Source organism: Triticum dicoccoides, chromosome 3B, assembly GCF_002162155.2.
Source record: "Triticum dicoccoides isolate Atlit2015 ecotype Zavitan chromosome 3B, WEW_v2.0, whole genome shotgun sequence".
Taxonomy (NCBI): domain Eukaryota; kingdom Viridiplantae; phylum Streptophyta; class Magnoliopsida; order Poales; family Poaceae; genus Triticum; species Triticum dicoccoides.
This window is the reverse complement of record NC_041385.1, coordinates 741834704-741906792: the sequence shown is the minus strand read 5'-3', so window position 1 is coordinate 741906792 and position 72089 is coordinate 741834704. Positions and strand designations below refer to the sequence as shown.

At 46.0% G+C, this 72089-nt stretch overlaps 1 protein-coding gene across 1 annotated transcript; it reads left to right on the top strand.

Annotated features, from left to right (window-relative positions):
* Positions 1–71180: 71180 nt before the first annotated feature.
* LOC119278198 lies at positions 71181–71922 on the top strand. Its single transcript, XM_037559551.1, has one exon. The coding sequence runs from the start codon at positions 71317–71319 to the stop codon at positions 71752–71754; it is 438 nt and encodes a 145-aa protein (XP_037415448.1). The 5' UTR covers positions 71181–71316; the 3' UTR covers positions 71755–71922.
* The last annotated feature ends 167 nt before the right edge of the window (positions 71923–72089 follow it).

Sequence of the window (72089 nt, the reverse complement as noted above, 5' to 3'; positions counted from 1 at the left end):
CGGCTGGACCAAGAAGACCAGAGGTTGAAGAAGCACTACGACCGTTGGATGGACATCGTACGGTCACTGAAGCTAGAATCGTTTATTATTGAGTAAGTTGACAAAGCCCTTGGTACGCTCCAACTTAGTAGGCCCATAGGTCAGCCTCCGGAACGGTGCGCCCCAGATGTCAGGGGGAGGAATCATTTTTTGGGCAGCCGAAGCTAAGAATATCCGAGATTGAAGAAGAAGCACGACATCCGTTGGATAGACATCCAACGGCCACTGCTGCTAGAATCGTGTGTTGACTATAATAAGTTAACAAAGCCTTGCATATGCGTCAACTTATTTTTTTAGGGGACGTGTCACTTAGTAGGCCCACAAGTGTGTGGCAGAGAACTTATAGCCCATTTGCATTTTGTAAGAATGTACATCCTATTTTTGAATTCTGATGGAACTTACAACAGCCCATTTACAGTTTGTTAAAAGTACAACCCATTTTCTAGCTAGGACAACGATTAATAATTTCAACCAACCGTTGAAGACAGAATTCAATAAAATTTCCCACATTTTGATGGGATCCGAAATATTTTTATCCTGAAATTTCTAGTCGGATTAAATATAAATTTGTATTACGTAAAAATCCAACGAAACATTGCACGCGCAACAATGAAAATTTAAGATTTTCAAAATCCATAAATAATATTTTATAAACTAATTTCGTGTTTGGTGCATTTTTTTATAGTTACTGCCCAGTTTTTATAATTACATCCCATTTATTATTTTTAAAGCCCATTTTCCTGTTAAGCCTAATGCATCCCTCCTAGGAAAGATTTGCAGCCCAGCGGGGCGGAGAATAACAAGTTGACCTTGCCTGGGTATTTCTCAAAAAGACGTATAGCTGGGCTAGCCATTTTCATCTGGAAAAAATAGTATCTGGGATGGATATCTGGCCTGGGCTAGACGGGCCACAGCCCGCCCAGTTAATACCCTGCTCTCCTCTGAACAACAACGAAATCATCGCCAAGAAAAACTCTACAGTGCTCATGCCTCAAAAACACAAATACTGCTTGAGCTGCTTGGTCCTAGCTGTCGGCCGCACCTTGTGCAATTCTCTCGTTTATATTGACTACATATGTTGACAATGGTGTGGGACCGTGATGTCAGGAAACCAGGAGAAAGCAAAAAAAATATAGTTGTACATAATAAGGAGGCACTTGTGTACGTACGGCTATGGCCCTAGTGGGTCCCTAGTGTCATATCCAGTCAAAATAAAGTCATCCCCTGAATCCTCATGTTCATTGATGATGTTAACAATGCTCGGCGCCACGGCGAGCGCAACAACTCGAAGGACAACAGAGAGGGCCTCGCGGGCCCTATGGATGGTCTGATACAGTGCCCGCTGCTCATTCAGGAAGCCAGGATCATCGGACACCTATGAGCACCTTTGAGAAACTGAGACGACATGAAACGGTAAGGCCGCGCTTGGGAGCTCTGGTTTATTTCAAACCTGTATTAACATACACAAGTGTAATTTACTCATCATCAGAAACAACGCGTAAAATACAGGCGTAATGAAACCGAGGGCCCGAGGTCTGTAAGTAAAACCGGCGGGTTACGCGTGTAATTTGAGAGACCAGTGTATATTTTATGAGCACTGCTATATGGACAACATTACCAGACGATACATGCACGACGTGCGTATCATGCCATCCATAGGCAAGGCCGAAACAATAGCTAACGGCTGGATTAGCAACCGTCCGAGTGTCGTTCATCGTTTTTATCATGTGTGAAGTACTTCCGATATTTTACTAGTCGAAGTCGACCAACCAAGCGCGTTAGCCCGAGACCATCTGCTTTAATTTACAAGCGTCAGTTTTACAAGCGGTTTTGGTTGGAAAACGACGATCCAATCATGGCCTAATATAACGAGTTGGCCGGAAGATCATATGGTTTCACGTCTAACCTACCCGACTTGTCGTATAGGCTATGAATGAAACATCAGACGATGAAATTCTTAAGCACGGAAACAACAGAAGAGGATGATATTCTTAACAAGCAAATCACTAGCATTAGATCGACATGCAAAACAATACGAAGCATTATTCTCAGGAGGCACGGTGAACAACTCGTGGTGCCGCATGCCACAACATTCCAAGCTCAACTTTGCAATCAAACACAAGGCCTGGCATTACATAGACAATATTCAGAACAAACTCTTGTCACAGGAATATCTCAGCAGAGTAACTATTTACTTCTAAACTGACCACAGGAATAGGAAAAACACTCGACGCTGCTCACAGCAAGGGCGTCCCACTCAAAATATCAAATGCATGTCTTCTGGCTAACATCAATGAGCAAATTTTGACAAGGTTTTCCAATTCCAATATATTAAACTAACGTCTTCTTGCTAACATCAATGATTCAAATTTGACAAGCTTTTCCCATTCAAAATATGTAATGCCTATGATCGTGGAGTCCTGTCATAGCTTCTTAAATTGCCAATGGTCTCTGCAGACTAGTCATGTCACCGGTGTCTAATAATACTCTGTAAAGCTTCTCGGTCATTCCTTCTATAATGTAGCGCAAACAGTGACTGCTTCTTTCTGCAAAGTGGAACGACCAACTGGACCCAGTAATGCAGCAGTTTGCCTTGGACACATTGGCTCCTTTTGTGCAGTTCAACTAAAATCGAAGTCAGACTAAAACTAAGCTTTAATTTTGATATCCCTGTAAGCAACAATAGGTATAAGGGAAACAATTACTGAGAAATAACGGTTGATGACTTGTACTCCCAGAAGAAAATCATCTAGTGATCTACTTTATCTTAATGGGAAACAAAGCAGGAGAGTAGCAATTCTCTATCAGTGTGATTCATTCATATTGACTGAGACATTATCTTAACAATGCCTTGTTTCAACATGTATAAAGAACGACAAAGCAGAAAAGTACCATTCCTAAAACAATGCAACTGATTCATTTTAATAGAGACATTATCTTAACAATACCTTGGTTAAACATGTAGAAAGAACTATAAAGCAGGATAGTACCATTCCTAACAAGTGTTGCAGTTTTGAACTAAGATTCAGTAGTTAATTAATTCTGAGAGTGGCATTGCTTAATTTTACCAGCGACATTAGATTAACGAAAAGCATAAACAGTTCCAGGGGAGAGTGGGAGCAACAACAGTATGTGCTTCCATCTACTTATAAAGGGGGTGATGCAGAGTTTGTTGTAACAAAGCAACAAGCATCATGTCTGAGTTGGTCCCATTTTTGTTCACTACTTAATGGGAAAAGACAGCAATACAATAGCTTCAATTCAACATTTATTTAAAACAGTACCAATACAAGTAACACAACATCTCAAAGCACACTGCACAATCATGTGGATGAAGGCCTGTACTGACCTTTCATGAGACGAACAAGATAAAATACAAATTTGCCAACACGAATAGGAAATCCAATCTCGTTTTGTGCAGTTGCACTGAAATCAAGCAAAGTGTTTCGCATAGCGAAGCAAAATGTCGCAATAGGAACAAGTTGATTAGATATCCCTGTTTAAACAGAGATAAAAAAGGAATCAATTACTGGCTAATAAAGGAGGATGAAACATGCAGCCAAAAAAATGGTAATCCCGCCAATCCCTAACAAGTGTTGCAGTTTTGAAATAAGATTCAGTAGTTAATCCTGAGAGTGGCATCAATTACTGGCTTATAAAGGGGTGATGCTGAATTTGTTGTAACAAAGCAACAAACATCATGTCTGGGTTGGTCCCATTTTTGTTCACTACTTAATGGGAAAAGACAACAATACAATAGCTTCAATTCAACATTTATTTAAAACAGTACCAAAACAAGTAGCACAACATCTCAAAGCACACTGCACATCATGTGGATGAGACCAAGATTTGAAACAACTCTCCATGAAGACTGGAAACAAATCTCGATCTCCTTTTCTGCAGTTCCATCGAAATTAAGCAAAGTCACCGGTGTGACATTCAAGTTGAACTGCACAAAACACTCTTAAAACATAAGTGTTTCGAGTAGCGAAGCAAAATGTCGCAATAGCAACAAGTTGAATCGATACCCCTGTTTTAACAGAGGCAAAACAGGAAACAATTACTTGCCGATAAAGGAGGATGAAACAAACGGTGACAGAAAGAAGCATCTAACTTATCTTGGATGGAAAACAAAGTAGGACAGTAGCATTTCTAAAACGGTTGCATTGATTCATATTAACAGAGACATTCTCCTGAAACAACATTCGTTAAAAAATGTAATTTACTTTTAACAGTGGCATTACTTCAATTTTCCGGCGGCATTCTTAGATTAACAACAACAAAATAGCTGTATGGGACATGCCAGCACCATGTGCGTCCACACGTATAAATGGGTGATGCAGAGTATGTAGCCAAGAAGCATATATGCATTGGTCCCATATTTGTTCTCTTTGAACCTTTTTCCTATGTGAGGGCAGCAAATCTAGTCCTGCACAAACTACCCGACCCCCCAGTTTCTTTCCCTTTTCAACAAAGAGATTGGTTCCTGACAGATGTGTGTACTGGGTTACCCCCTTTTTCCCTTTTTGACCTACAAAGCGGCTGGATAGCCAGTCTATACTACACTCCGCTCCTCCTTTCCTCATTGAACCACGTCCTAGATTCTTGCTCCAGCCCACCACACCCTTCTTTCCTCTTTGAACCAAGACCTAGATTTGACTACAGATCGAAAAAGATCCACATGCAGCTAGAGCAACGACGGTTTCAAAGAAACTTATACCTTAGGGTCGTCGGGATGTGGCAAGGCGTGTGGCGGGAGGCCGGATCTACCCACACTACGTACGACAGCGAGGAAGAAGGGTTCGGTGGCCCTCCTGCACAGGCGCTGGGTGAAAGAGAACAGCGCAACCGGCAGTGGATTGCCTCCCTCGCCGAAGGCGATAGAGTGAACGCTGCACCTCCTCCCCTTCCCGGTGCGACGGGATACAGACGCCTCCTTCACCAACTATGAGGGGGGAGAGAGAGACAAGAGGCCAACGCAGTCTTGTTTAGATCTGGTGAAGAGAGGGTGAGAGACTATGAATATAGCAAACCCTAGCAAATGAACACTGAGCCTCCAACGTGTAACATATATGTAGTGCGGCGAGTGTGTGGAGAGTGCAAACCCTAGCGAACAAGCACTAAGGCTCCCGCTTATATATATACTACTGTAGTATGGACTGAGCTCCGGTGCCTTCACTGCACCTGCTTTTGGCTGTATGACAGGTGAGCCAGCCACATTTTGGGCCCACCTGTCATAAACCCAAAGGCAGGTGCACTAAGTCAATGAAGTTGCATCCATATAGTACTCTCGTGTATACGACTAATATATAGTGGAGTAGTTTTCTTATTCTCTCCATAACAATCGTTTTAAATTGTATAAGTACGAAAAGAAACTCTTTATTTAATGTGCAGTGAAGAAAACTAGTACTACTACTTCCGATGAACTAACGATCCACGCCCACGCGTCCTGGTCACACTTCCCGTCCTTCACGTGTGGTACACTACCCTCCCTTAAGTGAACAACCACACATGCGCCAAATTATTGGAAACGTGTGAGAGTGTGTACAAATAAAGAATTTTAATTTCAATCATCGGAAAGGTTTGAGAGTATTAAAAAGTTTGACTTCAGTCAAATCTAATGTGCGGAGTAAATAAAAATGGAGGGCTACTATGTCCATCCGGGTTTTTAGTCCACACCATTTTTTTAAATCAAAGTTTATAGCTAGACAAATAAAATTACAGGGGAGCTGGAGACAAAGTTGTGAGAAGGCTTAGAAAACAATACAAAACTTATGCTCTTAGTACCAAGGTCGATCCTTCTTCGAGGAAACATTTGGTTCATAGCCAATTGTGTGATAAAATTGCACCAACGTGAAAGACGACTGCATCTCCAACGCAACCAAGGTGAACTGACAAAGGATATCATCTTTGTGCGTAACAAGCAAAGAGCACTGATGGAAGACAACTTGGTTTTCATTGAAAATCGATCAACTTCACCAGTCGACGCAACCATGAGGCGCAACCATGAGCATCGATAGGTCATCCTGGTGATGCATCATCCATTTGGCATCAAGTTTGGGTGAGGCACCTATGAAGTTCGACATATCCTCACTGTGGTCTGTTTATTCTCAGTAATCAAGCTCGAGGAAGGAAGAACCACGTGGCAGAGGACAGTGAGGCGGAACAACAATGGCCATCCAATTTTGCACAGTTCCACTAAAATTGAGGAAGACATGCCCGGGTATGGAGACATGCATCGCTGTTTCCAAAAATATAAAAAAGGGTTAGCAACGACATCTCAATTGTCAATAAGAATTAATGAAAAGTACACCAACAAACAGAAGCATCATAATTATCTTGATGGGAACTAAACCAGGATACCCGAGAAAAAAAGCATTTCTTCATTTAACCAGTGATAGTACTACCACCATATGGACAATGACCGCACAACCACCATGTACTGTTTTTTTCGAAACAACATGTATACCTCCACCGAGGCATAAATCATGTCAACTTTTCGAGTGGCATTTCCTCTACTATAATAGTACTAGTAGGTGACTTTGGACCAGCCAATGAACCCTAGCTACTATGCATGGGGAGCTGGGGAGTAGTCGCATAGAAGAAAACCTGCACGCAGCGACCTGGGGAGCTGGACCAGTTATACCTCAGGTGGGCGAGATGTCGTTTAGGCGGGCGGGCGGGATCTGCCCACACGTCGGCAGCGAACTAGGGCGCGGAGGATCTTCGTCCGCACCAGCGCCAACTCCGAGAGGACAGTGCGCATCGGCTTCCTCCGTCGCCGACGGCGACAACGTCAACGCTGCACCTCCTCACCTCCCACAGCGGACGGGATTCGGCCGGATCTGTGACCACCGGTGAGGAGAGAGATAGAGTGGACACTATCATCTTGTTTTGATATGGAGAGGGTGAGAGAGCGAGACGCGAGAAACTCTATCAAACAAGAGGCTATAATGGAGTAAAAAATCTCTCCATAGGAGTGGTTTTAAATAGAATATGCGCGTTCCCGGAAAAAAGAAACGAAAACTGGCGGACAATTTTTTAAGGGTCTGTCTAGGACACATCTAGATGTGACATAGTTATGTCACATCTAAGTTGATGTCCACTCTGTTTGTGGTCTATTTTTTTGTCCTAGTTTTTTTTTGTTTCTTGTTGCTACTCCCTCCGTCCAGGTGTGTAGGGCAGCGTGATTCCCTCAAAAAAAGGAAGGGCAACGTGATCTAGGCGCGAGTGGAGTGGGCAAAGGGAAAATTTAAACTAGGATAATAGCCAGTTACCGAGCAAGTTTAGCCCTTAATTCTCGCTGGTAAATCTCGCTAGACATGCCAATTTATTGCCTGACCTTTCCCTTCCTCAACGAGTTGCGCATGCATGCAAAAATACTCGCGCTAGTTAATTGCCTTCCGATTTTTTTGCTCGGGCTGACCAATAATCAACTAACTAATTGTGCATGCATTGGCCTAACACATACCGCGGGTCATTAGTTTTGATTAACACAACATTTAAAAATGGCTGCACGGGGAGCTAGAACAAGAGACTATAAAACGAGGCTGGTTTAACTACCTATATGCGACTAAAACTTTTGGAAAAAATGGACTCTCTTAGACGCCCTACACACCTGGACGGAGGGAGTACATTATATACTTGTGGGATCTTAGATGTGATATCCTTAAATAACATCTAGATGTGAATTAGACAAGCTGATTTTCTAACGTACCAAGAAAGAAAACTCGATCAAAAACACACACCCGCTTCCAGGTCGCGAGAGTCGTCGCGCACACACACATAGACATAGACATGCATATCCGTGTTTACATAAAATTCCATTTCCATCTCCATCTCCAATCATATTTGTCCAACTGGCACATTATTTACGTTGTTAATTATATAAGCAGTAATATTAACGTACATCATCTCTTGTTTGCGCACGTCCGGACCGCTGCCACGGCCGGTCCTGACCAACCCGAGCCCTCTTCATCACTCGCGCGTGCTTTCCGCCCGAAACGGTCAGTGCCGCATTCATGCCCGGCCAGAGCGGACGCGACCTCTCACTGGCGCCGGCATTGAAGCGGCGCGCCGGCCGAGAGAGCGTCGCCCGTGCCGCTTCTGGGTGCATGCGGCTGCTCCGCGTTCAAAGGTCGCAATAGCCGGCTACAACATGCATGTAAAAAGTTCTTCGGAGTCTGTGCTACAGCTAGCTGTCCTCCCCCAACTCGTCAATCTCTTCCAGTAGTGCTAGTACTCCATGGCGCGGTCCATCGACAAGCAGGCGGGAAAGTTATCGTATACTACTCGGTTTGCGGTGAGTGGCATGCCGAGCGACCATGTGGGGTCGAGCCATGGAGGAGGGTGAGACACGAACACGACAGACGTGATTTAAACGTTGGTTTTGCTCGATGGCGTGATCCAATGAAACGAAACGTTGGTTTCTCTCCGTTTCCATTTTTTCTCCGGAAAAACGAAAACTTTCCACTCCATTTTCATTCCTATTCCAAGGTTGCCCCATTACAACATTCCATCAAATACAAAGGAAAACTAACACGCATGCTGATGCATCTCAATGATTCACAGATCATAGCCAATATTTACTTCACAACTAAAGAAAAAAGTTGTGAGAGCGTGTACGAAAGAAAAACTACTGACGGGGTCACTACGACTTAAACCCTAAACCCTAAACATGATTTAATTTCCTGGCCAGGTAGAACCTGTCGAAGGAAAGACGGCTGGCACCCTCGGATCATACGATGCTTTTGTGCAGTTCCACTAAAATCGACCTGAGCATCCCTGATGGCAAAGATATTGAAGAAGTGTGATTAGAATAATAGTACTGGCACTAGTTCATGAGACATAAACTCATCACAAGTAGAAGCCGGTAGAAGTAGAGAAAGATCGACATGGAGATGGAGCTACAACAGTGGAGCAAGCCGGCTCCAAAAGGAAGATGGACTATACCTGGGATGTCGGGCTGTAGCTAGAAGGGCGGTTGGGACGCGACATCGGCCCATACCGTGGTGACCCCCGATTGGGATGCACCGACTGTGGGTTTTCTCCTTCGCCGATGTCGACCGCGTCTACGCAGAACATTGTTCCCTTCCCCCGGCTGCGGGATCAGGCCCGTCGTTCTATGCTTGTGAAGAGAGAAACCTAAGCAAGCAGGCTTGTAGCTTAGGCTCCTGCTAGTGTATATATAGTGGTTTACTTTTTCTCTCCATATCAACCATTTTATATTGCGTCAGTGTCATTCAAGAGTGAAATGATGGTTGCTTCTTCCGACTAACTTACTGTGTGATTTGACTGCTCGTTAGTGGCCCCTACACGTACTCCCCCTACGTGTATGCAATAGTCACACGTACACATGGACGCAAAAATGCGCGCGACGCCCTAATGCATGCATGTCCGAGCACACGACGGGACACACACAGTCACGCTCAAGTGCTCAACCTACACGTGCATGCACACACATACTCAGTCAGGGTGAGCTAGTGACCGTATAAACATCGGAAAATATATATATTGAGCACAATGAGCGTATTATGAAGTCCAACGACCAGTGTCTTGGCTGATCGTCCTAAGAATGCTTATATATGAATAAAGCTCTCTCATTTACCGGAAAGGAGGGAGTATAGACTAGCACTACTTTTTGGTGTGTCCCGTCAACTCGCAGAACGAGGAGAAGCTTGCAGGACAAGGTGAAGCTCGCTTACGCCTTTTGACTAATGCAACCTACCCTCGATGGACATGCATCAGTCCATTCGGTGTTAGATTGTCAGAGGCATACATTGTAGTACCCAACATGCGGAGTACCATCAATTGTTCGACTTCACGAAGAGGCGAAGAGCCAAGCGCAGTAGTACGAGTAGTACTACTACTAGAACCGCATGGTGGAGCGTCTGTACTCTTATTTTTTTATCTCTAATAAAGTACACGTTTATTCCGAAGAAGGGCGGAAAACGGCAGCCCAACATGTAATGAATGATATCGATCAACCAACCATGCTCGAATATATCTTGGCCTCCGTGCGAGCCCGTCTGTGTGTTCTCGCTCCTCGTCTCTCTCAAGGAACGGCGGGTTGGCTCTTTGCCGTCAATTGAGATCGGTTTGCTCACACTCCTGTCCCACATGTCAGTGATATGCCAAGAGGAGGTGCGTTGACCGACTAGCCATACGCGTACTTGGTTTTGCACCTTCATACTACTCCCTCCATCACAGTTTACCGGGCGCGCTTCATTATGATGCATTTCTCTCAATTCATTTCCACCACCAGAGAGACTTTAGATGCGTTTGGTTTAATGCTCAATTAATTAGGGCATGGTAACCGCGATCAAGTCCACAGTTTTCTCTCCATGTACTCTGTACTACTACGGAGTGGAGTAAGTGCATGCATGTGTGTACCCGGGGTGGAAGCACTGCATGCATGTGTGTACGCATTATTCCCTCTAGTAATAGACGCCGTGCTATAACTACCAATGCTATTTTTTAGGCTGATCGCTAGTCGCCTTGGTCCCACATATTTTTTTTCTTTTTTCTGAGTGACGGATGGAGTAGTATGAGCGGATTCAAAGAAGAGCATATTGATGGTTGCTTCTTCAGAGCAACTTACAATGAGAAAGGTGGGGCTTATGATTTGACTGCTCATTACTCACTATTAATGCGGCGCAACGACCGGGCTGAGTCTCCCATGCGGTTGTGCACTACCCCCTCGATTCTTAAATATACTCCGGAGTATTTGTCTTTCTAGAGATTTCAACGAGTGACTACTCAAATATTTATCTTTTTAGAGATTTCAAATAGACTGGCACATACGGATGTATATAGACATATTTTAGAGTGTAGATTCACTCATTTTGCTCCATATGTAGTCACTTGTTGAAATCTCTAGAAAGATGAATAGAATATTTAGGAACGGAGGGAGTACACATACGAAGCAAAATGAGTGAATCTACTCTAAAATATGCCTGTTTGAAATTTGTAAAAAGACAAATAATTAGGAATGAAGGAGTATAATTTTGTGCATGGCACATGGACCCGGATGATGAAGAGGCTTCTGGCAATGCTATCAAGCTTCCATCGTTTGTTTACATAATTGACGTACTATACAAATAATTTTCCAGCGACATGAAATTGTACAATGGTGTGAGCTTTCAGCTTTTGTTTCGCGTGTCTTGCCATCGATGCTCTTTCGGAAACAATAAAAACTAACTTCCTTGCTAATGCATGCCAATTATTAGCAGATCAGAGCTAATAATTACATCACAACTGAAAACAGAGTTGTGAGAAGGTGTTAAATTAAAATTGATCCATGCTTTCATTGGCAGCAACGTCCCCCCAGCTCTGTCTAAATCAACAAGGCATGTTGGGAAAAAAGTAGCTGTCTGGAGCATGCAACATTCCGATCATTTTGTGCAGTTCCACTAAAATAGAGCGGAGCGTCCCTGTTCCAAAGATATTAAGTGTGATTACGATAATAGAGAACTGCTAATGAAACAATAAACACACAAATAGAAGCCGGTCACCTTTGCAGTCTGTCTTAAGACTAACTAGTTGGAGAAGATTAGGCTCGGAGTTGGATGAGGAGGATAGAGCAAAACCAATCTCCCTTTGTGCAATCACACTGAAATGTAGAGACGTTACCCGTATGACATTTTAGTACAAATGCACAAAACACTCTTAAGAAAAAAGTGATTTGTGCAGTTCACCAAAAGGTCGCAATAGCAACGAGGTGAAATGGATAGCCCTGTTTGCAAAAAAGAGGTAGAAAGGAAACAATTACTGGCCAATAACAGTTGATGACACATGCGACGACAAAAAAGAAGCATATTCCTTGTCCTAAGGGAAGATAACAACACGGTTGTGTTTGTCTAAAACGGTGTGAGGACGAGAATGCAATATGGAAAGTACGCCGGACGAGCTACGTTTTGGGAAAAAAAACTATGGAAGATCCACATGCAACAACGTGGGAAGACGAGCAGTGGAGCAAGGCTGGAGGGGATACCTGGAGGTCTCGAGATGTAACTAGGTGAGCGGCGGCGGGCGGAATCTACGAGCAGGTGGCGTAGGCCCTGCCGCGCCGGAGCTTGCTTAGAGAGAACGGCGTGTACCACAGATCGGGACATGCTACCTCGGTGTCGTCGAACGGAGAAATGATGCACTTCCTCCCTTTCCCCCGGTGGACGGGATGCGGCCGAATCAGTGACCAACAGTGAGAGAGAGATAGGCCACTGCACTCCCTTTCCCCCGGCGGACGGGATGCGGCCGGATCAGTGACCAACGGTGAGTGAGAGAGAGGCCACCGCAGCCTTGTGTGAGATACTCTGAAGAGCGACAAACCAGGTAGGCGGGCTCCACTGTATATAGTGAGCGGACTACCTTTTTCTCCATAAAAATCGTTTTATATTCTGTGTACGTGCCATTGAGCGCTATAACTTTATTTAAAAATAACGTGGCAACACGTCAAGTCGAACTTTGTTTCGTGCACGCGTGGTACACAACCTCCCTAGGCAAACAACCGCTACAGGCTTTCAAATTAGCACGTGGGCTGCCATTTCGTAAAGAAATGAGCTCCACCGTGTACCCGCGCGGGTGTGGCTGGGCACGAAGCGTGAGTATGTGCACAGTGCACTAATTCTCTTCTTGTACACGTACAACACCTACGTGGGGTTGTGTGAGAGAGATACAAACCTAGAGAGATATAGTGTGTGGGTTCTTGAGAGTTTTTTTTGGGGGGGGGGGTCAATCAAAAAATGTAACATATGCAATGTGTGTGAAATAGAGTCCTGGATATAACATGTATATAGAGGGGGCGATCCACGAGAAGAGAGTGGAGGTATCATCGGCTTGAGGTGTCCATAGAATCGAAGAGAGGGATGATGTGTGTGTGTGTGTGCGCGCGATCAATAAAGAGATCCATCGAATTTGTGTGTGCCCACGTCAAAGATATAGAGTGGCTGGCCTATTGGAACGTGAGAGGGGACATGTGCAGTTTGTCTCTATGGCATGGATACCTACCTGCAGCGCTCGACTATCGATGTGTGGTGGGGGAAGAGGGAGGCCCAATAAACTATAGAGGTACAATGGCTGGTATATGTGTGGAGGAGGAGAGAGGCCTACCTCATGTATTAAGGAGATCGATCTGCCTCATGTATTAAGGGAGATCGATCGGCATCCATGCATATGTGCAGGAGAGGAATAAGGTTGGGAGAGAGACAGAGCTAGAGTGTTGGAGGGGGTGGTAGTGGAGTTGCTTCTAACAAATGGTGGGATAGGCTTGCTAGACAGACGGAGGGCATGCCCGCAATATCAATAAGAGAGAAGATGGCTGCTTGTTGTCTGTGCACGTGCGTGTGAGAGACGGGTCAGGAGGCATGCACGAATGATGAGGGAGTACGATGTCGTTGTGGTAAGCAAACGTAACTACATAGGAAGATCAATCACCCTTTGTTAGAGAAAGGAGAGACATAACTTGTGAGGTACGTCGATCGATGGGGGGGGGGTAGTTAAAGTCGATCTAGGTATATGTCGGGAGATCGATCGGTATACATGCATGTGTGTGTTAGAAGCAAATGAGGCACGAGGAGAAGGATAGAGAGAGAGTGATTCATGTAGGAGGTGGTACAAGAGGCATGCTATATCGAGGGGGGAGGAGTGTGCGAGTACGAGAACGATGAAAAGAGTGGTGGGAGTGAGGCATGGACGGTGACAAGAGAAGAGGGGAAGCTTGTGTTTGTGCTAGGCACACTTGGCTAGAGAGGCATATCGATCGATGTGTGCCGTAAAGAAGGAGCCGGGGGTCCTACACACACCGTGGGTGAACGACCTAAAGTGAAAAGACGAATTTGCGCGATGGAGCTAGAGAATGCTGAGGGAGGGTGAGAGGGATGAGGGCGTGTGCATGCACAAGAGAAAGTAATTAGCGCTAGCTACAAAGATAAGAGGGTTGTGTGGGTGTAAAAGATGAATAGAGATCATATATACTTCATTATAAAAAGCGAATTCGGATATTTGAAGAATTTATCATAGTGTTTTAAACCGACGCATGTGTGAATATATATAACGGTGATACACATGGTGTGGTTATGAACATGTTATACTACATTTAATATATTTTATCTCTACTCTTATAAAAAACGGAGTTGTTGATGATGGTGTGCCTGCCATCCTGCATTATAGGCCGTCCGATTTATATCTGGCGGATAGCAAGGAAACTATGATGGTTGAAGTTGGCAACAATCATGATTGTAGATTCTTATTGAAATAGAGAAATGAATTCAAATTTAGTTCGAATTGCAGCGGTAGTATATACATTCGGAATGCACTAAAATGTTGGTATGAGTAGGTTTCATGCATTATACAACAAGCGAAAAAATTTAATCGGACATAACATGGATTCATACTCCCTCCTTCCATCTATATAGGGCGTAATGAGATTTTTAAGACCGCCTTTGACTATTGACAAGATTAATAGTACATGACATGCACAATGTGAAAATTATATCATTGAAAGAACCTTTCACAGACGAATTTAGCAGTGTGCTTTGTGTAAGTTGCATGTCATATATCATTGCTCTAATATTTGGTCAAAGTTAGCATCGAAAAACGCATTAGGCCCTATATAGATGGAAGGAGGGAGTAGCTCCGAATAGCATTTGTATAGCAAAACGGGGCAAGACTCTCTCTTTGTGTGGTGTGAATAGTTTTAATTTTTTCGTTTTCTTTCTGGTTGAGGGAAGTGCGAATTGATTCGGTACGTACAAGTACAATATTACTACACCTTAGGCTTGTCCCTAAAATTCAACCCGCGTCTTGTTATATCCCAAAAATTTAGATATCGTGCTCTCAAAACTGGCGCCTTCACAACACGCGCCTTGCTATCCCGAAATTATAACGCGCGCGAAAACTCCCTCCAGCTGCCAAATCCCGACATGCAAATCCCCCTTCTAACCCTGAGCCGAAAGGGCCGCTAGTTCAAATCGGTGGAGGGTAATTTTGTAACACACCCTACATTTTGGACAAGCGCGTCCCTAAGTCATGCTTCACCCCCTCCCATCGCTCCCTTTTCGCCATTCGAAATCGCAGGCCGCCATAACCTCTCCGCTCCAGCCGCGAAACCCCACCCTCCTTCGTCCGCCACGTCACCGCTACCTAGCCGGAGCCTCTTCCCCGACGATGTCGTCCACCGCAACAGCTCGACGTCCTTCGTCCACCTCCCCAGATGAGGATTCGTTGTCCATCTCGCCGTCCCGCCGGTTCAGCCGCCCCGTCCTCCACCTCCAAGGAGATGCTCCGACGATCGCCTCGTCTATCGCGGCTGCTCCATCCCCACAGCGCCGCTTTAACCAGCTCCATCGGAACAGCAACATCCTCACCGATTCCTCGGGCGAAGCCGAGGCCTACTCGGCGCCACCAAAGAGGTTGTACACTCATCGCATCGCACCTTCTCCTTAACTCGACCTCCCGGCGCCGACGGTGCTCCATCCCGCACCCCCATGGAGCGACTACCTTGAAGCTGGCACCGCGGGCGACATCTCCACGACGGCTCTCCCCCAGTGCGAGGCCCCTTCGGCGGCGGCGTCCATACCAGCCGGATCTGCTGCTGCTGCTCCGGATCTCGCTCGCTCGCTTGCGCTGCTGCTGTTGCTGCTCCGGCTCTTGCTCCATCGCTCGCTCGCCCAGCTGCTGCTGCTGCTCTCCCCCTCGCTCGTGCTGCTGCTCTGCTCCGATTAAGCCACACTTCAGTCGACTAAATCGACTTTTGGGTCAGTCGATTTTCAGGAGTTGGGGGGCTCGCCGGAGTTAAGGAAGAACCACCCGCAGCGGGGACGGGGGCTCGCCGGAGAGGTACCCCACTATCTATCTTAGGGTTCAGGGCGGGGGGGGGGGCTAGAGGGCTGACCGGGGCGGTGGTGGCGAGTTGTTTTGGGGCGGCGAGGCGGAGCTGGGGCCGGCGGTTCGGCCGATGGTGGCTGGTGGCTCAGGGGGTGCAGGTTGAAGATGAAGGCCCTCCCTAAACTATATGTCAAGTGCCTCTCTGCTACCATTGTATTCAGTTTCGACAGTAGAATTCAGATTCCACAGTAAATTTCAGTTTCGACAGTTAAGTTCAGAGTCAACAGTTTTTACCTCATCTGTTGTAGTCAGGTGGTTTTTGGTGATGTTAATTTTACATCCATTTTACATCATCTACTGGAGATGCTATTAGAATCCCACTTGAGATTGACGATGTCTGTCTTGTGCTACTTCAGCCTTGACGTCTTACGGCTCACCGGAGCTGCTCCAACGACAGAACGATCCATCACAATAGAGCAGTGCCCTAGACGTCGTCTACAAATTCCTCAGATCTTCCTCCACACCTCCGACATCCACCTCTGCCTCAACTGCTTCAGCGACCAACCCAATGATGCTGAGGTCGACACGGCTACGGCAAAGAGGTTGTACACTTGTTGCATCAGTTATTACTATACATTCACATCGATCCATTAGGGCTATTTTGGTTCAACGGAAAAACGTCGATCCACTGGTTGTTACCATCACTCTAAATTTCTGCATGCTCTCCTTACATAATCTCACCATATTTTTTTCGTATGCATGTCAGATATTGTACACAGTCATGCTGAACATGTAGAGAAAAAGAGAAGAGTTTTGCGCGGCAATACAATGTCATGCAGACATCGCTCCATGGTGGGTTCAATGGCAAACCCTCCCCACCCATCTCCAGATTGTAATCCAGAGGAAGATATCTATTCTGAGGCAGATTCAGACGCCGCTGACCACTCCTATTTACCCGCCAAGGTGTTTGCTCTACCTTGGCATGATGATGTTAGTCATATCATGCATATGTTGCCTTGCAGTGCCTACTTTTGACATCATATATGTCATCTGCTTAGTTTAGACATGTTCTGTAATGCCACATGTTTAGTTTCTATATCATATATGGGAATTATGTAGTCTCATGTCTTTTAGCCAGCCATAATATATGTGAAATGTGCAATGCCATCCTGTTTAACCAGGCATCATATATTTGAATGATATCTTGCCCATCCTTTTCTTCATTACATTTCCATTTGTCGACAATGTTTGTACATTAAACTACTCTTCCTGTGAATCAGCCATTTGGGTGGGAGATGGAAAAATCTGGAGCGAAAACAAGGCCTTCAGAGCAGACAGTGCTACCTGTCGAAGCAGATCTCTTATTGGGTCCCGATAGCTCCTCAGAGATGGATTCAGAGATAGATGACCAGTCCTATTCCCCCACTGAGGTGTATGCTCTAACTTGGCACGGTTATACTGCTCATATCATGCATACGGTGACTTGCATTGCATAGTTTATACATCATATACACAATATTCAACACCATGTTCTTAGTTCAGACATCATATCGAATGCCCTCTGTTTAGCATATAAATCACATATGTGAATTAAATGATGCGATCCTGATTACTTAGATAACATGTAGGTGAATTATGTCATGCGATCATGTTTAGTTATTCATCATATCTTTGAATTATGTTATGCTATGCTATCCAGTTTAGATAGACATCATATATGTGAAATTATGTCATGCTATCCATTTTAGTTAAACAATATACATGTCAATTATTTCATGCCCTCTTTTTTCCACACTATCTATTGCATCCTTCTCTCACACAATGTCTGTACATTCAACTATGTTTCCTGTTTATCAGCCATTTGAATTGGAGCGGGTGATGGTAGTATCTAGCGGACTAAAAACATGGTCTTCAAATAAAATAGTGCTACCTCTTGGTGGAGATAGCACCCCGATTGTACATACACAATAACCATCCCTACCACACATAACCCAAACTCTCGCAGATTGTACCCCTACTGCGATGGACAGAGAACAAGCTTCACCCAATCTAACCCCAACCCCAGCCGATAGTAACCCAGTTCCTGTTGACACAACACCATCTCCACCACAGAGCTCCCAAACAAGAGCAGTTAGTAAGGCAGCTCCAGTTCCCAAAGGGCCAGTACTATCACAGCGAACCCCAACTCCACCAGTTAGTACGCCTATTCCTATGGAGGAAGCACAACCAGCTAGTCGTAGTTTAGCATCTATCGCATTTGATGTTGTTAAATCGTATGTGTGTATCTTCCCATCTTGGAAATATTATACTGAAGATGAAGGAAAATGCCAGTTGCAGGTGTTTGTCCAAGAGTTATGTGTAAGTAATGTTATTCATGGCAATTACTTTGCTTCGTCCCATACATCCTACCTCCATGATGGTTATAATGTAGCAAATTTTTCCCATTTTTCTCTATAGAGAAGGACCGATTTGGAAACTCAGGATGAGGTAACCTGTGCTGATACCTCTGCTATCTTCAAGAATGCTTGGTGGCAGTATCGGAATTACCTAAAGAAAACGTACTTCACCGGCAAAGAAACTCATCAAATTCCCTTACGTTCTCCTGAGACACATTTACTGGACGATGACTGGGAACGCCTTGTTCTGTACTGGTCCCGAACCAAGAATGTGGTAAGGTCTATGAGCTCATTTTCTATTTTTAAGTATTATATTCTTGCATCTTACTGTACTCTGTTGATGTAGAACAAGTGCCTAAACCTGAAGAAGAACTATTCTAATTTAAGATTCCATTTCTATCATAGTTCAAAAAAGCGCTAGGCGTTGATTGTGCATTTTGCCACCGCCTTGTGCTTTACTGACCAAAGCGCATGCTTATGCACAGTTATGCACCGATTATGCGTAGTTATGCGCAACGCGTTTTGCCAACGCCTAGAGCCTAGGCGCGCTTAAGTGCTCGCTTAGGCGCGCATTTTTTTAACTATGATTGCTTTGCTCTTGTATCACTATATTCACTCATACAAACTTATTTTTAAATTGAAGGATACAATCAAAACTCCAATGGCACAGCAGGTATGTTCCGCATGTTTCTTTAACAGGTTTGCTCTTATCAATAGCTCTGTTGATTTCAATTTCAATTGTGTATACAGTTGACTTTCATATCATGCACATTACTAGCATCAAAACAGAGCCAATAGTGTTGTTGTACATGTAGACCCGTGGTACCCATCTGAAATCTTATTGTGCCGTGTAGTTTCCCACACTTTGTATTCTTTCACCGCTGCTTTGTCTTGAACTGATATGATTTGAACCGTGTCTCTATTTTGATTTGGCAAGACAATACAGTGACCATAGGACATAGATATATGTTTGTTTGATGCTTTTATTATGTACTAGTACTTGGCAATAGAAGACTTGGTAGTTTAATCCTGCCCACCTTACTACTGAACTGGTTCACCGAAATGATTTTCATATACTAGTACATGCTAAACTTGTTATGTGTCTGCTTGTTTCTTCTTTTAGAATGCTGGGGAAGAGTGCCTTATTAAGCAATGGTAAAGGAAGTAATGCAGATAAGGTTCAGGATAGTGACACATCCTTGTTGGTCTCCAACAAAGCTGATAAACCAGCTAAGGAAGACTATCATGAAGACAGCGAGACAACCCCAAAGTCCTGTCTTGGTTTACTGTTTGAGTTATTGGCCACTACCGCTTGCACCAGCTATTCAAACTCACTGTCTGAATCAGTTTGGTTTCTTGAGTCTCAATTACAAGCTGAAAGACATCGATCAGCTGTGTTGCGACAAGAAGCGGAAGGACTGTGGAAGTCCCTGGAGCATTCAGATGCATACTTTCTGGTGCAACAGAAAGCGTTGGAGGATTTTAGCGCCAAACAGGACAAAGCTAATCAGCTTGCTAAGCTTATTGCCAGCATGGTGGATACCCAGGATAACGTTTCTTGAGCTCTTCTAAAGTTATTTCAGTTATGCTCTTGTTTTGCTGTCATGTTTATTTGCACTGGTGGCCAATTTTGACGGCCAGTGTATGTAATGTGCTGCTTTGTTCCCTATATTTGCACTGGTGGTGAACTTTGATGCCCAGTGGATGTAATATGTGTAATAGGGGTAATAGGCTAGCGTTAATTGCTTGCTTATTTATTTCCTTATTGTCTTGTTTTGTTGTTTGCTTGTAGTCACTGCAGTTCTTTTTCTGTTTTTTCTAGTGGCCACAATAGCCTATTTTCGATAACTAGGCCAAAATAATCATGGCAACACACGGACTGTTGTAACCATGGGCCTCCTGCAGGCTGTATGATCCATGGGACTTCGTTTGGCCGTAGGATCCATTGGCCTTCTATACGGGCCGTAGGATCCATCGGCCTTCTATACGGGCCTTAGGGTCCATGGGCCTTCTACGGGCCGTAGGGTCCATGGGCCTTCTATGGGCCGTACGATCCATGGTCCTTCTATGGGCCGTACTATCCATGGGCCTCATACAGGCCGTAGGATCCATGGGCCTTCTACGGGGTGTATCATCATTTCGCCAATCATGGGCCGTACTATTCGTGGACCATAACGGGCCGTTAATAGGCCGTATTTGATAACTCTACGAAAACAGCCCAATGGGTTTTTTTTGACATGAAAATGGCCCAACGTATTAACGGTCCGTAAACGGGCCGACTCTAACGACGGGCTGAATTTGGCCCAGAAGCAGAAAATGACAGTAACGTGCCGTATGTAACTGAATGCTGCAAATGAGCCCAAGAATCAATGGGCCTTGAGAAGGCCGAAAGATAACTTGGGCTGGAAACGGCCCAATGGAATAACGGGCCGTTAATGGGTATAAAGTGGTACACTGTTCATTACGGGCCAGTTTCACCACGGGCCGTTAATGGGCCAAGAGTTACAAAGGTCCTCATATGGGCCGAAAGAAGTCATGGGCCACACATGGGCCGGAAGTTAAAATGGGTTGAATCATATTGGACGGCCCAGATGACGCTACTGGGCCTAATTTGGATAGGGCGTAATGGGCACAGGGTTAGCAGGCTGCAAATGGGCTATACGCGACATGTCGTTAACAGCTTTCCGTGGGCCGACCTGCAACCTTTTGACCAAGTTAAACGGGCCGACCTTTTCATAGGAATGGGCCTCTGTTGGGCCATGCCACGTGTCGCCGTATCATAGCCGCCTTCGGTCCAATGAGCGGATGACATCTGTCCCAACGGTGAGCCGACACGTGTTTCCTCCAGCCAATGATGATTTTACATGTGGAAAATCCCCATTGGTCGGGGCTGTTAACGGGTTATTGGATCCAAAACCCGACCCGATAGCTTAACGGCGTTTTGTTATGGTGGATGCCACATGTCGGTTACCCTTGACGAAAGAACTTCTGTGACGCGCGATTTATCGTCATGGAAGTGGACACTTCCGTGATGATAATTTTGGTAATGGCATGGAACACTTCTACGACAGCACATGTATGACTATCTTGATTCTGTCATAAAATCATCATGGATGTACATGCATGACAAAAAATGTGACCTACTATGACAAACATGTATCATCGCGGAAGTGTATTTTTTTTGTAATGGGGGCATCGTTCGGTATCCTGCTAATACTTGGAGCACGCAAAAACTATGGGAGGTGATGACTGCTTGTGTGATCATGCACAATATGATCGTAGAAGACAAGTGCCCGGAACGTCTGTACGATCAAGGCTTTCATTTTCAGGGTGAGAATGTTGTGCCTGAGCATGGAGTAGCGGCAACATTTGAGCAGTTCACTCAGTTTCATGAAGACATGCGTGATTGGGAAACTCAGGTGCAACTGCAAAATGATTTGGTTGAGCATATGTGAACTCATGTTGGCAACCAATAGATGTATATATTTTTATTCGTTCATAAAACTATGTGAAACATTTTTATTTTTATTTGGCCTGTAAAAACTATACTATTTATTTGGGTGGACTATTTTGTTTGTTAAAAAATTTCATTTCACAATATGTTGAATGCAATGCAAAATTGGGCAGCCAGCCGGCCACGCCTGCACATATGGGTCGGCGCGTTGGGCGCGCTGCCGACCCATATGAAAAACAGGGTGGACGCCGGACGGGCGGCCAACCCAAACGGACAAAAAGTGGACGAAATCGCCGTCCGTTTGGGTCGGCCCGTTGGAGTTGCTCTAAGATATAGTACATGATGCAGCATGGGAATGTCCTAAGCCATCCCATAGTCTTGGTGCAAATGTTGAGCTCCCCATGTCCTAGGGTACGTAAGTTCAGAGACAAGACAACTACGCCAATATCACTCTTAACATGCATGCTACAATGTGAACACTATTCCTTATGGTCGTATTCCTCATCAACGTTGTCCACCCCCTATTGGGGCCATCCTCCTGATAGGATACCGATCGTCATGGCTTATTTTGGCCAAACTAGTTACCCACGTCCCCTCGCTCTTCCTCCATTATAATAGCTTTCCCTTTACCCTCCAATACTTCTTCACTTTTTCCACAGAGCCTGTTTTTAAAAGTTACATAAAAATCCCTGGGATTGCCTGTTTTCATCCTCCTAAATAGGGCGATGGCATGTCCCCACATGCCACTCAAGTGCTGGAGTAAGCACGTCGTTGTTGATCATAGACGGAAAGTCATCAAGGTCACAGTGCAGTAGAAAACATCACCGTTGGAAGAGCCACAGATCCGACCAAATCTCCATTATTTTTCACAGGCCTCACGCCGGTTCCTAAGGGTACACCAATGTGATGGAAACGGGGTTGGAGGATCAAACTGCAAAGGGAACTTGTTGTTGCCACTGCACTAACAAACTTTCTAGGTCATAACCTTAGAAGAGAGAAGGACCGCCAGAAATGTACGCCATCAAAGCCGTCGTAAAGGACACCATTGATATGGGGGATTCAATGGGACCTTCTTGTCAGACCAGTGGCGTCTCTACTGCAAATGACAGTTTGGTGGAGAAAATATATTGAGAGTCGCCTTGGCCACCACTGGAATGGCCGAAACGATTGAATCGAAAATCCAGATTGGGAACATCTACGAGTCCATCCAACCATCGGGGCCTCCCCACACTTCCACGCCAATGAATGAGGAGGGGGCATCAAACTACAAAGAGAGAAGAGCTGGCACGTGGTGCGTCCAAAGATTGCCTCTCCCTGGATTTGGACAAAAGGGGTCCCTCACCAAATTCTTCTTAGGACATGTACAATGCATAACCTCAAGGTGATGCCTCGCATGCCATGTAGGATCGTATATGACATAAAGTAGGTTCGGATAGGGAAGCGGGATCCTCTCCAGGAGGCGGGTGCTTGATGAGGAAAAATGTGGTCCGGTGACAAAAACTGAAAAGGTTGGAGTGAAAAGTAGAGATGCATGTGAACTAGAATCTTTATTTTCTATTTGTTAATGAGGACCACTAGTGGTAGCTTGCATTGGGGAGAAAAAATCAATATAGGTGCCTCAATTTTTTTTTCATGAGGCATATGTATCCATATGCCACTATTGTACATGCCCTTAGGGCCCCCTTTACGTCATCAAGTTAAGGCATCATCACACCCCAATCGTCGAGCCTTATGTTACGTATGTTCCACCTCCATTTTTCTCTGTTTTGATTTTTTTCCTCCCATCTTTGGTTTTTTTATCAATTTTCATCTAAAGATCGCATCAATTGTCCCATGACTTCCATCTCATATTGACTTACCAAATAAATTTTATTTTCTTTGGTTATCAATAGATGCTTATCGAATAAATAAACTCCTACCTTTTTACATAATCACATTTATATGGGCATGTAAATGAAAAACTAATCTATTAAAAAAATTATGCCCCTATTTCAACAAACACACAATTATCAGGTCCCGACAAAAAGGTTCAATACTGTTATCCATGCATCACCTCTCTTGTACTTGTGGTAGATCACTCTCATGTTTTTCAACTGTGTCCATCGAGGTTAACCTCACTCGTCTCTTTTTTGCGTTCTCCTTCTCTCCTTCTCCATCGTTCAACCTCCTCTGCTCTTCCAACCTCGCCCCCCATTCAACGGTGTTCCATATCTGGTGTTGTATGACAATGAACCAAAATTCCGATGATGACGATGAGACAACTTATTAATCCGTCTAAGTGCTCCATCATGTTTTCTGGCAATTGTTCGTAGTCTGTCTATCTTGAAGTGAAAAATATTTTACAAGTGTCTCAAGAGGCTTTTGACTTCAAGTATTTTGGGCTTCGAGTGCTAGAGGGTAGAATGCATACTAGACACTATAGGAAAAGCTCAGCACGAGGCTTATGGATTGGGGTGATCATTTATGGTCTCTTCCGGTAAGGAGATCCTTATAAAATCTCTGGCGTAGACGATCCCAACATATATCATGAGCGTTTTTAAATTGCCCTTTCCTGTTTGTGATGATTTAACCAAGAGGATACGACAATATTGGTGGGGAGTTGAGAAAGGTTGAAGAAAGATGACTTGGGTTTCTTGGGACAAACTTGTCCTTCTAAAGTTAAAAAGAGGGCCTGGCTTTAGAGACATGAGAGCCTTCAATCAAGTACTTCTAGCTAAACAGGCATGGAGATTCATAGACAGACCTGACGACCTATATGTTAGACTGCTTAAAGCAAGATACTACCCCCAATGGGAATCTTGTCGACACCGTATGCACATATAATGCTTCGCCATTGTGGCGTAGAATTGAACGTGGCTTGGAACTTCTGAAAAAAGGTTTTATTTGTCGTGTTGGAAATTGCATGTCTATCAGAGTTTGGAGGACCTGTGGATTCCTAGGGGACCTTCATTTTGTCCGATCACGTTCAAACGGCAATGCAGACTTAATGGTTTCTAGGATTTCCTGGATATTAATAGATCTTGGAGAGTGGACTTATTGAACTTACACTTTCTTGCAGCGGATGTGTTGGCTATCTGTAAAATTCACACATCAGCTCGTCAGCAAGAGGATTTTATCGCTTGGCAGCCTCACTCAAAAGGCTGCTTCAACATTCATAGTGCCTATAAACTAGCAATGGAACAACATGAAGAGGACTTCTTGGTGGGGGCTTGATGTAGGGCGGAACCCTAGGGGCCGATCTTTCACGTTTGGAGAGGATCCCTACGAGGGGCACGAAGAAAACGAGGAGGAGAACGAAAGAAATCACGGGGGAAAACGCAGGAGAAACACTCAACCGACTAGAATATGATCACACAAGTGCTAGATCGTCGAGGCTCAAAGTAACACGAGATCCAAAATTAACAAGAGACAATACAAGGGTAACCGTTTATCTCCGGGAGGAGGTCTTGATAGTCTTCTCCGAATGGAGGACTTTAATCCAAGTGGATCTTCTCCGAAGAGGCCGCGATCTCTCACGGAGGAGGAGATCCTAATGGATGAGCAATGCTCTATCTCAAATGAGCTAAACCAATGCTAACCCTAAAACGTGCGGGATGAGGGAGTATATATAGTCAAAGGGGCGAAGGGATACATGGGTCACGGCTCAAAGGTGCTGCACGCAGGCAGAGGGCACCGGATGTCCGGGCGACAGGCCGGATGTTCGGGCGCTCGCGAGGGGCCGGATGTCCGGGCAGGTGGAGACGGTCGAGCTGCTCTCTAGATGGGCGGTGCGGGATGTCCGGGCGGAGGAGCCGGATGTCCGGGGCTTCGGAAGGTGCCGGATATCTGGGGTGATGACCGGATGTCCGGGCTGTCAGGGCAGTCTTTTGTGCTTCCTGGATGGCGCCTCCGGATGTCCGGGCTTGAGGCCGGATTTCCGGTGAGGAGGGCTGGATGTCCGGACTGGACACCGGATGTTCGGGCCCTGTAGCTTTTACTGCATTCTCTTGGCCATGTAGATCTCCAGGGGCCGGATGTCCGGGGTCATGGCCGGATGTCCGGTGCCTGGAGGATGTTCTTGCCTTCTTCTGTTGGATCTCTTCTTCCTTGGACTTGGGGTCTTGACCATCTTCATGCGCATCCTCGGGAGGGTCCTCTTGGTACCTAATCATGCACAACATTCCTGATTTAGGCAGTAACCATGTCTCAAGAGGATCATATGCGATATCACTAAGGAGAGAAGTCACCTCAGTCTCGAGAGCTCTAGCTCGTGCTCTAGTCATGGGTCATCTTGGTTCTTGGTGAGACGATGGAAGGTCCATGGGGATGACCAATGGAAGCTCCGCATCATCTCCCCCCATTGGGAAAGATCCGACCTCGGATCAAAATCCTCATCACCATGGTACGGGGAGAGATCGGTGACATTGAAGATGTCGCTCACGTTGTACTTGTTGCGTGGGAGATCGATCTTGTAAGTGTTGTTGTTGTAGCGTGCTAGCACCTTGAATGGTCCATCGGCTCGAGGTAGAAGTTTGGACTTGCGCTCGTTGGGGAAGCAGTCCTTGCGAAGGTGTAGCCACACAAGATCTCCAATGTTGAATATCATGGGTTGCTTGTTGACGTTGAGCTTCGTCGCGAGTCGTTGTACTTGGTGCTCGATGGTGTGCCTTGTATCCTCATGCATCTTCTTGATGTAGCTTGTGCGTGCACTTGCGTTGAGATTGGTGCGCTCTTGTAGAGGAAGAGGTAGAATGTCCAGTGGGGACAATGGGTTGAAGCCGTAGACGACCTCGAAGGGGGACTTGCCGGTCGTCGAATGTCTTGCACAGTTGTAGGCGTACTCGGCGATGGATAGATACTCCTCCCACTCCTTGATGTTCTTCTTGATCAACACGTGAAGTAGAGTGGAGAGCGTACTGTTCATCACCTCCGTTTGGCCGTCGGTTTGAGGATGGTATGGGATGAGAACAAGAGCTTGATTCCGAGCTTGGCGCATAGCGTCTTCCAAAAGTAACTCAAGAACTTGACGTCGCGGTCTGAGACAATCGTCTTTGGCACTCCATGGAGTCGCAAGATTTCCTACAAAAGAGATTGGCAATATGTGAAGCATCGTCTATCTTGTTGCAAGGAATGAAATGTGCCATCTTAGAAAATCGGTCCACAACAACAAACACGGAATCCTTTCCGTTTTGAGTTCTAGGCAAACCAAGTACAAAGTCCATGCTAATGTCTTCCCATGGTTGATAAGGAATAGGGAGAGGCATGTAAAGACCATGGGATTGAGCTTTATACTTAGCTTTGCGACATGTAGAGCAACGGTTGGTGAAGCGCGAGACGTCGCAGAACATCTTGGGCCAAAAGTAGTTCTTGGAGAGCATGGCAAATGTCTTGTCGTGTCCAAAATGTCCCATGAGTCCACCTCCATGAGCCTCTTGCAAAAGGAGAAAACGAAGAGAAGACTCGGGAATGCAAAGTTTGTTAGCTATCATAAGAAAAACATCGTTGATGTAATATTGTTCCCAAGATGTATGCATCAAACACTTAGCATAAGGGGTAGCAAAAGATGCGTGACTAGCATACAAGTCTTTGATGTGCTCAAAACCAATAACATTCAACTCAAGTTTAGTGACAAGAGTGCATATGCGTGAAAGTGCATCCGCAACTACATTTCCCTTACCCTTAATGTACTTGATCACATAGGGGAAAGATTCAATAAACTCACTCCATTTGGCATGACGCTTGTTCAACTGACCTTTTAAGTACTTAAGCGTTTCATGATCGGTATGGATGACAAACTCATGAGGTTTAAGGTAATGTTCCCAATCATGTAGCACACGCACTAAATCATACAATTCTTTGTCATAGATGGGGTAGTTAAGTTGAGCACCGGAGAGTTTTTCACTAAAATATGCAATTGCTTGTTTTTCTTGCATCAAAACTCTGCCAATTCCGGTACCACTTGCATCACAATGAACCTCAAAAGTTTTGTCAAAGTTGGGCAAAGCAAGAATCAGAGCATGAGTAAGCAAAGATTTGAGCTCATCAAAAGCGGTGGATTGCAAAGATCCCCAAACAGAAGGAGCATTCTTCTTACTCAAGGCATGCAAAGGAGCGGCAATAGTACTAAAATCTTTCACAAAGCGACGGTAAAGACCTGCAAGGCCAAGAAAACTACGCACTTGTTGCAAATTGGTGGGTTGGGGCCAAGTTTTAATTGCTTCAATTTTAGATTCATCAACATGGACACCCTTTGAAGAAACAACAAAACCCAAGAAAACAAGTTTTTCAACACCAAATGTGCACTTTTTCATGTTGGCATAAAGACATTCCTTGCGAAGAGTTTGCAAAACAGCCCTAACATGATTAAGATGCTCTTTCATGGATTTTGAAAGATCGAGGATGTCGCCTAGAGGGGGGTGGGGGTGAATAGGCGCTTTTAAAATAATTACGGTTTAGGCTTGAACAAATGCGGAATAAACCTAGCGGTTAATTTGTCAAGCACAAAACCTAAAACAACTAGGCTAACCTATGTGCACCAACAACTTATGCTAAGCAAGATAAGTAACTATGTGATAGCAAGATATACGACAAGAAACAATATGGCTATCACAAAGTAAAGTGCATAAGTAAAGGGCTCATGTAAGAGATAACCGAGGCATGCGAAGACGACGATGTATCCCGAAGTTCACACCCTTGCGGATGCTAATCTCCGTTTGGAGCGGTGTGGAGGCACAATGCTCCCCAAGAAGCCACTAGGGCCACTGTAATCTCCTCACGCCCTCGCATAATGCAAGATGCCGTGATTCCACTAAGGGAGCCTTGAGGGCGGTCACCGAACCCGTAAAAATGGCGACCCTTGGGGGCGGTCACCGAACCCTTACACTTTGGCAACCCTTGGGGGCGGTCACCGGTACCCATCAAATTTCTCGGGGCGATCTCCACAACCTAATTGGAGATCCCGACGCTTGCCCGGAGCTTTACACCATAATGATTGAGCTCCTAACAACACCAACCGTCTAGGGCGCCAAGGCACCCAAGAGGAACAAGCTCTAGGGTGTCCAAACACCCAAGAGTAACAAGCTCAAGGGTACAAAGCACCCAAGAGTAATAAGCTTCTCAACTTGTAACTTCCACGTATCACGTGGAGAACTCAAACCTATGCACCAAATGCAAGGGCAAGGGCACACGGAGTGCCCAAATCCTTCTCTCTCAAATCCCACCGAAGCAACTAATGCTAGGGAGGAAGATGAGAGGAAGAACAAGAAGGAGAACACCAAGAACTCGAAGATCTAGATCCAATGGGTTCCCCTCACATAGAGGAGAAAGTGATTGGTGGAAATTTGGATCTAGATCTCCTCTCTCTTTTCCCTCAAAAACTAGAAAGAATCCATGGAGGGATTGAGAGTTAGCAAGCTCGAAGAAGGTCAACAATGGGGGAAGAACACGAGCTCAAAGGATGAGGTTCAATGGGGAAGAAGACCCCCTTTTATAGGTGGGAAAAAATCCAACCGTTATGCTCACAGCCCGCACAGAGCGGTACTACCGCTCCAAGGAGCAGTACTACCGCTAGGGCGGTAGTAACCCTTCGAAACACAACAGCGAGGAGGCAAAAAGGCCAGAAGAACCGTCAGAGCGGTAGTACCACTTGACCTCACAGTACTACCGCTAGGGGTAACAGTACTACTACTAAGGGTAGCGGTACTACTGCTTCCTAGCGGTACTAAAAAATTACATCTGGGCCTACCACCGCAGGACTTGGGACGAGTTTTTGGTCCGGAGCGGTACTACCGTTGTAGGAGCCGCGGTAGTACTGCTCTGGAGTGGTAGTAAAAAATTACATCCGCTCCAATTCGCGGTAGTACTACTGCAGCCTTTTCAGAACACCAAAACTGCCACAACTTTTGCAAACAGACTCCGAATTCGATGAAACCAAGTTTGTTGGAAAGCTAGCGACAAGGGCTAACACAATCTTGAAAGAAATATCAATAAGAAGCAAATTAGAAAAGGCCCATAAGAAAATGGTGAGAACCCTTCCTCGGATAAGACCAGTAAAACCTCCAACGCCGAAAACATCATAGAAGACGCTTGCGAACTCCATTTTCGATGAACTCAACCTTGTCATCAAGATGACCATAAGCTCTAAGACTCACAAAGAGAACCAAACAAGAACCAAGGAACAAGATGCAAGGATGCAATGGTTTGAGCTCTCTACTAACGATTCGATCAAGCTACCAACTTGAGAGCCCCCTTGATAGTACCGCAAACGATCCTATAACCCAGTCTCCCAACTACCACCATGAGACCGGTAAAATAGAAAACCTATCCAGGGAAAACCTTTGCCTTGCACATGGTCCACTTGAGCTAGATGCTGACGATCTTGACTCCCTCAAGTTGGACCACCTTTCTTGATTGCATTGTCTCGATGAAGACTAGATGATTGCTCCCCCATAGTCCACTATGGGTGAGCCACTCTTCGGCTCATCTTCACAAGTCCATTGTCACCACAATGGGAGGCAAGCTTCAAGCACTTGATCTCTTCATGATGCATCACTTGAACTTGCACACCGCATCCTAACCCCACAAAGAACTCTCGCGAAGACCATGGGTTAGTACACATAGCGTAATTGACAATGCTTACCATACCATGGGATCACTTGATCCCTCTCGGTACATCTTCTACGCTTTGTGAGTTGATCAACTTGATTCACTCTTGACTTAGTCTTGATCAACCTTGAATCTTTCCAACTCTCTTCATTTGGGTGATGTCTTGAAGGTAAACATGAATGATCACACAATCTTCTTCTTCAAAACATGCTTGCAATAAGCTCAACACTCACATGACCAATCTTTGGATAATTCCTTAATAGCAACTTGGTCAACTCATAAACTCCTTGAAACCAACACATGGACTTCAAGAAAAGCCTATGGACAAAATCTTCAAATATAACTCAAGGCAACCATTAGTCCATAGAGATTGTCATCAATTACCAAAACCAAACATGGGGGCACCGCATGTTATTTCAATCTCCCCCATTTTGGTAATTGATGACAATCACTTTCAAGAGAGTTTATACAAGGAGTTATGCATCACCATGCAATGCAACAACCAACGATGCATGAGAATGGGATGCAAATGGTTAGGAACCAAAACCAAAGCAAGGAGAAAACTCTGAAGACTTCTCCACAAAGCTCTCTGAAACTCCTCCCCCATTGGCATCGATTGCCAAAATGGGTGAAAAGCTTAGAAGGCCAATATAAAGAGTGTTCCTGCGTAAATTGTGTATCTCTCAAAAAGAGAGTGGAATGCAATACATATATCCAATGGTAAATACTTGGAGGAAGACAAAGGATATTGAGGCCCAAAGATTGCCAAAGAATGATATGCCACAAAGACATAACAAAGAGAGAAACAAGAAATCGAGCAATCAAAAGATACCAATTGAAGCAAGCAATCAAAGGATATCAATTGAACCAACTAGACCAAAGATCCTATGACCCACATGAATGAAGGATATTATGATATGAGCAAAGGAGTATTCTAAATAAGCTAGAGAAGCTCCCCATGATTTGTGCACACATAATTTTTTTTGTATTTGTTGGAAATATGCACTAGAGGCAGTAATAAAATGATTATTATTATATTTCCTTGTTCATGATGATTGTCTATTATTCATGCTATAATTGTGTTATCCAGAAATCGTAATACATGTGTAAATACATAGACCACAACATGTCCCTAGTGAGCCTCTAGTTGACTAGCTCGTTGATCAACAAATAGTCATGGTTTCCTGACTATGGACATTGGATGTCATTGATAACGGGATCACATCATTAGGAGAATGATGTGATGGACAAGACCCAATCCTAAGCATAGCACAAGATCGTGTACTTCGTTTGCTAGAGCTTTTCCAATGTCAAGTATCATTTCCTTAGACCATGAGATCGTGTAACTCCCGGATACCACAGGAGTGCTTTGGGTGTACCAAACGTCACAACGTAACTGGGTGACTATAAAGGTATACTACAGGTATCCCCGAAAGTGTCTGTTGGGTTGCCACGGATCAAGACTGGGATTTGTCACTCCTGTCACATCCCTAGTTCTGGTATGCTCAAGGCTAGCTAGTCATGTGTGCATCATGTTTAAATTCCATTTAAATTTGAAATGAGGATTTGTGAAACCCTCAGAATCATTTTTGGAAATGAACCAAATAAAAATTGCTCCAAAAAGGTCCAAGAAAATGCTCATGTTGCTCTCTGAAAATATTGGACAGAGATAAAAATCAAACCAATATTTTTAGGAGCTCATAAGTATTTATTTTGGGCATTTGGAATTAATGCATAATTATTTGCATTGGATATATATTTGTTATATATATAATATATGTCCAAATATTATGCCATTTGTTGAGGAGCTCTGGAATAATGCCACTAGTTCCTACAAAAATTGGCATAAGTAAATAAAATGATTTAGTATTTTTATTAAATCAAAACAAATGTCAGAAAATAGAAAAAGAAATAGGAAAAGGGAACCTACCTAGCGCTTACCTCCCTGTGCAGCCCGTTACTGTGCAGCCCAGCAGCAGCCCAGCCCACCCGTTCCTCCTCCTCTGTCGTCTTCCTCCCCCTCGCCCAAGCAGCTGCGTGCCTGCGCCACAGCCGGCCGCGGCCACGCGCCCGGCCACCTCCTGCCTCCTTGCTTGCTCTGTGACCCCCTGCAACATCGCCACGCGCCCCCCCGGACTCGCTCACTCTCCCCAGTCCTCTCCTCTCCTCTCTCTCGCCTTCTCTCTCACGCCCGAGCACCGCCGTCGCCGCCGCTCGCTGTTGCCGCGCCCAACACCACGGCCTCGCCTCTCCGACGAGTCCACAAGCATCTCCGCGACTCCCTCGTCCTCTCCACCGAGTCACGCGACGCCGGACGCTCTGCATCGCCACCACCAACGTCGTCTTCGCCTCCGGCCGCCCGAGATCGCCGACGACATTCCGGCCACTCCAGCCTTCCCCGAGCTCGCGCCCGACGCCATCTTGACCGCCGTGAGCATCTCCCTATTTCCCCTCTCTTCTCCCCCTCGTTCCCGCGTCATAGCCGTCGTTTCCACCATGGCCGAAGCCATCGCCGCCGCAGCTCCTCGCCGTCGTGGCCACAGCCGCTGAAGCTCGCAGCCGAGCTCGCCGTTGCACTCAGTGCAATTTGGCGAGTCACGCGGACCCGCTCGCAGCCTCCCCCGTGCCCCGCAACATCAAAACCCCCGATGGCCGAGCTCCGGCCGCCGCCGCGAGCCTCGCTCCGGCGAGCTCCGCCGCCCCCGCAACCTCCCGTCGCCTCCACCGGGTGCGCATGAGCGCCAGGAACCCACAGAGCCCCTCCGCGCGGCGTTTGGTCGCAGGAGGGTGAAACCCGAGCCGTTCCGCCGTCGTTGACCTCGCCGGCGGCTGAACTCCGGCCGTGTCGACGTGGCAGCATCATTAGCGGCTGATGGCGCCACTAATTAACCCATTCAGTGACACCGACAGCTGGGCCCCGCGCCTAATTAACTCCGGTTTATCTTTGTTTAAATTAGTTTATAATCCAGCGGGACCCACGCATCAGGGTTGACTTGCTGATGTGTCCGTTGACCTGACCCCACCTGTCGGTGACCCAGACAGCACAGTGTGACTGACCAGTGGACCCCACTGGTCAGGTTTGACCTGGACCTGGCCGTTGACCCACTGACATCACGCTGACGTCAGGCGGACGCAGTTATCCATTTTCTGGATTTAAATAACTCAGAAAATTCTAGAAAATGATTTAAACTTCAAAAATTCATAGAAATTCAACCGTAGCTCAGATTGAAATAATTTATATATGAAAAATTATCAAAAAAATGTAATCTTTCCATCTGTACCAGTTTCATGCATGACAAACCAACCTGAACCTGCTTTATAGGTGTAATCAGATGAATGGCATTTATAAAGAGTTAATTTGGAGTTGCATTTGAACTCTTGGTTCAAATGAACTTCAACCAAATGATTGCTAGATGCATTAGCACAAATCACATCACATCTACATGCCATGTTCATGCATCATATTGTTGCATATGCTTGTGTATTGATTGTCGACACCGTTCCTTCTCGATAGGTCCTGCTACGGAGAGTGCTCCAGAGTACCTGTCTGAGGAGCAGTGCCCCCTCTGTTGATCTACCAGGCAAGCAAACCCCCTTGTTCATTCCGATACAATCCTACTCTCTCGCTCCTGCTCTCAGTTATTGCATTAGGACAACAACGATTCATCTGCTACTTTGTGTTGCGGTAGTTGAACCCATTCCTCTGCATGACCTGTCATTGCCACAGTAAATAGTTGAAACCCACTAGCATGTGTAGGAGTTGATTGAGCCATGTTGTGTTCCTACCATGCCATGCCTGTTATTGCTTAGAGTTGTGTCAGGTCTGATTCATTGGGAATGAATTGGAGTGCAGTGCTCTATGTTCTGATGCTGAGAGTGAAGTGTGTGAACACGATTTGGTAAAGGTAGCGGTGAGAGGCCATGTAGGAGTACATGGTGGGTTGTCTCACTGGAACCGTCCTTAAGCACTGAGTTCTATGTATGTTGTCCAATGACTCGATACTACCACACGTTGGGTTCCGGTAACTCGACCCCTCTCGACTTATTAACCAACTTGATCTCTGTCCAGGAGTCGCAACTAGTTTCTGGTGTTTGTAGGTAGTGCTATTTTTCTACCAAGTGGCACCCGGCAGGGTGGGCTTGGGATAGACTAGGCACATGTGGCCTGGTGTACCGAGTGGCACCCGGATGGTGGGCTCGGGAACCCTGCACACATCGTTTGGGGCCGTGAGCGAAACCCCGGCCGGATCTCCTTGCGGATGGAACCCGAATAGGCGATAAACCTGGACTAGAGTCTTGTGTGGTTAGTCAGGTCGTGGCCGACACCCTCGCCAGGCTTCCGCTTGAAGGTTGCCGAGATACATGACGTGTACATGTCGGTAAGTGGCGAGAGCGTGTGTGAAGAAGTACACCCCTGCAGGGTTAACATGATCTATTCGAATAGCCGGGTCCGCGGTTATGGACTTCTTGGATGCTTACATGGTACATAGACAACTTGAAGTGGATACTCTAAAATGCTCAAGACAAGTGTGAGTGCTATGGATGGCCTTCTCGTAGGGAGACGGGGATGAATCCATATAGTGTATTGTGTGGTGATTAGTGGACTCGTGTGCGCCATATCACCTCAAAGAAGTTCTGGTAGTCGTAGAACAGGATAGCCACAGGGTCAAAGCTGGCTTGCTGCAACTAAACCCCACAGTACCCTCTTGATACAAATGCATGTATGATAGGATCTGATGTAAGTCTTGCTGAGTACCTTTGTACTCATGTTGCATTATTTATGTTTTTGCAGCGGAGACTTCGGTCTTACTAGTTTCTGTGGACTTCGACGAGTAGCTTGTACCTCAGCTACGATCTTGATCGGATGGTGTAGATAGTCAGGCTCTTTAGCCTTTTTCATTTGTAGATGTTTGTACTCAGACATGTAATGCTTACGCTTATTGCTTGTATGCTCTGTATGATGGGTCCTGTGACCCCTGTTTGCAATAAATGCTATGTTGGCTCTTTGAGCCTTATTTATATGAGTTGTTTAGTTATGTTGTGATGCCATGTTGTACAGCACATACTTGCATGTTATGCGTACGTGTAATGTGTATTGCTATGTGTGGGATCTGACTATCTAGTTGTTTATCCTTAGTAGCCTCTCTTACCGGGAAATGTCTCCTAGTGCTTCCACTGAGCCCTGGTAGCTTGCTACTGCTCCGGAACACATAGGCTGGCCGGCATGTGTCCTTCTTCGTTCCTTTGTCTGTCCCTTCGGGGAAATGTCAAGCGGTGTCTAGCGGAGTCCTGTTAGCCTGCTACAGCCCGGTTTACCGGAGTCCTGCTAGCCCAGTTGCTACAGCCCGGGTTCACTCGCTGATGACCGACACGTTCGATGCTGGGTCATGTATGCCTGTCCCTGTAAGTTAGTGCCACTTTGGGTTCACGACTAGCCATGTCAGCCCGGGTTCTTTGTCATATGGATGCTAGCGACACTGTCATATACGTGTGCCAAAAGACGCAAACGGTCCCGGGCATGGTAAGGCCACACCCGTGGGAATACCGTGCGTGAGGCCGCAAAGTGATATGAGGTGTTACATGCTAGATCGGTGTGGCATAGAATCGGGGTCCTGACAGCTTTGGTATCAGAGCCTGACTGCCTGTAGGATTACCAAGCCAAACTGGTCGAAGTTGAGTCTAGAAATTCTTTAGTTATGTAAGGGAATTGATTGTGGGAAGGAACGTAAGGCTCTTTTTACTCCTTTACCTCATGGCCTTCTGATCGGAGTCATCCTATCTTTCCTGCGGGGTTAAGGAACTAGGCTTCTCTTCCGTCTATCAGGATCACGTGTTACTACTCCGTAGTCCCATAGGATTGGTTGATCAGAGTCATATTCCAGTTTTCGAGTACTTCCGATGTAGTCTGTTTAGTATGATCTCAGAACCTTGAGTGGTGATGTTGAGTGGTTGTACTACCCCATTGTTGGAAGGATGTCTCATTCTGAGCATTCTACTGTCGTTATGCTGCCGGAATTGCCCTAGGAGTTCGAGGGTTACTAAATTACTTGTCCTACATTCTATAGCCTATAGATGATGCTGATTCCGTCCTTGGTTTCGTTTCTCAGGATGTCATCAATTAAGCGAAGTTCTGTTGCTCATAGCCAGAACCACGGAGATGGTAGGGATGAGGATCCTCCCGACCAGCCTTCGTTGACAGAGTTCATGCTAGAAATGGAGAGGAACAAGCGTGAGTCTAACCGCTTGTTGGCACGTATAGAGGAGAACACCGCACATCAGTCCAATAAGTCTGCGACCATTCATGACTTCATTCGCTTGCACCCACCCACCTTTCATCATTCTATTGAGCCACTCGATGCAGATGACTGGCTCCGTAGCATCACTCATAAGTTGCGTTCCGTGAACGTAGCTGAAGATGACAAGGTCACCTATGCCACATACCACCTGGAAGGTCCTGCTAGTCTTTGGTGGCAAAACTATGAGGCTATGCTTCCAGCTGGCCAGATTCCTACCTCGAGGGATTTCATTGAGGCTTTTCGCGAGCATCACATTCCTGAGGCCCTCATTGATCGCAAGAGAGAAGAGTTCTGTAGTTTCACCCAGAGTAAGATGGCTGTCGATGCTTACAGCAGAGAGTTCGAGAACCTTGCCCGCTATGCTTCAGAAGAGGTGTCCACAGATGCCAAGAAGCAGGCTAGGTTCCGGAAGGGTCTCAACCCCAAGTTGCGTCGTGATCTCCACTTGCACCATTGCAATACATTCCAAGCTCTTGTGAAATAGGCCATTAATGCAGAGACAACTCAGCTCACTTACGAGGAGTCTCGTAAGCACACCCGTGATTTGGGATCTTCCTCCGGCCCCAGTTCTCAGAAGCGTCGGATCTGGATCCCAAACTCCGCTCTTCCTTCCGGATATGCACCGAGGCCATCCCATGTGGTGCCTCCCCAAGCTCAGTCATATGTTCCACCCAGGCCTATTGGTAGACCGCTTGTCAGTGCGGGTCCACGTCCAACCTCAGGGACTTGCTTCACATGCGGGAAGCCAGGACACTATGCACGTGACTGCTCTCAAACTAGTTATGTTCCACCCCAGCCTGAGAAGTCTGTTGGCTATGTCAAGCCATTAAGCAAGACGATCAGTGTCAAGCCAGCTCGCACTGAACGTGGACGTGTGCATCACGTCTCAGCTAAAGACGCTCAAGATGATCCAGATGTCGTTCTTGGTACACTCCTTGTTAACTGTCATCCAGCATCGGTTCTGTTCGATACTGGAGCGTCTCATTCCTTCATTTCTGGAAGCTATGCCCGCTTGCATGACATGTCATTTTGTGATATGCCCTCCCCGCTACTTATTCAAACTCCAGGATCCAAATGGAAAACCTCTAGGATAAGTTATGGCAATGAAATCCTTGTTGACAGACTTGTATTCCTTGCTTCCTTGATATCTCTCAAGTCTTCAGATATTAACATCATCTTGGGTATGGACTGGATGACAGCTCATCATGCCAAGATTGATTGTTTCACCAGGTCTGTCCAGCTTACACATCCATCTGGCAAGATAGTCAATGTATCCACTAGAGTTGCTAAGCGTCAGCTCTATTCTCTTAATGCCAGCCCTCTTCTAGACCTTGAAGATATCCCGGTAGTCCATGACTTTGCGTATGTCTTTCCAGAGGAACTGCCAGGTGTTCCACCTGACAGAGATGTAGAGTTCGTCATAGATCTTATCCTAGGAACTGCTCCAATCTCCAGGAGACCTTACAAGATGGCACCCTTAGAACTAGCCGAGCTTAAGAAACAACTTGATGAGTCCTTGCAAAAGGGTTTCATCCGTCCTAGTTCTTCTCCTTGGGCTTGCCCCGTCCTCTTCGTCAAGAAGAAGGATGGGACGGACCGGATGGTCGTAGATTATCGTCCCGTTAATTTGGTCACGATAAAGAACAAGTATCCGCTCCCCAGGATCAACGACCTGTATGATCAGCTCGCTGGATCCTCAGTCTTCTCCAAGATGGATTTAAGGTTAGGCTACCACCAAATCAAGATCAGAAACGGGGACATTCCTAAAACGGCTTTTGTCACTCGTTATGGCCAGTACGAGTACACCGTCATGTCCTTTGGTCTAACCAACGCTCCAGCTACCTTCTCCCGCTTGATGAACTCGATCTTCATGGAGTACTTAGATAAGTTCGTCGTGGTTTATCTCGATGATATTCTTATTTACTCGAAGAACGAGGAAGAGCATGCCGAACATCTTAGACTTGTGTTAGAAAAACTCAGAGAGCACCGCCTTTATGCCAAGTTCTCCAAGTGTGAATTTTGGTTGCCAGAAGTGACCTACCTAGGCCACGTAATCTCTGGTAAGGGCATTGCTGTCAATCCCGAGAGAGTTAAGGCCGTTCTCGATTGGACTCCACCTGAAACCGTTAAACAAGTTAGGAGTTTCCTTGGTCTAGCCAGCTATTGTCGCCGCTTTGTTGAAAACTTCTCCAAAGTAGCCAAACCTCTCACGGAACTTCTCAAGAAAGATAAAAAGTTTGAGTGGTCCCCACAGTGTGAGTACAATTTTCAGGAACTGAAAAGACGCCTGACTTCTGCTCCCATACTTGTGCCACCGGATTTCACTAAAGACTTTGTTATCTACTGCGACGCCTCACGACAGGGACTAGGTTGCATTCTTATGCAGGATCGTCATGTGATTGCCTATGCATCTCGACAGTTGCATCCACATGAGGAGAATTATCCTACACATGATCTAGAGCTTGCAGCCGTAGTCTATGCACTCAAGACCTGGCGACATTACCTCCTTGGTAAACATTGCGAGATCTACACCGATCACCAGAGTCTCAAGTATATCTTCACCCAACCGGATCTGAACCTTAGGCAAAGACGTTGGTTGGAAGTGATCTCAGATTGTGATCTAGGGATTACTTACACTCCAGGCAAAGCCAATGTCATGGCTGATGCGCTAAGTCGTAAATCCTATTGCAATAATCTCATGTTGCAGCAAGGCCAACCACTTCTCCATGAGGAATTCTGTAAGCTCAATCTTCACATTGTTCCTCACGAATTCCTTTCTACCTTGGTGGCGAAACCTACTCTTGTGGATCATATTATAGAAGCCCAGAAGCATGATACGGGGATTACCCGGATCAAGAGAAACATTGCCAAAGGTGTTGCTGGAAGTTTCTCTATAGATAATCGAGGTGTTGTTTTCTTTGGGAACCGCCTGGTGGTCCCCAAGAAGCAACATCTTCGACAATTGATTCTTAAGGAGGCGCATGAATCTCCTCTCATGATTCATCCCGGTAGTACTAAGATGTATCAGGACCTACGCCAGAGGTTCTGGTGGACTAGGATGAAGAGAGAAATCGCTCAGTTTATTGCTAACTGTGACGTTTGTCGTCGCGTTAAGGCAGAGCATCAAAGGCCTGCCGGCACCCTTCAGCCTTTAGCTATTCCTTAGTGGAAATGGGATAAAGTTGGTATGGACTTCATTACCGGTTTTGCCAGGACCAAAAGAGGGAATAATGCTATCTTCGTAGTCATTGATCGTCTTTCCAAAGTGGCTCACTTCCTTCCTGTTCGAGAGAGTATCACTGCTAGTCAGCTCGCTGACTTATACATTTCTCGGGTAGTGTCACTTCATGGTGTTCCACTAGAGATCAATTCAGACCGTGGTAGTCTTTTCACTTCTCATTTCTGGAATAGTTTTCAAACTGCCATGGGAACCCATCTTTCCTTCAGTACCGCTTTCCACCCTCAGTCGAGTGGTCAGGTGGAAAGGGTCAACCAAATTCTCGAAGACATGCTTAGAGCTTGCGTTATCTCATTCGGTATGGATTGGGAGAAATGTCTTCCTTTTGCCGAGTTTGCTTATAACAATAGCTATCAATCCAGTCTCAAGAAAGCTCCTTTTGAGATTCTCTATGGACGAAGATGTCGAACACCTTTGAACTGGTCAGAAACCGGTGAAAGACAATTCTTTGGACCGGACATGATCCAGGAGGCAGAAGAGCAAGTTCGCATCATTCTTGAGAATTTGAAAACAGCCCAGTCTCGTCAAAAGAGCCAGTATGATCGTCATCATAAGGATATGACTTATGAAATTGGCGACAAAGCTTACCTTCGGGTCACTCCTTTGAAGGGTACCCATCGATTCGGTATAAAGGGCAAGTTGTCTCCTCGTTACATTGGTCCCTTTCGCATTCTCGCTAAATGAGGAGAGGTTGCCTACTAGTTGGAACTACCCCCACATCTTTCCCGAGTTCATGATGTCTTCCACGTCTCTCAACTCAGGCGTTGCTTCTCGGATCCCATCCGCGGAGCGGACCACGAAACGCTTGATCTCCAAGATAACCTCACATATCGAGAGTACCCGGTTCGCATTCTTGATCAAGCAGAGCGTGTTACTCGACGTCATAACATCAAGTTTCTCAAGGTTCAGTGGTCTCATCATTCCGAGAGAGAAGCTACTTGGGAGCGGGAAGATCGTCTTCGACTGGAGTACCCCGCTTTCTTTCCGTCGACCCATGAATCTCGGGACGAGATTCTTTCAAGTGGGGGCGAGTTGTCACATCCCTAGTTCTGGTATGCTCAAGGCTAGCTAGTCATGTGTGCATCATGTTTAAATTCCATTTAAATTTGAAATGAGGATTTGTGAAACCCTCAGAATCATTTTTGGAAATGACCCAAATAAAAATTGCTCCAAAAAGGTCCAAGAAAATGCTCATGTTGCTCTCTGAAAATATTGGACAGAGATAAAAATCAAACCAATATTTTTAGGAGCTCATAAGTATTTATTTTGGGCATTTGGAATTAATGCATAATTATTTGCATTGGATATATATTTGTTATATATATAATATATGTCCAAACATTATGCCATTTGTTGAGGAGCTCTGGAATAATACCACTAGTTCCTACAAAAATTGGCATAAGTAAATAAAATGATTTAGTATTTTTATTAAATCAAAACAAATGTCAGAAAATAGAAAAAGAAATAGGAAAAGGGAACCTACCTAGCGCTTACCTCCCTGTGCAGCCCGTTACTGTGCAGCCCAGCAGCAGCCCAGCCCACCTGTTCCTCCTCCTCTGTCGTCTTCCTCCCCCTTGCCCAAGCAGCTGCGTGCCCGCGCCACAGCCGGCCGCGGCCACGCGCCCGGCCACCTCCTGCCTCCCTGCTTGCTCCGTGACCCCCTGCAACGTCGCCACGCGTCCCCTCGGACTCGCTCACTCTCCCCAGTCCTCTCCTCTCCTCTCTCTCACCTTCTCTCTCACGCCCGAGCACGGCCGTCGCCGCCGCTCGCTGTTGCCGCGCCCAACACCACGGCCTCGCCTCTCCGACGAGTCCACGAGCATCTTCGCGACTCCCTCGTCCTCTCCACCGAGTCACGCGACGCCGGACACTCTGCATCACCGCCACCAACGTCGTCTTCGCCTCCGGCCGCCCAAGATCGCCGACGACATTCCGGCCACTCCAACCTTCCCCGAGCTCGCGCCCGACGCCATCGAGACCGCCGTGAGCATCTCCCCGTTTCCCCTCTCTTCTCCCTCTCGTTCCCGCGTCGTAGCCGTCGTTTCCACCATGGCCGAAGCCATCGCCGCCGCAGCTCCTCGCCGTCGTGGCCACGGCCGCTGAAGCTCGCAGCCGAGCCCGCCGTTGCACTCAGTGCACTTTGGCGAGTCACGCAGACCCGCTCGCAGCCTCCCCCGTGCCCCGCAACATCAAAACCCCCGATGGCCGAGCTCCGGCCGCCGCCGCGAGCCTCGCTCCGGCGAGCTCCGCCGCCCCCGCAACCTCCCGTCGCCTCCACCGGGTGCGCATGAGCAACAGGAACCCACAGAGCCCCTCCGCGCGGCGTTTGGTCGCCGGAGGGCGAAACCTGAGCCGTTCCGCCGTTGTTGACCTCGCCGGCGGCAGAACTCCGGCCGTGTCGACATGGCAGCATCATTAGCGGCTGATGGCGCCGCTAATTTACCCATTCAGTGACACCGACAGCTGGGCCCCGCGCCTAATTAACTCCGGTTTATTTTTTGTTTAAATTAGTTTATAATCCAGCGGGACCCACGCGTCAGGGTTGACATGCTGATGTGTCCGTTGACCTGACCCCACCTGTCGGTGACCCAGACAGCACAGTGTGACTGACCAGTGGACCCCACTGGTCAGGTTTGACCTGGACCTGGCCGTTGACCCGCTGACATCACGCTGATGTCAGGCTGACGCAGTTATCCATTTTCTGGATTTAAATAACTCAGAAAATTCCAGAAAATGATTTAAACTTCAAAAATTCATAGAAATTCAACCGTAGCTCAGATTGAAATAATTTATATATGAAAAATTATCAGAAAAATGCAATCTTTCCATCTGTACCAGTTTCATGCATGACAAACCAACCTAAACCTGCTGTATAGGTGTAATCATATGAATGGCATTTATAAAGAGTTAATTTGGAGTTGCATTTGAACTCTTAGTTCAAATGAACTTCAACCAAATGATTGCTAGATGCATTAGCACAAACCACATCACATCTACATGCCATGTTCATGCATCATATTGTTGCATATGCTTGTGTATTGATTGTCGACACCGTTCCTTCTTGATAGGTCCTGCTCCGGAGAGTGCTCCAGAGTACTTGTCTAAGGAGCAGTGCCCCCTCTGTTGATCTACCAGGCAAGCAAACCCCCTTGTTCATTCCGATACAATCCTACTCTCTCGCTCCTGCTCTCAGTTATTGCATTAGGACAACAACGATTCATCTGCTACTTTGTGTTGCGGTAGTTGAAACCATTCCTCTGCATGACCTGTCATTGCCACAGTAAATAGTTGAAACCCACTAGCATGTGTAGGAGTTGATTGAGCCATGTTGTGTTCCTACCATGCCATGCCTGCTATTGCTTAGAGTTGTGTCAGGTCTGATTCATTGGGAATGAATTGGAGTGCAGTGCTCTATGTTTTGGTGCTGAGAGTGAAGTGTGTGAACACGATTTGGTAAAGGTAGCGGTGAGAGGCCATGTAGGAGTACATGGTGGGTTGTCTCACTGGAACCGTCCTTAAGCGCTGAGTTCTATGTATGTTGTCCAATGACTCGATACTACCACACATTGGGTTCCGGTAACTCGACCCCTCTCGACTTATTAACCAACTTGATCTCTGTCCAGGAGTCGCAACTAGTTTTTGGTGTTTGTAGGTAGTGCTATTTTTCTACCAAGTGGCACTCGGCAGGGTGGGCTTGGGACAGACTAGGCACACGTGGCCTGGTGTACCGAGTGGCACCCGGATGGTGGGCTCGGGAACCCTGCACACATCGTTTGGGGCCGTGAGCGAAACCCCGGCCGGATCTCCTTGCGGATGGAACCCGAATAGGCAATAAACCTGGACTAGAGTCTTGTGTGGTTAGTCAGGTCGTGGCCGACACCCTCGCCAGGCTTCCGCTTGAAGGTTGCCGAGATACATGACGTGTACATGGCGGTAAGTGGCGAGAGCGTGTGTGAAGAAGTACACCCCTGCAGGGTTAACATGATCTATTCGAATAGCCGGGTCTGCGGTTATGGACTTCTTGGATGCTTACATGGTACATAGACAACTTGAAGTGGATACTCTAAAATGCTCAAGACAAGTGTGAGTGCTATGGATGGCCTTCTCGTAGAGAGACGGGGATGAATCCATAGTAGTGTCTTGTGTGGTGATTAGTGGACTCGTGTGCGCCATATCACCTCAAAGAAGTTCTGGTAGTCGTAGAACAGGATAGCCACAGGGTCAAAGCTGGCTTGCTGCAACTAAACCCCACATTACCCTCTTGATACATATGCATGTATGATAGGATCTGATGTAAGTCTTGCTGAGTACCTTTGTACTCATGTTGCGTTATTTATGTTTTTGCAGCGGAGACTTCGGTCTTACTAGTTTCTGTGGACTTCGACGAGTAGCTTGTACCTCAGCTACAATCTTGATCGGATGGTGTAGATAGTCAGGCTCTTTAGCCTTTTTCATTTGTAGATGTCTGTACTCAGACATGTAATGCTTCCGCTTGTTGCTTGTATGCTCTGTATGATGGGTCCTGTGACCCCTGTTTGCAATAAATGCTATGTTGGCTCTTTGAGCCTTATTTATATGAGTTGTTGAGTTATGTTGTGATGCCATGTTGTACAGCACACACTTGCATGTTATGCGTACGTGTAATGTGTATTGCTATGTGTGGGATCTGACTATCTAGTTGTTTATCCTTAGTAGCCTCTCTTACCGGGAAATGTCTCCTAGTGCTTCCACTGAGCCCTGGTAGCTTGCTGCTGCTCCGGAACACTTAGGCTGGCCGGCATGTGTCCTTCTTCGTTCATGTGTCTGTCCCTTCGGGGAAATGTCATGCGGTGTCTACCGGAGTCCTGTTAGCCTGCTACAGCCCGGTTTACCGGAGTCCTCCTAGCCTAGTTGCTACAGCCCGGATTCACTCGCTGATGACCGACACGTTCGATGCTGGGTCATGTATGTCTGTCCCTGTAAGTTAGTGCCACTTTGGGTTCATGACTAGCCATATCAGCCCGGGTTCTTTGTCATATGGATGCTAGCGACACTGTCATATACGTGTGCCAAAAGACGCAAACGGTCCCGGGCATGGTAAGGCGACACCTGTGGGAATACCGTGCGTGAGGCCGCAAAGTGATATGAGGTGTTACATGCTAGATCGGTGTGGCATAGAATCGGGGTCCTGACAACTCCGTATGACGGAGAAGTATCTCATGCATTATGGTACGAGTAAAGTGACTTGTCGGTAACGAGATTGAACGAGCTATTGGGATACCGACGATCGAATCTCGGGCAAGTAACGTACCGATTGACAAAGGGAATTGTATACGGGATTACTTGAATCCTCGACATCGTGGTACATTTGATGAGATCATCATGGAACATGTGGGAGCCAACATGGGTATCCAGATCCCGCTATTGGTTATTGGCCGGAGAGCTCTCTCGGTCATGTCTGCGTGATTCCCGAACCCGTAGGGTCTACACACTTAAGGTTCGGTGATGATAGGGTTGTAGAAATATTAGTATGCGGTAACCCGAAAGTTGTTCGGAGTCCCGGATGAGATCCCAGATGTCACGAGGAGTTCTGGAATGGTCCGGAGGTAAAGATTTGTATATAGAAAGTCCAGTTTCGGCCACCGGGAGAGTTTCGGGGGTCACCAGTATTGTACCGGGACCACCGGAAGGGTCCCGAGGGTCCACCGGGTGGGGGCCACCTATCCCAGAGGGCCCCATGGGCTGAAGTGGGAAGGGAACCAGCCCCTGGTGGGCTGGTGCGCCCCCCTTGGGCCTCCCCCTACGCCTAGGGTTGGAAACCCTGGGGGTGGGGGCGCCCCACCTTTCTTGGGGGGCAAGTTCCCCCCTTTGGCCGCCCCCCCTTGAGATTGGATCTCTAGGGGGCCGACGCCCCCTAGGTCCCCTATATAAAGAGGGGGGAGGGAGGGCTGCGCACCAAAGCCTCTGGCGCCTCCCTCTCCCCCCGTAACACCTCTCCCTCTCGCTGAGCTTGCCGAAGCCCTGCCGAGATCCCCGCTACTTCCACCACCACGCCATCGTGCTGCTGGATCTCCATCAACCTCTCATTGCCCCTTGCTGGATCAAGAAGGAGGACACGTCTCTCCCAACCGTACGTGTGTTGAACGCGGAGGTGCTGTCCGTTCGGCGCTAGGATCATTGGTGATTTGGATCACGACGAGTACGACTCCATTAACCCTGTTCTCTTGAACGCTTCCGCTCGCGATCTACAAGGGTATGTAGATGCACTCCTCTCTCTCATTTCTAGATGACTACATAGATTGATCTTGGTGAAGCGTAGAAATTTTTTATTTTCTGCAACGATCTTCAACAATGGTATCAGAGCTAGGTCTATGCGTAGTTTCTATGCACGAGTAGAACACAATTTTGTTGTGGGCGTAGATGTTGTCAATTTACTTGCCACTACTAGTCTTATCTTGTTTCGGCGGCATTGTGGGATGAAGCGGCCCGGACCGACCTTACATGTATGCTTACGTGAGACAGGTTCCACCGATTGACATGCACTAGTTGCATAAGGTGGCTAGCGTGTGTCTGTCTCTCCCACATTAGTCGATCGGATTCAATGAAAAGGGTCCTTATGAAGGGTAAATAGAAAGTGGCATATCACGTTGTGGTTTTGACGTAGGTAAGAAACGTTCTTGCTAGAACCCTATTGCAGCCACGTAAAAACATGCAACAACAATTAGAGGACGTCTAACTTGTTTTTGCAGCATATGCCTTGTGATGTGATATGGCCAAAAGGATGTGATGAATGATATATATGTGATGTATGAGATTGATCATGTTCTTGTAATAGGAATCACGACTTGCATGTCGATAAGTATGACAACCGGCAGGAGCCATAGGAGTTGTCTTAATTATTGTATGACCTGCGTGTCATTGAATAAACGCCATGTAATTACTTTACTTTATTGCTAAACCGTTAGCCATTGTAGTAGAAGTAATCGTTGGCGTGACAACTTCATGAAGACACGATGATGGAGATCATGGTGTCATGCCGATGACGATGATGATCATGGCGCCTCGAAGATGGAGATCAAAAGGAGCAAAATGATATTGGCCATATCATGTCACTATTTGATTGCATGTGATGTTTATCATGTTTTTGCATCTTATTTTCTTAGAACGACAGTAGTAAATAAGATGATCCCTCATAATAATTTCAAGAAAGTGTTCCCCCTAACTGTGCGCCGTTGCGAAAGTTCGTTGTTTCGAAGCACCACGTGATGATCGGGTGTGATAGATTCTAACGTCCACATACAACGGGTGTAAGACAGATTTACACATGCAGAACACTTAGGTTGACTTGACGAGCCTAGCATGTACAGACATGGCCTCGGAACACAAGAGACCGAAAGGTCGAACATGAGTCGTATAGAAGATACGATCAACATGAAGATGTTCACTGATGATGACTAGTCTATCTCACGTGATGATCGGACACGGTCTAGTTGACTCGGATCATGGATCACTTAGATGACTAGAGGGATGTCTATCTGAGTGGGAGTTCATTAAATAATTTGATTAGATGAACTTAATTATCATGAACTTAGTCTAAAAACTTTTGCAATATGTCTTGTAGATCAAATGGCCCACGCTAATGTTGCCCTCAACTTCAACGCGTTCCTAGAGAAAACCAAGCTGAAAGACGATGGCAGCAACTACACGGACTGGGTCCGGAACTTGAGGATCATCCTCATAGCTGCCAAAAGAGCACATGTCCTAGATGCACCGCTAGGTGAAGCACCCGTTTTCCCCGCAACTCAAAATGTTATGAATGCCTGGCAGTCACGTGTTGATGACTACTCCCTCGTTTAGTGCAGCATGCTTTACAGCTTAGAACCGGGGCTCCAAAAGCGTTTTGAGCAACACGAAGCATATGAGATGTTCAAAGAGCTGAAAATGGTTTTCCAAGATCATGCCCAGGTCAAGAGATATGAAGTCTCCGACAAGTTCTACAGTTGTAAGATGGAGGATAATAGTTCTGTCAGTGAGCACATACTCAAAATGTCTGGGTTGCACAACCGCTTGTCCCAGCTAGACATTAACCTCCCGGACGAGGCGGTTATTGACAGAATCCTTCAGTCACTCCCACCTAGCTACAAGAGCTTTGTGATGAACTACAATATGCAGGGGATGGTGAAAACTATTCCTAAGGTATTTTCAATGCTGAAATCAGCGGAGGTAGAAATCAAAAAGGAACATCAAGTGTTGATGGTCAATAAAACCACTAGTTTCAAGAAAGGCAAGGGTAAGAAGAACTTCAAGAAGGACGGCAAGGGAGTTACCGCGCCCGGTAAGCCAGTTGCCGGGAAGAAGCCAAAGCATGGACCCAAACATGAGACCGAGTGCTTTTATTGCAAGGGAAGCAGACACTGGAAGCGGAATTGCCCCAAGTACTTAGCGGGAAAGAAGGCTGGCAACACCAAAGGTATATGTGATATACATGTAATTGATGTGTACCTTACCAGTACTCGTAGTAGCTCCTAGGTATTTGATACCGGTGCGGTTGCTCATATTTGTAACTCAAAACAGGAGCTGCGGAATAAGCAGAGACTGGCGAAGGACGAGGTGACGATGCACGTCAGGAATGGTTCCAAGGTCGATGTGATCGCCGTCGGCACGCTACCTCTACATTTACCTACGGGATTAGTTTTAAACCTCAATAATTGTTATTTAGTGCCAGCTTTGAGCATGAACATTGTATCTGGATCTCGTTTAATACGAGATGGCTACTCATTTAAATCCGAGAATAATGGTTGTTCTATTTATATGAGAGATGTGTTTTATGGTCATGCCCCGATGGTCAATGGTTTATTCTTAATGAATCTCAAACATGATGTTACACATATTCATAGTGTGAATACCAAAAGATGTAAGATTGATAATGATAGTCCCACATATCTGTGGCACTGCCGCCTTGGTCACATTGGCGTCAAACGCATGAAGAAGCTCCATACAGATGGACTTTTGGAGTCTCTTGATTTCGAATCATTTGACACGTGCGAACCATGCCTCATGGGTAAAATGACCAAGACTCCATTCTCCGGAACAATGGAGCGAGCAACCACCTTATTGGAAATCATACATACTGATGTGTGTGGTCCAATGAGCGTTGAGGCTCACGGAGGCTATCGTTATGTTCTCACCCTCACTGATGACTTGAGTAGATATGGGTATGTTTACTTGATGAAACACAAGTCTGAGACCTTTGAAAAGTTCAAGGAATTTTAGAATGAGGTAGAGAATCAATGTGACAGAAAAATAAAGTTCTTATGATCAGATCGTGGGGGAGAATATTTAAGTCATGAGTTTGGTACGCACTTAAGGAAATGTGTAATTGTTTCACAACTCACGCCGCTTGGAACACCTCAGCGAAACGGTGTGTCCGAACGTCGTAATCGCACTCTATTGGATATGGTGCGGTCTATGATGTATCTTACCGATTTACCGCTATCATTTTGGGGATACGCTTTAGAGACAGCTACATTCACTTTAAATAGGGCACCGTCTAAATCCGTTGAGACGACACCGTATGAATTATGGTTTGGAAAGAAACCTAAGCTGTCGTTTCTAAAAGTTTGGGGATGCGATGCTTATGTCAAGAAACTTCAACCTGAAAAGCTCGAACCCAAGTCGGAAAAATGCGTCTTCATAGGATACCCTAAGGAAACCATTGGGTATACCTTCTACCTAAGATCCGAAGGCAAGATTTTCGTTGCCAAGAATGGGTCCTTTCTGGAGAAAGAGTTTCTCTCGAAAGAAATAAGTGGGAGGAAAGTAGAACTCGATGAAGTACTGCCTCTTGAACCGGAAAGAAGCGCAGCTCAGGAAGATGTTCTTGTCGTGCCTGCACCGACTAGAGAGGAAGTTGATGATTATGATCAAGGTACTTCGGATCAAGTTGCTACTAAACTTCGTAGGTCCACAAGGACACGTTCCACACCAGAATGGTATGGCAACCCTGTCCTGGAAATCATGTTGTTAGACAACGATGAACCTTCGAACTATGAAGAAGCGATGGCGGGCCCAGATTCCAACAAATGGCTTGAAGCCATGCAATCCGAGATAGGATCCATGTACAAAAACAAAGTATGGACTTTGACAGACTTGCCCGATGATCGGCGAGCGATAGAAAATAAATGGATCTTTAAGAAGAAGACGGACGCGGATGGCAATGTTACCATCTATAAAGCTCGACTTGTCGCTAAGGGTTATCGGCAAGTTCAAGGAGTTGACTACGATGAGACTTTCTCTCCCATAGCGAAGCTGAAGTCCGTCCGAATTATGTTAGCAATTGCCGCATACTATGATTATGAGATATGGCAAATGGACGTCAAAACGGTGTTCCTTAACGGCTATCTTAAGTAAGAATTGTATATGATGCAGCCGGAAGGTTTTGTCGATCCTAAGAATGCTAACAAGGCATGCAAGCTCCAGCGCTCCATCTATGGGCTGGTGCAAGCATCTCGGAGTTGGAACATTTGCTTTGATGAAATAATCAAAGCGCTTGGGTTTATGCAGACTTATGGAGAAGCCTGCGTTTACAAGAAAGTGAGTGGGAGCTCTGTAGCATTTCTCATATTATATGTAGATGACATACTTTTGATGGGAAATGATATAGAGCTTTTGGACAACATTAAGGCCCACTTGAATAAGTGTTTTTCAATGAAGGACCTTGGAGAAGCTGCTTACATATTAGGCATCAAGATCTATAGAGATAGATCGAGATGCCTCATAGGTCTTTCAAAGCACATACCTTGATAAGATATTGAAGAAGTTCAATATGGATCAGTCCAAGAAGGGGTTCTTGCCTGTGTTGCAAGGTGTGAAATTGAGCTCGACTCAATGCCCGACCACGGCAGAAGATAGAGAAAAGATGAGTGTTATCCACTATGCCTCGGCTATAGGGTATATTATGTATGCCATGCTGTGTACCAGACCTGATGTAAACCTTGTCGTAAGTTTGGTAGGAAGGTACCAAAGTAATCACGGCATGGAACACTGGACAGCGGTCAAGAATATCCTGAAGTACCTGAAAAGGACTAAGGATATGTTTCTCGTTTATGGAGGTAACGAAGAGCTCGTCGTAAAGGGTTACGTCGACGCTAGCTTCGACACAGATCTGGATGACTCTAAGTCTCAAACCGGATATGTGTATATTTTGAATGGTGGGGCAGTACGCTGGTGCAGTTGCAAGCAAAGCGTCGTGGCGGGATCTACATGTGAAGCGGAGTACATGGCAGCCTAGGAGGCAGCGCATGAAGCAATCTGGATGAAGGAGTTCATCACCGACCTAGGAGTCATACCCAATGTGTCGGGGCCGATAACTCTCTTCTGTGACAACACTGGAGCTATTGCCCTTGCCAAGGAGCCCAGGTTTCACAAGAAGACCAGGAACATCAAGCATCGCTTCAACTCCATTCATGAAAATGTTCAAGCTGGAGACATAGATATTTGCAAAGTGCATACGGATTTGAATGTTGCAGATCCGTTGACTAAACATCTTCCTTGAGCAAAACATGATCAACACCAGAACTCTATGGGTGTTCAATTCATCACAATGTAACTAGATTATTGACTCTAGTGCAAGTGGGAGACTGTTGGAAATATGCCCTAGAGGCAATAATAAAATTATCATTATTATATTTCCTTGTTCATGATAATTGTTTATTATTCATGCTATATTGTGTTATCCGGAAATTGTAATACATGTGTGAATACATAGACCACAGCATGTCCCTAGTGAGCCTCTAGTTGACTAGCTCGTTGATCAACAGATAGTCATGGTTTCCTGACTATGGACATTGGATGTCATTGATAACGGGATCACATCATTAGGAGAATGATGTGATGGACAAGACCCAATCCTAAGCATAGCACAAGATCGTGTAGTTCGTTTGCTAGAGCTTTTCCAATGTCAAGTATCATTTCCTTAGACCATGAGATTGTGTAACTCCTGGATACCGTAGGAGTGCTTTGGGTGTACCAAACGTCACAACGTAACTGGGTGACTATAAAGGTATACTACAGGTATCCCCAAAAGTGTCTGTTGGGTTGACACGGATCGAGACTGGGATTTGTCACTCCGTATGACGGAGAGGTATCTCTGGGCCCACTCGGTAATGCATCACCATAATGAACTCAATGTGACCAAGTGGTTGGTCATGGGATCATGCATTACGGTACGAGTAAAGTGACTTGCCTGTAACGAGATTGAACGAGGTATTGGGATACCGACGATCGAATCTCGGGCAAGTAACGTACCGATTGACAAAGGGAATTGTATACGGGATTACTTGAATCCTCGACATCGTGGTTCATTCGATGAGATCATCGTGGAACATGTGGGAGCCAACATGGGTATCCAGATCCCGCTGTTGGTTATTGGCCGGAGAGCTGTCTCGGTCATGTCTGCGTGATTCCCGAACCCGTAGGGTGTACACACTTAAGGTTCGGTGAGGCTAGGGTTGTAGAGATATTAGTATGCGGTAACCCGAAAGTTGTTCGGAGTCCCAGATGAGATCCCGGACGTCACGAGGAGTTCCGGAATGGTCCGGAGGTAAAGATTTGTATATAGGAAGTCCAGTTTCGGCCACCGGGAAAGTTTTGGGGGTCACCGGTATTGTACCGGGACCACCGGAAGGGTCCCAGGGGTCCACCGGGTGGGGCCACCTATCCCAGAGGGCCCCATGGGCTGAACTGGGAAGGGAACCAGCCCCTGGTGTGCTAGTGTGCCCCCCTTGGGCCTCCCCCTGCGCCTAGGGTTGGAAACCCTAGGGGTGGGGGGCGCCCCACCTGACTTGGGGGGCAAGTTCCCCCCTTTGCCCCCCCTTGAGATTGGATCTCTAGGGAGCCGACGCCCCCCAGGGCCCCTATATAAAGAGGGGGGAGGGAGGGCTGCACACCCAAGCCCCTGGCGCCTCCCTCTCCCCCCGTAACACCTCTCCCTCTCGCTGAGCTTGGCGAAGCCCTGCCGAGATCCCCGCTACTTCCACCACCACGCCGTCGTGCTGCTGGATCTCCATCAACCTCTCCTTCCCCTTGCTGGATCAAGAAGGAGGAGACGTCTCTCCCAACCGTACGTGTGTTGAACGCGGAGGTTCCATCCGTTCGGCGCTAGGATCATCGGTGATTTGGATCACGACGAGTACGACTCGATCAACCCCGTTCTCTTGAACGCGTCTGCTCGCGATCTACAAGGGTATGTAGATGCACTACTCTCTCTCGTTGCTAGATGACTCCATAGATTGATCTTGGTGAAGCGTAAAATTTTTTTATTTTCTGCAACGATCTCCAACAGTATTTGGATACAAAGTGCAAAAAATAGGATCATAGCTCACCCAAAATCAATAGAAACAAACAACAAGTGCAAGTGAGCATAAAGGAAACTAAGCCTAGCACTTGCAACAAACACATGGTTGAGCAACATGTAAAAGAGGCAACTTAAGAATAGGCTCAACCAAAATGATGTGTGTGAGTCATGGCAAAGCACATGAGAGGACTAATATACGGATGAGCATAAGCATAAACATAGTCTCGAATGAATGAGATACACGGTTCAAAGCCTTTCATTCTCACACACAACTAAGCAAATGGGTTCACAAGAATACTAAATATGCAAAATGAATAACCAACACTTGTGACAACCCAAGGTGAAGATATAAAGCATAAGCATCATCAAGACATGGGATACCAATTAAGATGGCAAAAGCCTCGCCAAGACAAGCATGAGGAAAATAATCTTCACCACACAAGAGTGCATCAAGATGCAACGAGATAAGACATGCACTCAAGGCAAAAGCTTTCACAGAGCCACCAAAGAAATAACATAAGAAAGACAAGGTGGACGTGAAAGAAAGGATATCATCTACAGATGTAATTTCTCTCAAGTGTATAAGGGTCTAGGTAGATGAAATCATGAGGATATATATCTACAAAGAAGGATGTACACCCGAAATAGTTACAACACGAAGGAACAAGATATCCAAAAGGAAGTCATACATATACCAATAAGATATGTGCTTGGAAGCATAGCCCAAGGCTAGATATGGTCTTATTATATATAAATGAATTCCTACCACACAACCATCAAAGACATCACAACTAGCAACAAGAGACCATTGTTGGGATGCTTTGAGAAAGGAAACAAGTATCACAACAAAGAAAGAATAACATGCCATGATACAATCTACACACAACTGATGCAATAATGTGTGCATGTAGTAGATGGTAATACTTGTTACCAAGATAGCATTGGAAGGATGTATTAGATACCAATTGAAGGTAGAAAGTAGTTCATTGATCATCCTAGCTTGACTCCAATAAGCACATGGTGACAACACCTTCCTTTTGAATGAGCCGAGTATCCAATGCATCTCCAATTGTTCCTAGAACAACGACACAAACAAAATGGTACCCAAACTCATTGGGACCAAATAGTTAGAAACACCAATACATAGGACAAACTCCACATAAATATGTGCATATAGATATGGAAATGAATTTCATGCACATCTCATCCAATTTGAGACTTGGTGGAGTTTCCCCTATATATTGGGTCAACGAAAGAAAGCATGCCAAATAGAATACATGAAGTAAATATGCATGCTCGAAACTACCAAGAACCAAAACCAAATGAAAAATAAATGCCAAGTAAGAAGGATACCTAATGGAGAAATCATCACTTGGAAGATATCATTAAAGATACATCAAGGAATGAGATATCCATTGATACACACTAAATTAAAGATGTCAAACTCCCAAAGAGAGGATGGTTCCAAAAAAACCAGGCTCTCAACAAAGTTTCATGATGGCACAAAGTACCAAAAAGAAAACGGCTTGCCTTCCACCAACACACACTTGATAAGGATCACAAGAAGAGTGTTCTAAAGAAAATAGGATAGCTCCCCCACGAGTTGTGCATTATAGATAATTTGCATTTGAATACAAAATGCACAAGATGGGATCACCACTTTCACTATATATAGAAAACACTAGACAAGAACAAGAAATTAACAAGATCCACAAGTGGTATGGAAGACAACAGGAGTTCACACAATCCTTGGCAAGAGAAAAGGCAAATAAAAACAAAAACCAATGTAAAGATGATCAATAGATTCTACCACACATAAGTGAATACCAATTGTCAAAAGACAAGAAGTATTTGGAAATAATTCCCGGTGGTAGATAACAAGGATATCCAACATCATCTTCACAACCAACACAAGCAAGCTGCAACTTGTAGAGCTAACATGTCACCTAGGAACAATATAATTACAATATCAACTCTAAGTAACAATATCTCAAATGTACACATTTTCTAGGCTTGTAATATGCCCATAGCATATTACTCCCCCATAATGTGATACCAAAGAAAACTTAACAAGAGGCAATAAGAGAATCCAACAAGAGATAATCAATGGACTTTTAGAATTTGAATTTCTCATGAGAGATATACCACCTAGCGACTAGATACTATTGTAATATCAATACTAGATGGTATTCCTCATGTACACACATTTATAAGATTGTGAGGTGCATAAAGCACATCACTCCCCCATAATGGGATATTCCATTAATCTCTCACAAGAGCCAACTAAGAAACAAACAAGATGCACAAAGGCTCAACGCACGACACACACGTAGCTCAACGCACGACACACACGTACATGACGTGCAAACCAACATACACATACTTGATTACTCAAGTTAAGCAAATTGGAAACACATCATATACAAACACATTCAAGGTACAAAACCACAACATGCTTAGGGGCAAGTAACTATCAATGTAAACAATTTAAGTACGAGTTACCGCAAGGAGGAACATTGGATATAACATAGAAACTTGATAACCCAATTGACTTGGCTTGAGACAATAAGGATGATGAAGTCCCCTTAATTCTTCATAATGTAGCCAAGTCTCCAATGCTCTCCAACAACACCTATTGATCAAGTTTAAGCTTGTTGGTCCCCAACCAAGTTGGGTCCTAAGAGGTTAGTCACAATAGTCTTGGCAACCCAAATGGTTCTTTTCTTGACACCACTTTGAGTACCAACAAACTTGGCAAACACATTGCCAACCTTATCCTTCACAAGAGAATAGATATTATCAATAATAATTGGGTTGGATAAGTTACCACTAGTGCATGAAGAAGTGACGTGACCTTTCTCACGACATAAGTAGCAACGTATACTCTTCACTTTCTTCTCACTTGATTTCTCAACTTGAGAAGCATTAGCTTGAGTATTCTTGGGAAGAGGCATTTCTTCAACTTGTGGCCGCTTCCCTTGTTGCTTGTCACTAATGGCCTTCTTCTTCAATGGGCAAGATCTCACATGATGCCCTTCAATTTTGCACTTGAAGCAAACAATCTTGGCCGAAATCTTGACTTGTTCTTGGCCCTTCTTCTTGTTCAACTTGGACTTCTTCTTGTTGGAGTTGAATCCGAGTCCACCTTTGTCATCGGGGGATTTTTGCACACTCAAGATATTGTTGAGTGTGGATTTCCCTTCATGACTCTTTTCCAAGTCTTTCTTCAAAGAAGTGACTTGGGCCTTGAGCTCTTTGATTTCCTCTACATGGTTAGTCTCAACACAAGTACTAGAGGAAGTATAAGCTTCATCATTAGAGCAACAAGGCAAGGAAAACACTTCATCACAAGATGTACCAACGTTATGCATAGACGAATTACAAGGACTAGCACAAGGCAATATAGCATTTTGACTAAAAGTAGTGCTAATATCCACATGAGGCTCACTATACGTTACCTTAGCAATCATAGCCTCATGAGCTATTTTTAGCACATTATGGGATACAAGAAGATCATCATGAGAGCTAGAAAGCTTTTCATGACTTTCTTCCAATTTCCCATACTTGCTAGATAGCAACTCAAGTTGAGCCCTTAGCTCAACATTCTTTAAAATGTATGCTTCACAAGAAATATAGTTAGTAGCACAAGCATCATCATTAACAACAACAGGAGAAGGCAACTTGGAAAGCTCTTTTAAATAATAAGCTTAAAGTTGAGCATGAGACTCGGTGAGTTTGATGAGCTCACTCTTGATGACCCTTGAGCCATTTTCGAGGTGCTCAAAATCCTCAAGGAGTCTAGCATGAGCAACTTCAAGCTTAGCATTTTTAGTTTCAAAACCATTGGCCACCTCAAGAGCTCTATCATTAGATTCCTTCACTCTAGATAATTCTAGAGCAAAAGTCTCCTCAAGAGATTCCTTGGTGGTTTGTTCAAGTTCAAGAGCTTGAGAGAGGTCCGCAATCTCATTAGCATAATCATGCTCATGACCTTCCATTTTATCAATGGTGACCTCATGCTCCTCAAGACGAGATTCCAACTCATCAATATATTTTTTGCTCTCAATAGCAATCGACATGATTTCCATGAAGTTGGAACGAGCAATTTTATTCTTAAGAAGACCTTTAAAAATCATTTCCCCCTTAATTTTTAAGGAGGCAACATCATCATTCTCTTCATCATAATTGACACCATCATCACTCTTGCCATCATCAGTATCATCACAAGATATATTGGGATTCAAAGTGGGAGATACCTTTGAAGCCTTGGCCATAAGGGAAAAAGCAATAGATGATGATGTAGGATCCCTTGAAGCACCATTAAAGACCACATATTGTTCCATGGAGTGTTGGGTTTCCTCTACATAGTTAGCACAACAACTCGAGTAAATACATGCATTTTTATCATGGCAACAAGATATAGCAAGCATATCATCCTGAGATTTAGTCAAGCAATTTCTACATGATATGCAAGAACTATCAACACAAGCATGTGAAACATTTGGAGTGCTCAAAGTGATAAAGTCCAAAGATGAAGCATTGCAATAAGAAAGTGATGAAGGATTATCAACATTAGACCCACTATCATCATTGCAATGAACACCACTACTCACCATGTCATTACCTTGTGGAAAACCACATGTAGGTGAAGTAGAAGAAGTTGAGAATGCAACACGGTCGGAGGTGGAGGGAGAACGATCATCCTTACAAATCTTGGACACACCATATTTATCTTGAAGCTTTGTCCACAACTCATGAGCATCCCGGAACGACATGAGTTCAAATATAACTACATTGCTCAAAGCATCGAAAAGCACATTAGAAGCTTGTGCATTGAGATAAGAGTTTTTCTCATCCTCTAAAGATAAGCTTTGGGGATCCTTTGGAGGAGAAAAACCCATATCTACAATTCGCTCTAAATTTGGGTCCATGACCCTAAAGAGATTAAGCATGTGAATTACCCAAACATCAAAAGTTGTGCCATCGAAACTAAGAGTGTCAGAGAATCCTAATCCCCTAGTCGACATCTTTACTCTCTAGGCGGTTAAGCCCAACAAAGAGAGACGAGGCTCTGATACCAATTGAAAGATCGAGGATGTCGCCAAGAGGGGGGGTGAATAGGTGCTTTTAAAATAATTACAGTTTAGGCTTGAACAAATGCGGAATAAACCTAGCGGTTAATTTGTCAATCACAAAACCTAAAACAACTAGGCTCACCTATGTGCACCAACAACTTATGTTAAGGAAGATAAGTAACTATGTGATAGAAAGATATACGACAAGAAACAATATGGCTATCACAAAGTAAAGTGCATAAGTAAAGGGCTCGTGTAAGAGATAACTGAGGCATGCGAAGACGATGTATCCCTAAGTTCACACCCTTGTAGATGCTAATCTCCGTTTGGAGCGATGTGGAGGCACAATGCTCCCCAAGAAGCCACTAGGGCCACCGTAATCTCCTCACACCCTCGCACAATGCAAGATGTCGTGATTCCACTAAGGGACCCTTGAGGGCGGTCACCGAACCCGTACAAATGGCGACACTTGGGGGCGGTCACCGAACCCGTACACTTTGGCAACCCTTGGGTGCGGTCACCGGTACTCGTCAAATTGCTCGGGGCGATCTCCACAACCTAATTGGAGACCCCGACGCTTGCCCGGAGCTTTACACCACAATGATTGAGCTCCGAACAACACCAACCGTCTAGGGCGCCAAGGCACCCAAGAGGAACAAGCTCTAGGGTGTCCAAACACCCAAGAGTAACAAGCTCAAGGGTACAAAGCACCCAAGAGTAATAAGCTTCTCAACTTGTAACTTCCACGTATCACGTGGAGAACTCAAACCGATGCACCAAATGCAATGGCAAGGGCACACGGAGTTCCCAAATCCTTCTCTCTCAAATCCCACCGAAGCAACTAATGCTAGGGAGGAAGATGAGAGGAAGAAAAAGAAGGAGAACACCAAGAACTCCAAGATCTAGATCCAATGGGTTCCCCTCACATAGAGGAGAAAGTGATTGGTGGAAATGTGGATCTAGATCTCCTCTCTCTTTTCCCTCAAAAACTAGCAAGAATCCATGGAGGGATTGAGAGTTAGCAAGCTCGAAGAAGGTCAACAATGGGGGAAGAACACGAGCTCCAAGGATGAGGTTCAATGGGGAAGAAGACCCCCTTTTATAGGTGGGGAAAAACCCAACCGTTATGCTCACAGCCCGCACAGAGCGGTACTACCGCTAGGGCGGTAGTACCCCTTCAAACACAACAGCGAGGAGGCAAAAAGGCCAGAAGAACCGTCGGATCGGTAGTACCGCTTGACCTAACGGTACTACCGCTAGGGATAACAGTACTACTCCTAAGGGTAGCGGTACTACTGCTTGCGAGTGGTACTAAAAAAATTACATCCGGGCCTACCACCGCAGGACTTGGGATGAGTTTTTGGTCCGGAGCGGTACTACCGCTGTAGAAGCCACGGTAGTACCTCTCTGGAGCGGTAGTAAAAAATTACATCCGCTCCAATTCGCGGTAGTACTACTGCAGCCTTTTCAAAACACCAAAACTGCCACAACTTTTGCAAATGGACTCCAAATTCGATGAAACCAAGTTTGTTGGAAAGATAGCGACAAGGGCTAACACAATCTTGAAAGAAATATCAATAAGAAGCAAATTAGAAAAAGTCCCATAAGAAAATGGTGAGAACCCTTCCTCGGGTAAGACCGGTAAAACCTCCAACACCGAAAACATCATAGAAAACGCATGCGAACTCCATTTTCGATGAACTCAAGCTTGTCATCAAGATGACCATAAGCTCTAAGACTCACAAAGAGAACCAAACAAGAACCAAGGAATAAGATGCAAGGATGCAACGGTTTGATCTCTCTACTAACGATACGATCAAGCTACCAACTTGAGAGCCCCCTTGATAGTACGACAAACGATCCTATAACCCGGTCTCCCAAGTACCACCATGAGACCGGTAAAATAGAAAACCTATCAAGGGAAAACCTTTGCCTTGCACATGGTCCACTTGAGCTAGATGATGACGATCTTGACCCCCTCAAGTTGGACCACCTTTCTTGATTGCGTTGGCTCGATGAAGACTAGATGATTGCTCCTCCATAGTCCACTATGGGTGAGCCACTCTTCGGCTCATCTTCACAAGTTCATTGTCACCACAATGGGTGGCAAGCTTCAAGCACCTGATCTCTTCATGATGCATCACTTGAACTTGGACACCGCATCCTAACCCCACAAAGAACTCTCACGATGACCATGGGTTAGTACACAGAGCGTAATTGACAATGCTTACCATACCATGGGATCACTTGATCCCTCTCGGTACATCTTCTACGCTTTGTGAGTTGATCAACTTGATTCACTCTTGACTTAGTCTTGATCAACCTTGAATCTTTCCAACTCTCTTCATTTGGGTGATGTCTTGAAGGTAAACATGAATGATCACACAATCTTCTTATTCAAAACATGCTTGCAATAAGCTCAACACTCACATGACCAATCTTTGGATAATTCCTTAATAGCACCTTGGTCAACTCATAAACTCCTTGAAACCAACACATGGACTTCAAGAAAAGCCTATGGACAAAATCTTCAAATATAACTCAAGGCAACCATTAGTCCATAGAGATTGTCATCAATTACCAAAACCAAACATGGGGGCACCGCATGTTCTTTCAGATTTGCTAAATACAAGAATATCATCGAAGTAAACCACAACAAAGACTCCAATGTAAGGACGAAGCACAAAATGCATAAGACGCATGAAAGTACCGGGAGCTTCCGATAAACCCATAGGCATAACCAACCACTCGTACAAGCCAAATTTGGTTTTTAAAGCGGTTTTCCATTCATCACCCTCTTGTATGCGGATTTGATAATAGCCACTTTTAAGATCAATCTTTGAGAAAAAGGCGGCATCGCTAAGTTCATCAAGCATATCATCTAGGCGAGGAATGGGATGCCTATAGAGAACGGTAATAGCATTGATAGGTCTACAATCGGAACATATGCGATAACTTCCATCTTGCTTAGGGACAAGTATAACCGGAACGGCACAAGGGCTTAAGCTTTCACGTACATGACCGTTGTCGATTAGTTGTTGTACTTGTTGTTGGATCTCCTTAGTTTCTTCAGGATTGACTCAGTATGGAGCTTTGTTTGGTAGGGGTGCTCCAGGGATGAGGTCGATTCGATGCTCAATGCCTCGTAGAGGGGGTAGTCCCGGAGGTAGCTCATCGGGAAGGACATCTTGGAATTCCTGCAAAAGAGATTGAAGCACTAAAGGTAGATCGTGAGAGGTGTTAGTTTTTGGTTCCCCATCCTTGCACACAAGGACAAAGTGCATAACACTCGGTGGGTTCTCACACACTTCTCTCATCTCACTTTTGGTGGAAAATAGTACTATGTTTTTCTCTCTAGGCGAAGAGGCGCTCAAGTTTGGCTTGTGGCTCTCACTCACTTTTTGGTGGATCATTTTATCACTCTTCTCTCTATGGGTGGCTTGCTTGTCGGCTATCACTTGGCTAGGAGACATAGATCGTAGCACATACTCCTTCCCTTTTATCTTGAAGCTATAGTGATTGGTACGTCCGTTATGGATGACGCCGCGGTCGTGTTGCCATGGTCGACCAAGAAGGAGGTGGCAAACGGACATCAGGACGACATCACACTCCAAAGTGTCCTCATATGCTCCAATTTTGAAAGAGACTTGGACCGTGTGCTCAAGTCGGATAGTGCTGGAGTCACTTAGCCATTGGACTTTGTAGGGGTGCGGGTGCTTCATCTTGACTAATTGTAGCTTGGAGCATAGTTCTTCACTTGCCAAGTTGTGGCAACTACCTCCATCGATGATGACCTTGACGAACCTTCCATTGATGTCGGCCTTAGTGTGGAAGATGTGCCATCTTTGGTCTTCTTCTTGTTGATGTTGAAGAGTCAAGACTTTGGAGACAACGAGAGCGGGGCTCGAATCCTCATCACAAAAGACTTGATCATCTTCATCCTCGTTCACACGCTGGTGCATGGCCACTTGCTCAAGATCTTCCATTTCCTCTTCACTCATGGAGTCATATGTACCATCGTCGTTGAGGATCATGGTGCGCTTGTTTGTGCATTGGTAGGACTTGTGGCCTCGACCGCCGCAAGTGAAACACTTGAAGGAGCTTGTCTTGACGGTCTCATCGGTCGGAGTAGATGATGAAGCGTGCGGCTTGAAGTTGCTTGTAGTAGGAGGAAGACGACTTGAGCTTGTCGAAGCTTTCTTGTAACTTTACTTGTCGTCGTTCTTGTCGATGGCTTGGTTGAGGTAGAAGTTGGAGTTGCTGAAGCTTGAATGTTGGAGAAGCCGTATGTCTTGGATGAGTACTTGGCGTACTTGAAGTCATCTTGCACTTGATGTTCCGCCTTGGTAGCTTGATGCACGAGCTCAATGAGGTTGGAGTAGGGTTGGAAGTCGGCAATCTTCTTGATGGGATGATTGAGTCCATTCAAGAAACGTGCCATAGTTTCCTCATCATCTTCCGTGACATTGGCTCGAATCATGGCTATCTCCATTTCCTTGTAGTATTCTTTAACACTCTTTGTTCCTTGCTTGAGGAGTTGGAGTTTCTTGAAGAGATCGCGGTTGTAGTAGGTGGGCACAAAACGTGCTCGCATGACATCCTTCATTTGAGCCCAAGTGGTGATTGGTGGTTCACCTCTTGCTTCTCGGCGCTCAAGGACTTGTTCCCACCATATGAGCACATATTCTTGGAACTCAAGTGATGCCATAGTGATCTTCTTCTCTTCCTCATAGTTGTGCAAACGAAAGATCTTGTCAGCCTTCAATGCCCATGAGAGGTACTCTTCAGGATCATTGCTTCCATTGAACTTGGGCATTGTGAACTTGATCTTGCCATAGCGTTGCTCTTCATTGTGTTGTTGGCGAGGGTGATGATGACGCCCTTGACGTGGAGTAAGTTCATGATCATCTTGCTCTTCTTGAACTTGAGGTTGAGTTGGAACTTGTCGAGCTTGAGGAGCTTGCACACGCGGTTGGTAGTTCCGCTCTTGGATTTCTTCTCGAAGTGCTTCCTCTTGATTGCGCCGAACGCGGTTGCGGTTGCCAATGGCTCGACTCGAATCTTGAAGGGCACGTTGCACCTCAAGAGCTTGTGCTTCACGTTGTTGTTGTTGAAGACGTTGAGCCTCGGCGTCTTGTTCCTCTTGATGTAGACGCGCTTGTTCTTCCTCTTGGCTACATTGACGTTGTCGTTCTTGAGCTTGTGCCAAATCAACTTGGTGTGGTTGAGGATGAGGTAGATGCTCTTCAACTTGCTCTTGTGAACGCTTGTCGTGTAGAGGATTGCGAGATGCATGACGGTCTTGACGCGCGGCTCGGCGAAGAGTGTTCGATGTCGGGGTACTTGAGCTGGAGAGGGTGTCGTCGGAGTGTCGACTTGAGCGGCTCCGTCTTGAGTATGAAGAAGTAGAGGGATGGCGGTTCACCATCAAGGCGCGGATCTCGTCCATCCTTGCATCATTCTCTTGCTTGTGAGCGTCAAACTTGTTGTCGAAATAGTCTCTTGTTCGTTTCTCGGAGAGTCGCAAGTCGGTGGCGAGATTGTTGATGCGGTCGCTCATTGCTTGTTGCTCTTGATGCAACGCTCGTTGAGAACCAAAGAGGTGGCTCTTGGTGACGAATGATGACATGTCATCGCCGTTCTCGTTGAGGGGTGGATTGGTAGAAGAACTTGGCCTATCCATCATTCCAAACAAAATGTAAGTGGTAGAAGGAGAAGAACGTATACCAAATGTACCTTGACCGATGTTGAAGATGAATCAAGTTCACTCAAATGCGGACAACGAAATAGCACTATTGGTACCAATTCTTGTCGGTTCTCACACCTACACAAGTAAAAGCTTATGGTGGAGCTTGGCTAGGATGGTGGCACAAAATTTGATGCAATTGTAAGTGAGCTTCAATAATGTTGGAAAAGATTCACAAACTTGCAAATGCAACAAGTAGACCAATCAAGTAGTGGTACATGGAAACACACACGCAAATAGATAGATGATATTGTGCAAACAAAAAATGAGCCAAAATGTGGAGTCCACGAAAATGCTCTTGTTGCACAATACACGAGAGGCGCTAGCACGATTGCACAATAGGTGGATACGGAACTTGTGCACAACCTACTAGGCAAAAATGCAACGACCTCTATCCCAAGTATGATATATGTATGGTATTTCGGTGCTATGATCCAAGATGATCGGATATGACAATCTTAATGTAGTATTGATGTTATGGTTCTTGCTTGTAAGCTCTTTGCTTATCTTTCCTCTTTGCTTAAAAGCTTGTTTGGCTCTTTCACTTTTGAGCTCTTTTCTCATGCAAAACTTCGCGAACCAAGATAGCAATTGTGTATGCGATGACAACTTTGTGACACAAGAGATGATAACAAGATATGCACCACTAGGAGATGGTATGTATGCTATGGAGTATGATCACTAAAGTGCACAAGTCATGTTGCCGACAATACTCAATGGCTAGTCTTGATGGGTAAGATACACAAATGTAAGGCCATGTGGGTATCAATGCAATTGCAAGGTATGACAAAGATGTCGTCGAGGTTACCGTCCTTGGCGATGATGAGTAGTCGATGGGGATGAGCGGTGGTGATGTTGACGTCGAACTATACCTATATAGCCAAAACACAATAGGACACGAGAACCACGACCCAAAATCTCAAAGACCAAAACGTGTCAAAATCGTCATAGGAGGTAGCGGTGAGCGGTGGTGGTGCTTGTGGAAAGCGGTGGTGATATGCAAACTCGTATGCGGAAATGGTGTAGGTATGCGGAAGTATGCGTTGGCACCTGGCAAAATTGTGCGAAAATATGATTGAAAAATGGCGCGGGGAATGGAGTTGCTGCCACCAGGGCCCGGATGTCCGGGCCAGTGGCCGGATGTCCGGGGACTCGGGCGGATGTCCGGGCTCCTAGATCGGGGACGAACACGATGAACTCCATGGGAAAAAGGGCAACTCCGGGGCAAAATTCGGACGAATTTGTGGATGGAAATCGCGGGAGAGGTGGGGAAAAGCTAGATCCACTCGATGCAAAGCAGATCCATGGATCAAATCCAACAAAACTTCATCACATCAACAAATAACAACAAAAATTGGGGCTATTTTTGGTGGGGATTTTTGGATTTAGGACGAAAACAACAAAATCAAGCTAGAAAACACGGGGTAGGGGCTCCAAAAAAGTGATCAACGTGGCTCATGATACCAAGATGATGTAGGGCGGAACCCTAGGGGCCGATCTTTCACGTTTGGATAGGATCCCTATGAGGGGCACGAAGAACACCGAGGAGGAGAACGAAAGAAATCACGGGGGAAAATGCAGGAGAAACACTCAACCGACTAGAATATGATCACACAAGTGCTAGATCGTCGAGGCACAAAGTAACACGAGATCCAAAATCAACAAGGGACAATACAAGGGTAACCGTTCTTCTCCGGGAGGAGGTCTTGATTGTCTTCTCCGGATGGAGGTCTTGAATCCAAGTGGATCTTCTCCGAAGAGGCCGCAGTCTCTCACGAAGGAGGAGATCCTAATGGATGAGCAATGCTCTATCTCAAATGAGCTAAACCAATGCTAACCCTAAAACGTACGGGATGAGGGATTATATATAGTCAAAGGGGCGAAGGGATACAGGGGTCACGGCCCAAAGGAGCTGCATGCAGGCAGAGGGCGTCAGATGTTCGGGCGACGGGCCGGATGTCCGGGCGCTCGCGAGGGGCCGGATGTTCGGGCAGGTGGAGACGGTCGAGCTGCTCTCTGGATGGGCGGCGCCGGATGTCCGGGCGGAGGAGCCGGATGTCCGGGGTTTCGGGAGGCGCCGGATGTCCGGGGTGATGACCGGATGTCCGGGCTGTCGGGGCAGTCTTCTATGCTTCCTGGATGGCGCCTCCGGATGTCCGGGCTTGAGGCCGGATTTCCGGTGAGGAGGGTCGGATGTCCGGGCTGGACACCGGATGTCCGGGCCCTGTAGCTTCTGTTGCATTCTCCTGGCCATGTAGATATCCAGGGGCCGGATGTCCGGGGTCATGGCCGGATGTCCGGTGCCTGGAGGCTATTCTTGCCTTCTTCCGTTGGCTCTCTTCTTCCTTGGACTTGGGGTCTTGCCCATCTTCATGCGCATCCTCAGGAGGGTTCTCTTGGTACCTAATCATGCACAACATTCCTGATTTAGGCAGTAACCATGTCTCGAGAGGATCATATGCGATATCACTAAGGAGAGAAGTCACCTCGGTCTCGAGAGCTCTAGCTCGTGCTCTAGTCATGGGTCCTCTTGGTGCTTGATGAGACGATGGAAGGTCCATGAGGATGACCGACGGATTCTCCGCATCAGGGCTTCTAGTTCTAACCCCAACGGAGATAGAAGTATTCGGAACTTGATCTGGCGCACCGCAGTTCCACATCGCATGTGATCACATGCATGAAAGGTTGTCGTGGGTGCACTACCAACCATGCAATGTAAGCGGGCACGACATATACCCTGCTAGGCCTCCTACCTGTTGTGTGGCGGTGTCATTGACGATTCATATCATGCATTGTTTACATGTGACATGGTGGCTTCACTTTAGGATTCTATGGGTGAGATTTGGCCAATACCACCGAAGAAACACGTACATGTACGGAATGGCTGGTGCATCTCTTAGGTATGCAGGATAGCAACGCTAGAGACATGATTCTCATGTGTGGAATCTTCAGAAGGACCTTACACATGGGAAATCTATATATTCCGCCGACTGAAGTTTCACGTGGATTTCTGAAAAGCTATTTGAACTCCATATGAGATGTGAAGGTCGTGAGTGTTGAGCAGATGTTAAAGGGCAAGTCCCCTGTGGATGCCCCCATCCTGGTACGGGTAGACAGATCGAAGCCGAGTGAGCCGGTTTGGTATTCGCCGCCGCCCGACTGGTTCACCCCTCTCAGTGGATGCCTCCTTCTCCCCGGAGGATGGGCCCGGCAAAGTGGGTATTATCCTTCGTGATAACAATGGTGGTGTTACTTTTGCTCCTTGTCACGTGCTCTTCGTTTTGCAACTAGCAATGCGAGAGGGAATGACCTTAATTGGAAATTCAACGCTCTAGTCTCCTTATTTTGGCACAGTCTGACTCAGTGGGCGCTCTCTCTTCACCGTCAAATTCTTTCCTCGCCAAACCGTTTTATGATCTCTTGGTACAGGAGATTATGTTGCTCATGTTGCAGCTTGACATTGTTCAAGTTAAGAGTTAAGACCCGGTCATAAGATAGAGTTTCTCACTGTTTTTTTTTCTAATTATGCTTGCACAGCTCGCCATACCACTTACAGCGTGGGCCACCGCTTATTCTATACTATCGTGTATCAGCAGATCGAGGGCGTGTTCTGATCTCCTTTAACTTCACAAAACTTCACATATCCAACTTCTTTCCGTGGCTTCTAACTTCAAGCAGCGATCCGACGAAATCGCTAGTTAAGGAGTACTCCTTACGGAGATCACTTCAACTTCCCAGGTTGCAACAAGTGGCGCGCTACATGTGCGTCACTTGTCGCAACCTGGGAGCTTTCCCTTTTTTCGTAGATCTGTTTATTCAAAACCTTTTATCTCTTAAACCATGCGTTCAAATCTCGAACCGCTTTCGCCGTTGCATTCCTCGCGTTGAGATCTTCAAAACTAGATCCCATGTTGATAGATTTTGACGAACTTTTTTTCACGAAAAAACCGAACCAGGAACACGGGTTTTTTTCCTTTCCGAAAGAGGCATGCCCGTGCCTCTGACGAAATCACAACCTGCCTCTCGCGGAAGCAAAACCGTGCCTCTCGCGAAAGAAAAAAAAAACAAAAAACGCGTTTTTTCCTTTCCGAAAGAGGCACACCCGTGCCTCTCTCGAAAGCACAACCGTGCCTCTCGCGGAAACAAAACCGTGCCTCTCGCGAAAAAAAACAGAAAACGTGTTTTTCCCTTTCCGAAAGAGGCACGTCCGTACCTCTCGCGAAAGCACAACCGTGCCTCTCGCGGAAGCAAAATCGTGCCTCTCGCGAAAGAAAAAAATTTTGAAAACACGTTTTTTCCCTTTCCGAAAGAGGCACGCCCGTGCCTCTCGCGAAAACACAACCGTGCCTCTCACGGAAGCAAAACCGTGCCTCTCGCGAAGGAAAAAAACAGAAAACACGTTTTTTTCCGTTTCCTCGCGAAAACAAAACCATGACTCTCGCGAAAAAATGCATTTTTTTGGGCAAAATTTTTTTTTTGAAAATTATTTTTGGTCGAAAAGCTAGGGAAGACCGGTAGAAAACCAAAACGTAAAAAAACCCTGAAAAAACCGTTTAAAAAGCCAAAAACACGTGCGTAAAAATAAAAGAACAAAATTCGGAGGGAGCACCCAGAACGCGACACGTGGCGAATGGCTGTGAGCGCGCCAAGTGGCGCTGATCATTGCGAGGCTCCCGAAGGAGCGCTTGTTAATTAGTTGCTCCCGCGATCCGAGATGCGTTCTGCTGCAGCTTCTCAAGCGCTGCGGCCCGGCTAGGAGGGTTGTGGCCTTGTACGGTTCAGACTGGGCCGGCTGGAAGCAGCCCAATTAGGGCCGACAGGTGCACAGCGAGGCGAGGGAGATTGATCCTGTAGCGGGCATTCCCTAAACGGCGCCCGTTGCGCCCGTTATAGACATGGGCGCAAACGGGCGCACACCCCCCGCGGCGCACTGGGCCGGCCCATTACATGTTTTTATTTTTTGTCTTGATCCGCAGAAATGGGAGCTACCAGGATTCGAACCACCTACCTCCGCGTCAAGGACAGCTAATTCAACCACGCGAGCACAGGGCAGGATATGGTTACGCTTTAGTTTTTTCGTCTACTATTCGTTCTTGTTCCTTTTTCCTTTTTTTGTTTTCCTTTTTAAATTACATGACCACGTGTTTTTCTTTTTTTTTCTTTTTTTTCTGTTGTTCTTTCTTTTTGCCTTTGCCTTTTCTTTTTCCTTTTTCTGTCTTTTTCAAAATCGACGAACTTTTTTTCAATTTTATGAACTTTCTTTCAAATTCAATGAAGTTTTCTTCAAAATCAATGAACTTTTTTCATATTCGGTGAACTTTTTGCAAAATCGATGAACTTTTCTCACCAAATTCCATGAACTTTTTCCAAAATTGATGAATTTTTTTTCAAATTCAATGAACTTTTTTTGAAAACCAGTGAACTTTTTAAAATTTGATGAACTATTTTCGAATTGGATGAACTTTTTTCAATATCCAAAATATGTTCAGATTTTTCGAAATTCGTTTGAATTTTCAGAAAATGTTTTTCGAAATTCCAAATTTTGTTCACGTTTCAAAAATAGTTCTGAATTCCAAATTTTTGTTAACCGTATTGAAGAAAAATGTTCACCATACATTGAAAAAATGTTCAGTATGTATAAAAAAATGTTCATCATGTATAGAAATTTTGTTCAGCATGTATTCAAAAGGAGTTCATCATATTTAAGAAAAAAGTTCTATGTGTATTTGAATATTGTTCACCATACATTGAAAAAATGTTCAGTGTGTATAAAAAATGTTCATAGTGTAGAGAAATTTTGTTCAGCATGTATTCAGAAAAAGTTCAGCGTATTTAAGAAAAATGTAACTTTATGTAATACACGGTGAAATTTTATAAAATTTGGTGAAAGTTTTTGAATACATGAACTTTTTTCTAATTTGCGATTTTTTAAAACTTATTTCAGATTTTTTTTCTTTTCCAAAAAATCACGTTTTTCTAAATTGTTTGTACCAGAAGTAGTGTGGTTAGTATTGTTGTTAACCATCTCGTGCTGTAATGAATCACTAGGTTGTAGTAGATGTACTGGTTAGGCACGCTGCGTCGTAACTAAACGGCATGAGATTGAATCCTGTTGGGAGCAGCTTTTTTGGGAGGTTTTTTCTCTGCATGTTCCTGGGCCGGCCCACCAGGTAGCGACAGTGGGTGCCAGTTTTTTTTGGGAGGTTTTTTCTCTGCGTGTTCCTGGGCCGGCCCACCAGATAGCGACAGTGGGGGCCAGTTGCCTGTACCGGCGCTTAATGCGCCGTATAGGACCTCCCCCTGTAGCGATAGGTTCTAATTTCCGAGCGTACTCAGCAAACCGTTCCTTTAGCGGTGGCAGGACGTTGTAAATACGGTAAACTTGAGCTTTTCCAATCGATGGAGTTGGGCCTTCCTCGCTCCAGATTTTTTCAGTAGGATCGACCACAGCTTCGCGAAGCCAGCTTCTGAAGGTTATTTCGTTCGGCTCTTATCTGCTTTAGGAAATTGTGAAGTGTGGAGCGGGAGGAGATCAGAACACGCCCTGAAACCCTATTACTTTGGAATAAAACTCTTTTGCCCCCCAAAAAATACCCAAAGTCCGACATTAACATTTCTCAATAAGATGCACCGCAAAGATTTGGCATGTGGCCGGCCAGCTCTCGCAGCTTCCCCACCTCCTCGTCGCCGCAGCCCACACGTCGGCTGACGCTTCCCGTTCCGTCCGCCATCATTTTTCCGTTCCTCGGGAACGGCGCGATGACGTGCCCCGCAACATTTCTCCGGCGGAAAGCCCCGCAGCCGCACAGAAACGCTTCCCCCGCCGCCGCGTGGGCCGACCTGTCAGGGAATGGATAACGCCCAATCAACCAGACGATGCGGCCATGACTCGGCCGAGGACGCGTGCAGCTTTTCTTAACCGGCCTTCGCCCTATCCGGAACGCCCATCATTTGCCTCGACCCAACCGAATACCCAAAACGGCATTCGTCCTCCCCCCAGTCGCTGACGGCGGGCCGGGACGCGTCCTGGTCCCGCATGCCTGCGTCTAAACAGGCCGCGGGGTCCGGAGTTTGTTGGTTCGTTAGGTGCCGTGCGTGGACTGTGATGCTGACCGGGCCCTAACCGGGGATCGGAGGAGCGGGGCCCGCGCGAGCCACTGGGCCGTGGGGCATATATACGCCCTTTTTCCGCCGGCGAATCCCATTCCTTCCTCTCCCACGTCTCCAGCTCCTCCTCCTTCCCTTCCTCGCGCGCGCGCTCCTCTTCTCCGCTCTCCCCTCCTCGTGCGCTCGTGTTCACCGAGATCAGCCAAACGGCCACGCGCAAGCTCGCCATGGAGCAGACCGGCGGCAAGGGCGACCACGACTCGCGGCTGATGCGCGACCTCTGCACGCTGCTCGTCACCATCATCGCCCCCGTCGCGGCGGCGTCCTCGGTGGACTCGCCCCGGAGGCCCGTGGCGCGGCGCCCGCGGGGCGGCATGTCACCGGCGAGCGCGGCGTCGATGCTTCTGGGCGCGTCGATGGCGCTGATGCTGTGCGGGTCCGTGACGTTCGCCATCGGTTTCCTCCTCATGCCGTGGGTCGCCGGCGTCGCGCTGCTCTTCGGCTTCGCCGGCGTCATCTCCACCCTCTCCTCCGGCCTCCTCCCCTCGTCCTCGCCGTCCTCCTCCAAGGATAAGGAGCGACGGCTGCTGATGCCGACGCAAGGGCGTGTCCGTGCCTCTGCCCCGATGAGCTCTGTCCCGGATAAGCTCGTGGCGTGGCGTTGATCTGTTCTTGAAATTTAGTTAATTACTAATCAATTAGGGCGGGATTAGGATGGGTAATTCCTGTGTAAAAAACGCTTCCCTTTTGCTGTTGTTGTACGTTTCCAGTCGCAAGAGATGCTGATGATTTACTACCGGCACAAGCAACATTTATTATATGTGTTATTGTTTCGTGTCGAGAATTCCGTGCACGGATGGCAACGTGCTTCGCTACCCTGCTTCGTCGGACCAGAAAACTGAGACGTATACATCTCAGTCTGCGTCGATCTCGTAATTTCTGCAGTGTGTACTACTTTGCCACGGCAACTTTTGTGTTTTGTCGTGGTGAGACGTGAGGC

Coding starts and splice junctions, on each gene's coding strand:
- LOC119278198 (XM_037559551.1), top strand. CDS start 71,317: ATGGAGCAGACCGGCGGCAAGGGCGACCACGACTCGCGGCTGATGCGC.